Source organism: Numida meleagris, chromosome 1, assembly GCF_002078875.1.
Source record: "Numida meleagris isolate 19003 breed g44 Domestic line chromosome 1, NumMel1.0, whole genome shotgun sequence".
In the NCBI taxonomy this organism is placed as follows: Eukaryota; Metazoa; Chordata; class Aves; order Galliformes; family Numididae; genus Numida; species Numida meleagris.
Window position 1 is genome coordinate 105,860,838 of NC_034409.1, and position 71,533 is coordinate 105,932,370.

The window sequence follows — 71,533 nt, forward strand, 5'->3', positions numbered from 1 at the left end:
CCCAGGATGCTCCTCCCCCCATGAAGCAAGCCAGCTGCATGCTTCTGAGGGCGGGGTGAACTGCCTGCTGGCTTTTTCACTCATTAAGTTTATTTTATTCGCCTCTGTCAATGATATTCATGAGTAAGGCTGCTACTGCAATTCTCGGAAATTGCATACAACACCCCTCACAGATATGTATTTTTCCTTCTAGTGTTGTGGTGTCACGTATGTCTAAACACACACGTTCAACTCCTGAGTCATTACTGAAATCAGTGGTCATCTCCAGTGCATGTTTTAAATCCTTACTTATCACCATCACTTCTTCTCCTTCCTGTAATACAACGGCTTCACCTCCCTTTCCTCATGCCACCACCTCCCACACGTGAAGGACACCAACACCTTTACTACTCTGATTCTCGTTCACTTTAACCTCTACCACGATATTGCCAACTACTGTTTTTTGGTTTATTTGTTTTGTATAGTAAGTGAAATCATACTTCCCCCAATCAATAAAAAGTCTGTGTCTGTTGTTCTAGCACATCTCACTTTTAATTCATTAACCCACACATCACCTCCAACAAACGTAGTAGTGGAGAGTAGAGGGAGTTTCTAATTTGGTGATATAAAGTTTGCACACTTTTTCTATGTCAAACAGATGAGCTTGAAAAACATCCTGATATACAATGTGAAAAAACTTCCAGGGAAAAATCTTCAACCTCTCAAATTCTGACATGAGAGGACACGCTGTTGAGCTCCTCCCTCCAACGCTCCAAGTGTTGGTACTTACGTGTTTCTCATATCTCTGCCATCGCTTAAACATTTCATTTCTTGCCCAACCTTCATGTGCTGGCTGACCCATAGCCCTGTAGCCAATGCCATTTCATTGTGCTTTGCTTATTCGCTTCATAATGTATGCATTTCTCTCCTTAGCATTTGTGTTTAGGACACATATTTTGAAGTCACCTTTTTCACCTTTTTTACATCTATCTGTCTATAGTATTATATTGGAACTATTACTTTTTCCTACTCATTTAGTGCCACAACTGGAAATCCCCATTCCACCATTTTAAACTTGGGGTATTGCCACTTCCTTCTTTTTCTATTTTCCTAAGCTTCAACCAATCCAACATATTGGAAATGGCAAGGTGTCCCTCACGCTTTCATCAGTTGTCTTTCTTTTCATTTGATCTTCTGCAGGACACTCACAGACAAGTTGGTTATGAAAACCTGCTGATGTTTAGTCACAGGTACGGTACAATTTGAATCTAAACCAATCAGCCCTGGCCTTGTGGGTGGATAACAACTTTGTAAAAACTAACTTTTACATGAGATTGAGTAAAGGCACTGTGACATCATAATGAAAAAACAAATACACCTTAGTATTCCACTTAAGGAGGCTTTCTAAGGGAAAATTCCTTTTCTGAGTCACATTTCTGACCTCTCCACTGTAGCCCTTGAAGACAGATAGAAACCAGGAAATCTGGTTTTTCAGCAGGTACAAGGTTTTCCACAATGATGACACTGAAGAAGGGGACTGCATGAAAATACATTTCAGTGTTGCTGTAGTAAAGTTATCTTCTAACAGAAAGAGTGAGATTCTGGATTCAGTAAACGATTATCCCAGCCAAGACTGACAAGGGAGAATTAGCAGAAGCTTTTTGATGCCATTTCTCAGGTGTTTTCATCCATCACTGCTGAGCACATGACTACAATCTCTGCTCACAGTGGCCTGGTACAAACAGCATGTTGATGACATGAGGCCATTTCACACCTACTGGAAAAGCTCACAGCTGTGACTGAGGACCTTCTGAGTGAGCAGTCTCTATGGTGTGGTGACAGTGTCAGAGACCAGGCCACAGTGAGCATGTGCCCAGGTGACAGGGGCAAAGCAAGGCACACACATGGGCTCTGAACACAATTCAGGAGCCTCTGCTGTCACTGCCTTGGTCTTCACAGGGCCACCACACACCAGCTTCTGGCTTCCATGGCAGCCAGCCAGGCAAAGTGGATGCGAAAGTACCTCCAGAGTAACATGTTTTCCCAGCAGCTGAGGATGGGATTCCTCTCACCAGGCCTGAGCTGCCACAGTCATGGGGATAATTCCCCTGTGCAATTAGATCTTCTGGTCTGTTTTAGCTGCTCACAGTAGGATGGGGTGGTTCTTGCTCCAGAAAAATATTGTCAATAAATGTACATGCGTGATTAGCTGTGTTGGAGATGCTTACAGTGTAAATGTCTAAGGTCAAGCCAGATGAACCCTCCCTCATTTTTAGAAACAGGTCAGCCTAAAGGAAAAGGCTTGAATGCACACATTTTTGTATTATGCATTATTATTTCCCTGTTAAATGAGACACATATTTGCACATTTGGGGAACATGGGACTGAAATCAAAGTCTATTTATTTGACTGCACAGCCAGCAGGCACAAAACCCAGCCTGAAGTTGTCCTCTTCTTAGAGTAAATATTTTCAGCATATGGACAGAGAGGCTGCCAAGTGGGGGGAACATTTACTAAACTGCTTCACTGAACGCGCTGACAAATACTCACAGGTCCCTCATTCCTCACCTCCTGGGGCTGGCTCTGGCAACCTTCACTCACCAGAGCAATCCTAAAGCCAAACTAACCACATGCTCAGGTAAGGTGAGCCCAAGGTTGGCTCCATCAGTCAGAAAGGAGGAACATGGTGCCAACAGCACTCACACAATTATCTGGCTCAGGTTTTGAAACCTCTGCTCAACAGAGATGATTCAGCAGTTGATTGTTGCTCATTTACTGGAAACTGCTTGTTGCCCCTCAGAAGGTAAAACTATTGGAAGAGGTTTATAACACTCAATTTTACAATAGACAAGACCATTACAGTAAATTGTAAGCTTACAAAAAAAAAAAAAAAAAAAAAAAAAAAAAAAAAAAAAAAAAAAAAAACATCTACTGGAAAGCTCCAAATTCAAAACCTTTTTATTTTTTTTTTAAACTGTTAATTTTCATGTTAACATACTGTTCCTTTTATTTACTTTCTGTGTTTTTGGGCTTCTGGGTATGCATTTCCCATTTCATTCTGATCTCTTAAAGACCAGAAAATTTAGTGTACATATAGCCCAAACTGACCTCCACAGACACATACACACATGAAATTTCTTCATGTAACTAACTGGGAGCTCAGCACTACAGAAAAAAAATAAACAGAAAAATTCTCTTTTGCAAGATCCAAGAGAAATCGTAAAAGTTTGTGTGCTAACTGGCATTGCGGCTGATGTATTAAAGACTCACCTGATACACTTTAGAGCAAAAAACATGAGTGCTTGACACCTGTTTTTAACTGGAGCTACCACACATGTACCACAGTCCATGAGAATGCAGGAATTCAAAAAGCTCAGGCCTGAGCTTGACTAAGTCAGTGGCCACACTATAATTTCTGAAGGTCATGTCCCTGGAACTGCTGCTTCAACAAATAGTAACATCAAGTGCTGGAAGTATCATACAGAAAAGCAGTGGCTTGATCTGGTGCCTTCACTGCACTGTTTAGATGTATAATATCTCCACATGGAGACTGACACCTGCTACGATCCTCTCCACAATTTTTCATGGTTTGCTTTTTGGGACTTAACTGGAGTGTAGGTGCACAGTGTGACATAGGTACATTTTTAAAAATACAGCAATGTATCTTTACCAGTCAGTGCCACTTCAGTAATCTTCAAAGTAATGCAAAGACCATTTGTCAACTCAGAAACAAAAGTACAGATAACACTTCGCAAAAATTCTGTTGTTTCAAGTCTTTCCTTTCTGGTCAGGTCATGTGAGCTCATGAACCAGCCACCAGGTACAAAAATCTTTCCCAACCAGCACAGTGATGTTCTGAGCATTCACTTGGGCCCGCTCAGGCTGACACAGTGCCAGCAAGGGAAAATTCCTAAGGCTGTTTGAATTCCACATTATTCTCCATTTCCAGGGTAAGTATCTTCCCACTACTACATACACATCCCTTTGGTTTGGCCATAACCCCCTCCCCAGTTCTAACAGCTATGTTTACATTTACCTAGCAAACTAAAGACTGTGCTGCTCATCACAACAACCCTTTCAAGAGATGGAGAGGTACTATGGCTTCATCACGTTTGACATCCCATCCATGCTGCCTACAAGTCTCATATGATGGGTGGACAGAGATTGCAACATTTGTCTGGAACACGTGCTTACAAAACTTGTACTATGCAGGGCTGTCCATGCAACCTGCCTCGTTTCGTGACACTTAGGGCCACATCCTGCTACAGGCAATATAAGATGTTTTTAACAGGTGTGTAATTGTTGCTAATGAAGCTAACCAGTGGGAGTTGCACCAAAGGATCCCACTTGTGTGATATCATCTTTGCAAAGGGAGGTACCACAGAATTACACTGAGCTCACTCGCAGTGACTCTCGGCTTGTGATTTTTAGTCTCTTTTGGGACAGCCTGTTTTGTTTTATGTTCATCAAGGCACCAGACCGGTAGCTCTCCTCAGTTCAGCTCTTCCAGGACTTAATACTACTGCTGTCAAGGACAGTGAAGTGGCCAGTCCTAGCAGTATGATCCTCTGGAGACGTAGTGTTTCTGTGGGTTCAGTTATGGATTCCACAACTTCAGACCAGTCCCTGTTTACCAGAGCAATACTTACATTTTTATTAAAGAAAAGTTAACTCACAAGTGTATATTGAAAACCTGTGTTTTTTTTGTCTGTGTAATACCTATTCTGAAATACTGCCACATACTCTAAAAATGCAATAATAACAATGATTTGTGCCTGAAAAATTGTCTTCTTTTACACACTTTCCCCAGTGTTTTTCACAACAGCAGAAACTCTCTCTGGCCAAATCCATCGCTTCCCATGAAAAGCTAATATAATTGGCTAGTGGTGGGCCAGGGAAGAGTGGCCTAGGGGCTTCCCTTGACTTTTGGGGCTTGCCTTTTTGTTTCTGTGTCCAGTAATCCCACTTCCATCCCTGATACCCATCCCAAAAGGGAGCTCCTGGAAGCCCCTTCCTAGCCTCTGTGAGCATGAAACTAGTTGAAGGGATGGAGGCACAAGGGAAGATATAGTGCATGCATGAGCTCACCCATCTAGGACTGGCAGAAAGCCCAGGCCCCCAGCATTATCCATTTCTCCTCATAACTTGACAGGATCAGCTTGGTGTGGCAGCTCACTTGGAGACTGCTGGCATGAAAGGAAATGAAACCTGGTCAGTCACCCATCCCTTCTCTCTTCAGCTATCATTGCTTGCAGCCATCTTGCCAGATCTCTGCACTTCACTCATGCTGGACCCGCATCCAATGCTAACTTCTCTGTCTCGTCACTACCTTGTAATTTCTTTCCTCCTGTGTCCTATTTTTCACACCTTGCTCATCCTGGGCAGTAATTATATTACTCATGATAGGTCAAGCAAATGTGATGTCATGGGGCTGGTAAAACCACTGGTCAGATTTGCCCCTTGCTAAGCCAGTATGATCTGATTTTTGGCCTCAACTCTATAAGCATGCACATACTTGTTTAATTGTATGCATGAGTTGTAGTGTTACCTGCATTGGGACCATGCCCATGTGTGATGAGAAGCACGTGCCCACAAGCACAGAGCTTCGTGGCCACAGAAAGGGAAGGGATTGGTCAGACTCCTTTCAACTGCAGCTACGTCTGGCAGTCTTCTAAGTCCTACATTGGGCTCTGCTGTCACAGACAAGAAAAGCAGGAAAATACATAGGTCTCTGCCTCTCCAAAACCTCAGTACATGGCTGGCTCAGAGACCTTCCCTCACAATGAGGAAGGAAAGGCTGTAAAACCCAGCAGCCAGATGTCTTCCAGTCTCATCCTGGTGCACAAGTCTCATCGCCCACACAAGGCATGGGATCAAGATATAAATAAATCCCACTGCCTGTACTTGCATATTGTCATTCATTTATCACCACCGTTATTAGCCAGGATCAAGGTGTAACATTCGAAGGAATTTAGGACAGACAACACTTTCTTCTGACTGAATAGTGTCACCTGCAGACTAACTCACACAGCTACAAACATGTTAACTTGCACATGCAGTGGGCTTAAGGACCAGGCAGGGAACAAAAGGCTCACATATGCTCTGTAAGGACTTGTTTTTAAGCATAATGAAGCTGTGAATGCATGCCAGCCCTTTATTCTCCCTAAAAAGGGGAGAAATTCAGTCGTGATTCTTCCACCATTCCCAGTTCTTCCAGCAGCCTGAATGTATCAACAAAAAAGCCCAGTCTAATGAAAAAAAATTATTTGAAAAAAAATAGTAAGTAAAACAAGTTTCCATATGTTTACCATAAAAATAACCTAGACTCCACCTTGGGGTGTATAAAAATACAGACTACAGATTGTATATTTTGGCATTAGTTAAAAATGCCTTTGTAAACATACCCTATTAAAATTTAACTGCAGCTTTTATCATTTACTCAAGTAACATATGAAAGGGCTTGAGCACATTTATCACAGAAGAAGTCATTTTATCGGGGCTTAGTAATAGCAGTGATGTATTGCACAATTTGCAGTGCCTGCCTGGTTTACAATACAGTACTGGTGAGCAGAATCCATACACATCTGCAAAGTGTCCTTTAAAGTGTATCCAGAAACATTAACACCTATAAAAGGAAAAGAAGTAATGGGAGCAGCAGACTTTTCAGTCCTGTAGATAAGACTGAAGTCAACATATGTAGTTTGCATCCAGACTGCTGGCTAAGAAGGACATGCAGGCTTTACTACAGCAGGAGAACATTTTCATTTACGTTTTTTTTTTCATGGTGACGAAGATGAAATAAGGACAAACACGCCCAAATAACTCTAGACTGAGATTTACCACCACTTTTTGGCCATAGCTTTTATGGTATCAAAATAAATGTCGTAAGAGTTCACACGACTCATTCAGCAGTGAGGTCTGGGTCCTTCCCATTCACTTTGGATTTTAATGAGCCAGAGAAGCCTGAAAGACTTCAGATCTTCTTAAGAAGCAGCTTTGCATGACTCACTGAATTTTGTATTACCCCAGTGATTGCTTGGCTAAGCATATTTACCACCCACGGCCAGTGGCAAAGCCTCAGCTTCCCTTGGAGCCAGAGGTAAAGCAAAATCTAGTGGGAATGGCCACAAGAGCATTTGAGCCCTGCCTTTCTGCAAGAAATGTCTTTAACAGACTAATTCTAAGACTCTCAAAGTAGTCACTAGTCCTACTGGAAACACACCCACAAGGACGGAGAGTTTAAATGAAAGAGTTATATTAAACCATCACAGCTACTAAAGTACAGCTGAGTAATTCCCCAGATATTTTACTAAAGCAGCAAGAACCATATGAGTGCCATACATCACTGCTGCATCGCAGACCTGATAAGCATACGAATAGCAACGTTGTGCTTGAGTAACATGTTGCAATGGCAGGAGCTGCACAAAAGTGTCACATCCCTGGGGGACTAACTTTTTACACAGTCTGATAGTAACAGGACAAGGGAGGATGGCTTCAAACTAAAAGAGGGAAGATTTAGGCTAGATGTAAGGAAGAAATTATTTACCCAGAGTACGGTGAGGTGCTGGCACAGGCTGCCCAGAGAAGCTGTGGTGCCCCATCCCTGGAGGCGCTCAAGGCCAGGTTGGATGGGGCCCTGGGCAGCCTGAGCTGGTGGGGGGCAGCCCTGCCCACGGCAGAGGATTGAGACTCAATGATCTTTAAAGTCTCTTCCAACCGAAGCCATTCTATGATTCTATGATTCTATTTACAAAGGAACTAGACACCATGGAGCAGAGGTGCTGAGCATCTTCCTCCTTCAGCATCTTGGAGGTTACTCTTAAATAATGGAGGCTCCTCTTAATTTTTAAAATTCAAACTATACTGCCTGGAAATTCCACATATTAATGTCTTCAATTCACTGTTAAAAAAGAGAGAGAGAGAAGAAGAAAAAAAAAAAAGCCTTTCTGTCCTTTCAAGTGGGAAAGCTTTCATCATTACAAAAGAGGAGAAAACAGGAGGAAAGTTAAGAAGATCTGCAGGTGGACAGCACAATGCCTCCTTTGAGTCAAGGGGCAAAGACAGTTGCTCAATAAACACTCTGCTGTTTATTTTTTCTGAATGTGTGTGAGATGGGGAACTCAAAGGATTATATTCAGCACTGCTTAGTCTGGTGAAACACATATTCCAGGACCTGCATGCATCGCCAAATGTTACAGTCCATTTCACCAGACTTGAATATATCACTTCTGTTGTTGCTTCTGTCTCAGGAAAAATATCCTGAATGCAGGACACTGTTTGATTTTGTAGCAATGCAGAGACTGGCGATATATATGGATTAACTAATTCTCTCTGTTTACATAAAGGAAAGTTTGTTTGATGTAGGATGAAAACGACCAATCAGATATTTCATTTCTTGATTCCCTGCGTGCCAGGCACACATGCTAACAATATCCCCTGGCCATCCATCACACATTATGTTTGCCACAGCTTGAGCCCTCAGCCTCAAAAAAGCAGGTCACTCTCGTGCAAGGCTGAGAACATGCATGGTACACATTTCTTTGCACAACACATTGTTGAGCTCCAGAATGTTTTTTCTCCAAGAGAGGCACAAATGCTGAAAAAAGTGGGAATCACTGAGTACTGGGTACAGTTTTGAGCACCAGAGTAAAAAAAAAAAAAAGAACATAAAGGTATTAGAGAGTGTCCAAAGGAGGGCTAGGAAATGGTGAAGGGTCAGGAGAGAAAGGTGTGTGAGGAGCGGCTGAGGCCCCTCGGTGTGCTCAGCCCAGAGCAGAGGAGCTGAGGGGAGGCCACATGGCGGCTGCAGCTCCTCACAGGGAGCGGAGGGGCAGTGCTGAGCTCTGCTCTCTGTGACAGCGACAGGGCCCGAGGGAACGGCATGGAGCTGTGTCAGGGGAGGGGCAGCTGGGGGTTAGGGAAAGGATCTGCACCAGAGGGCGGTGGGCATGGAACAGGCTGCCCAGGGCAGAGGGCACGGCCCCGAGTGCTGGAGTTCAAGGAGCATTTGGGTAATGCTCTCAGACACAGGGTTTGATTTTTGGAGGTGCTGTGTGGAGCCAGGAGCTGATCTCAGTGATCCTTTTGGGTCCCTTCCAACTCGGGATATGCTATGATTCTGTGGTTCTATGATTCTGCATTCATGCTGCCGACAGAAAATTTTTTGGAAGCTATTTACAGGCAAATGTAAGGGAATATCCAGCAGGAGATACTGGTGAAAAGCACTCACCCTCAGGTGACAAGGAGCATCTCTCCTTGGTACATCTCTCAAATGCCCATCACAAGTGTGCTTTTCTGCCAGCACTCTCTCACTGACCTGACAGTAGCTCCACGTGTGTGTCCAGAAACTGTGCTTGCATCTTCATGTCCACCCTGTGCTATCAGTACAGCTAAAAGCCACTGCTGCTGACCAAGTTACATTAGAGCACCTCCAAAGCCCATCCCTGTCACTTCATGCAGAGCTGCTGCTTGTACAGCAGGCAGTGGGGCCAGGAGCCATGACAGCACGCATACCTGCCAACTGTGGCCTGGGATGAGCACTGAGCAGGGAAGCTCTCAGCATGAAGCTGAAACAAGGCATCCCAGTTTGTAAAGGGTGCTGGGAAGGGAACTAAGCCACACAAGCACAAGGCATGCCCTCAGCACTGGAAAACAGTCACCAGTCCGTTTTTATTTGTTGTTGTGTGGATGTAACCCCGAGCACCACTGTGACAGCTCAGCTCTGCTCCAGTCTTTCTGTGGATCTCATCTGTTCTGCCTGGGCACCTCCCAGCGACACTTGTTTGGGTACCACCTACAGGTGTTCTTAGAATTTCCTCTTATTCTGCTATGCCAAAGCACAAGCACTCTCATTACAAGCAGGAAAACTGCTTCTTTTCTTTTATTTTCCTTTTTTTTCTTTCTTTTATTTTCTGAAGGCCAGGAAGCCTTCTCACACACTGTAACACTTGATGTTCAAAGAACAGATAGCATGCATTAATAAGTTGCCCAGAGAAGCTGTGGTGCTTCATCCCTGGAGGTGCTCAAGGCCAGGCTTAATGGGGCTGTGGGCAGCCTGAGCTGGTGGGGGGCAGCCCTGCCTATGGCAGGGGGTTGGGGCTTGACAACTTTAGGGCCCATTCTCTGATTCGGTAATTCTTTGATAAAGCTACAGTGACTACTATAACAACCTGAGATGTCCATGCCTGCCTGCTCCCATCACTGCAGTGAGGAGCATCCCTGTTGTCTCTTTGGTAAGGGCAGATGGGCTACACAGTTAGCTGGTGGCCTATAACCTGCTTCAGCTGCGTGCTGACGCAGGTTTCGGGGGGAAATGTGTTTTCCTGCTGTTTCACCTCAAATCAGCCCCAACAATCCCCAAGCCCCCTGGGGAGGTCCCCAGTCACCCCCTGTAGTAAGGCCATGGGAGAGGCAGTGATTGCTTGTACTGCCAAAATGCCCACTCCTTGGGCAAGATTTCAATGTCTGGAATGAATAACTGAAGTGATGGTGAGCCAACCAAGGAAAACACACACAGTAAGCAGCAGCAGCAGCATTAAGTGTACCACTTAATGGTTCTGTGGGTGACCACAATTATTCTCCCATCTTCTCTGGAAACAAATAGTCCAGCAAAGCCACACCGCCACAGATCAGTTTGCTCTTGCTTTGTCACCAAGACATCATGAAGCAATACACACAAGATCTGCTTTTTCTCCACCTAACACGATGGCCCAGCACTGCACAAAGCTTCAGCAAAACTCTGCGGCATCATGGCTTGAACTGGTGTGAACAAACAGGTGTGCCAGGAACAAGCCTCCTCCTACCACCTTGCTGGCTCCCAGGTGCTGTGCGAGCAGAGACTTGGCCTGTTGGTAAGGCTCAGCACGGCTGCTGGCTTGCCGTGACTACCCTGACATTTATGCCCCTCCACCAACCCACGTATGGGAGCACTCAGCATCGGCTCCTTCTGGTCACTGGCACTGGGCTGCCTGAATCACTGCATCTCGCTGGCACCAGTCCAACCACCTAATGTGGTTTCCTGGACACGGCATTCAGATGGAGAACTGTGGAAATACTCTATTACCTCCAGTTGCAGAGTTATATCACAGTGAATAGTATATCCTTCCTAATTAATAATTGTGATATTGCCAAGAAAATCATGACTGCTCAGGTCCCCTCTAACCATCTGGTTGACCTGGAATTCTCATGGGTTTTAATAAGTCACATTTCAGTAAACAGCGCTGCTTCTCTTCAGCTTCTGAATGCTTTCTGTAATCATTTATGGTAAAAATGCGCAACTTGTAATTCTAACTTCTTTATTTCCATGCTAGGTCTGTCCAAGGATAACCTGTTAATAAACTGAAGACACACAGTACTAACATTTCGGCAAACTGAAGAAATATTGAAGATGAAGGAAAAAATCTGTTTGCTACAAAAACAAATTAATTACTCTGATTAACTGATGATTTAATGCAGCCCAGAGCTAGTTAGAAATAGGAGCTGCCAATCTGAAGAAGAAACACAGAAGTTCAGTATTATGAAACAGAGGCTAGGATGAAATTGTTTCAAGTTTAATAAACAGTATGACCCTTGCTATACACCTTTGGTGTTTCAGCCCTTTCACTGACATGAGAACTTGGAAGTTAGAATTTGTTCATTGGTTTACTATTTTTTTTTTTAAATAAAGCGTATGAAAAAGCAAACTGCAGTTAGTCAACTAATCTGGGAAAAATACATATATATTCCGAAAAGCAAAGAACCCCCTGACCAAAATATATTGCTATTAGAAAATACTTCTCAGCCCAGTCACAACTTTGTTTCCTGCTCTGTATTAACAGCAATTAAAGTAGTCACACAGGGTGTGGGAGTTTTGAGAATTCAGAAAAAAATGAGTGGAAACAAGTACTAAAGCCTCACAATTCCAAAACGGAAGTGTCTCTCTCAGCCAGTTTTATCCATGGAGCAATAGGGTACCGTGTCAGAAACTGCACTGGTTAGGGCTTGGCAGCTCCTCCTGGCAGCAAAGGGGCTCAGCATTGAAGCAGATTCCTGAAGCAAGCAGGAACAGAAATTGAGACCCACATACACTGAGCTGTGGGTCAGCAGGGAGAAGCACTCAGCAGTTCAGGGGAAGCCATGCCCATACAGCACAGGGTTGGAACTGGGTCACGTTTGTGATCCCTTCCAACCCTAGCCATTCTATGGTTCTGCGATTCTGTGATTCTCTTAAACCCTCCTGTGGGTGCCCAGTGTGGTCACAGTGCAGAACAGCAGGTGGGGAGAGGGGGGATGTGCTCCAGCTCAGGCTAAAGCAGCTCACAAGTTGGGTTTGGTCTTTATGGGACATGTGCTGCTGGTCAAGTTGTACGAAATCGTAGGCCTCTCACCTTCCCAAGGACTGCCATCGTTGCAGCCTTGGCAACAACAGAGATACTACAAATAAACCTCATTAAATGACAAGGTATGTAAACACTGGTGAGATGGAGGTAAGTGTTATAGAAACAGCTTGGTTGTCTGCATCTTCTCTTAGGGCAAAGGTGAATAAGCATCCTGGCCCCCAGAGATCTTCCTAACCACCCTGTTTTCTGAACAGCCTTTCTATTTTAGCAGATCAGAGACTGCTTTGAAATGTGGCACAGTGTGTGCTACCTAAGGGCTTGTTATCAAAGGTGAATATCTTATTATACTTAATTGCATGATTACTAATCAATAGAAGATATTCCTCAGCCCTCTGCTCTGTTCTCAGATGTCAGCAGTGAGTGATACTGCCCACCTTCTAAAGTATAGCCCACTTCCTCAGCTAGAATAGAGCATCTTGATCACAGTTACCTTGAGGGATCACAGACAATGTAATTCAAGAGAAAACACAGTGGCAAAAAGTGAAATTTGAATTTCTAAGATGAGAAGTTGCTGTTTCTCTCAGGACAGCCTGGAATTTCACTAGAGCATGCTGCCTGAAAACATGGCAAGAAGACAGCCTTTGGTTTCACCTTTTGTAAATGTCTATTTGTACTTTACTGGCAACCAAGCACCTCCTAAGGCTTGGCATATGGTATCATCTGAAGCACAAAATAAAAACATTGCACCCATCTGTACTCCTACACATTTTGGCTTGCCAATTTCTACACTCATGGAAGCAGATTATTTTAATTTGACATTAAAAAAAAAGAAGAAAACTTCTCAAAGCGATGTTCCAAAAGTACTTTCAATTCTTTGTATCTAAAGAACTTGATCATAAGAAATACTTTCACAAAGAATCACATTTACTTTTGGGCTTTTATCCAAAATGTTGGTGGATGAATGGGCTCTAGCCTGGAATTCAATGCAATTAATGCCTATGGCAAAGTTCATTTACATTCCCCATGAAATAAAGAATTCATCCCCCCTGTAATAAGCCTACTCAAGATCATTAACTGCATCAGCTACTCATATTCTCAGTCCAGTAGCATCTGTCAGCTCTTTTAAAGGTCCAGAGTCTAGGCCAATTAGAGAATGAGACTGGAATAAGAGGAGATAAACTTCCTTTGAAAGTCCCAGTTTCTGTCTGCTGTCGCCTTACCGTCAGAAAGCACTTAACTGGAGCAGGCACGTAGCCAAGCTCTATCTGGGGAAATTTCCCCATCTCACAAGTTATCATCTATTTAATTCCGATGACACTATTTTATAATGGCCCTGCCTGGTTGGTTCCCTTCACTTCTCAACCTCGCTGCATTGAAAAAGTGCCAGCTTTATGTTTTGATGTAATTTTTTTCTGGTTCACTGGTCAATCCCCAAGGGTTTGAAAACCGAGGGCTATTTCTAGATGTATTAGTCAACAACAACTTTGTGGGGAAAGCTTATCTTGCCAGCTATAAACCCGTTTCCTACCTGCCTCTCTTGAGAACAAGACATATCGGCTGCTCATAACTCATGTAAACGTCTGATGTTTCATGGCAAAGAGAAACATTTCCAATTATTTTTATCTCCTCTCCCGGAATCCATCCCCACACAGCTCATTCTCAGACACCCATCATGTCGCACCCAACGCGGCCCCTGGAATGTTAACCTGTGAGCTGTGCTGCAGCCGAGCTGAGTGGGGCAGGAGCAAAGTAGAGCTGCATCGCCCTACAGAAGTCAGGCATTGCCACCATGTCTGCAACGCAACAATTTACCAACACATGCTAACACCCTTTCACATAATTAAAAGGGGACTGTGAGCAACGCTGCTCTCTGTGCTGCAGTGGATCTGTTTGGAAGTGCTGGATATTAAGGACAGATATGAAACACAGCACAGGAGAGAGCTATGGGAATGACGAGAAGAGAATGGTTGAAACAGAACAGATTTTGTCTCTATCTGCTCAACAGTGGCCACAAATTGAGTTGCAGGTTTGCTTTTGATTATCTACTTTTAAATCACTTATCATTACATTGAATGATTCTGTGTCTGCATACTATGTAAATTCATGAAAATGATGGAGGTGTTGATTGGCCCCAAGAGTGTTGCATTCTCAACCCTCCAAAATGAACGTAAAATCCCCTAATAGCTTTAAGAAAGTGTTGCTATAAACTTTGAAGTTTTTTAAAATACTGAAGACCCAGTTTTAATACTTGGCATGAGTGTAGGGGACACTTCCAATTAGCTTGCTTACATTTGTGTGGGACGTTGGCACAGGCCAGTGTTAAAAATCAGCAACTATTCAGCCTAAAACCTGATTGAGGAGCGAGACTTGAAGCAGGTTGGCCTTACTGCTGCTAAACCCTGGGCCATCAGACACAGGGAGAGAAGTCATAACAAAACATGATTCAAATTACAACTTTTCAGAGAAATAGAGCATGACAAGGGCTTTTTTTTTTTGTCTATCAGCATACCCATTAGCCTTCTTATTAATGTCTTTCAAAGAAGCAGAGGCAAACTTTGATAACATACTAACATGCAAGATGGACTGTTAAAATATTAATAAGCCAATCAAATCAGAAATATGTCTTTAGCTAGAACTGCAGGTTGAGTTTGGGTGGATAGGTGTTAGATTACAGAGGGTAACACAATTCTGATAAAATGATAGGAGATTTTAGCTCAGGGTTTTTATAAAGAGGGATTTGCTCTTGATTACTCCATCTCAAGGACAGAGACCAACTCATACAATTGGTTAGCCAAAAGCTTTTCCAAAGCTGAAATAAGGGCACTGATTAGGGGGGGGAAACGTTCCCTGCCCTCTCAAAGTGATAAAATTAAAGCAAAAGAGAGGTGAGAGAGAAAAATGAGGTGGAAATTTGCCACAGGCTTTGCTTAGCTGCATTTGTACAGTGTCACAAGCTGCACTACACTGAGTGTTGATAAAAGACTGTTCCTGCATCCTGCCATGAGGTTAGAACACAGCTGCCGTGGGTAGCATGGGTAACACATCCTCCTGGCCCACAGAGTCAAAAGATGTTCACTGGAAGTAGCGCAGATGAGGAACACCCAGTGCCATGTCCCAGACAGATATATCCCATTACAGACATGCAGCCCTGGAAGTCTGTGGTGACCAAGGCAAGGGAAGGTGAGCTCAGATCAGGTGTGTGAATTGGCCTTCAGCAGCACCTCGGGCAGTTAGGGACACCTTAATGATTCTCTGTGGTATGGTGGTGATGGGCTGATGGTTGGTCTAGATTCTTAAGTGGTATTTCCAACCTTAATAGTTCTATGATTCTACGATTCTGTGACTCTATGATTCTCTGGCCAGGATTACCACACTCTTCGTCAAACCCCAGTCTCCTCCACAAAGATCCAGATCTGTTTAGAGCTTTTTCTCCTACAGCTTGAAATCTGGAAACCCTTTGATTTCAAGGTAAAGCCAGGGCTTTGATTGCTCCCAGGCTCCCTGCCTGCTCCAGAGCAACAGATCCCTGTTGTCCTGGCAGCTCTTTGTGAAATTGGCACCATCCTCAACTCCCCAGCTGCTGTTATTTATTTCTTTAGTAAAAAGTGTGTTTCAGTATTTTTAAGAAGTAAATTCCCAGTTTCTGGGAAATAGGAATAAAATGAAATTAAATTAAATCAAAACTTTCACAAGATTTCCCATGAACCAGAAACCCTGCTTGCTTGTCATTTCTCATTAGAAAAAAATAGGTCTTCTGTGCTGAGCTTGGACAAATGGGAGTGGAGCTTGTGACGTCAGTAGTTACAGCTGAAAAGTTAGACTGAGGTTTGAATTTCACTCTGAATCACTTTGTCTTCACAAACATCTACAACTTCTATAAAAATGAAAAGTTGAGTCTCACAGGCCTTTCAGACTTCTGATGCATGTTGTAAAGCAGCACATATATGTATATGTTTTGAACCTGTGGAGATTCACCCTACCACCCATCAGAAGTATCATATAAATGTCTGTAAGAGACTTTGGAGATTATTACAAACAGGTATGAATTAAGTCCCTGATGGGCATTGTCTGCTCTTGAAATACAGAATTTGAAAACCCCATGGAAATATGAAAGAAAAGAAGCAATGAAGTGAGCAATTATGTTTGGTCCTAAAGAAAAACAGAACTTGTTTCAAATACCAGAATCGGGAGGTCTCAGCCATCCAAGGATGGATTGCACTGGTGAGTACTGGGCAATGAGAGCAGGAGGACAACTGGGACCAGACTGGCGAGTGGTACAAGGCATGTAGCCAGCTGGCTGTTCTGCTTTCAGCAGTTGATTTGATAATTGAGATTAATAAGCACATTAAGTATAGAAACAAAGCACGCACTGAAAATAAAGGGATGGGCTGATGAAATTCACAGAGTAGGCAAGCTCATCTGTGTGTTTAGTGTCCCTAGTCAGAGGGCAACTGGGCTCTTCCCATCAGCCTTGTAATTGGGAAAATCAGAAAAGTGACCCTGGACTGGTCTTTTACCCAAACACAGATTGATGCGTCCTTCGGTGCAAGTCTCCACACATTGGCAAGGACATGGAAAGAGTGAAGACACTCATAGAAAATATAGTTCCCACACCACAGATACCTGTCAGAACATAACTATATTACCTGTGGCTCTGGGCATACAGCAACAGCACGTCTGGGACGGCATTGCAGAAGCTGTGCCATAAGCACATGGCAGATGTCACCAATCAGATCTGCTGGTCTCGTTCTGCAGGTGCAGTGCACTCAGCCTGCCCCAACAACATTGCAGAGCCGGCTGAGCTGCTGGCATTTTCTGTAGCTGGAGTCTTACTCTGAAACCATACCAGTAGCCTCAGGCATCCTTTGCACAACCCCTTCCAGAGGAGGTGAGGGACCAAGACCTCAGTGAACTGAAATCCGTGGATGAGATCCTCTGCTTACACATCTCTGTGCATCCGTGCAGGTTTGGATAAAGCTGCCACAGTTTACATGTATCTGTCTCATGGAGCCAAGTTCAGGCATAATTGAAGCTCTGACAGCTTGCAGTACTTGAGTGTGGTGACATCAGCTTTGGCCTTGTGTCATAGAATCACAGAATTGTTTGAGTTGGATGGAAATTTTAAAGGTCATCTAGTCCAAATCCCCTGCAGTGAACAGGAACATCTACAGCTAGATCAGGTTGCTCAGGGCCCCACCTAGCCTGACCCTGAGTGCCTCCAAGGACACCAGGTACCCTGCATGTGAGATGGTCATACAGAGTCTATGGTGTCACCAGTTTAAGATGCTATTCCATAATTACTGCAATATTCTCTTTTTTTTTTTAAAAAAAAAGAGGGGTTAGTGAACATATATTGCATTTCCAACAAGTAGATGGAGCCTAATTTCTAAAATGTTCCTCTGAAAAGAAGAGCCCCAAAAGCTACCTGTACACTCATTAGCTGCTGAGAGTCCCCTTCCTAATTTTTCACTCCAGATTCATCTATCCAAACATATGTTTTGACATTCAGTAGTATCTAGCCCATTCTATAGACAGCTGCATTCATACCAGACTGACCTGTCAAGAGAGGAAATGAAACTCCTCAGACCCAGCCCAACATTTTAACTTGTCTCATATCCCATTTTTCCCTTTTTGTTATTTTATCCATGGGCAATTCATGACTTCTGGAAGAAAAATGCATGTGAAAAAAATGATAGTATGGCATTTTGACATTTTCCAATAGTTGGGAATATGTCTTCAGAAGCACAAAAAAGCCACGACAGCATAAATACCCTTAGTGGGCTCCAAGGCAGGCGGGTGAGGGCATGGCAAACATTCACAGTGCAGGGAGCACCAGTGGGTGGAGATCCACAGGAGATGTTTAAATGCAGATTTTATTTCCTATTGAAGCATAAAAGAACAGCCAGTTAATTAGGAGAGCTGGTGGAGACAGCTCCCATAAATCAATTGTCTCTGGAGGAAAAAAAAAAAAAGAAAGAAAGAAAAAGACACCATTCCACAATGATACTCAGCAACAACAAGAGACTAAGATTTTTCCCACAGTTAATAATGTTTTATAAAATTACAAGAAAGATTCTCCAAGGAGTGTGGTTGCTTTGTAAAGCCAAAATATGTACTTGAAAAGAGCATCTACATGAAATTCTAATAGAGTTCTGACTTCCATACTCTGGAAAAAATATATCTGTAAGAGGAGGTTTCAAAAAACTAATCAATTAAAGAAGGAAAGAGAGAAAATGAAAAAGAAATGTATTCTCAAGTATCAGTGGCAACCCACTGAGAAGGCTGGTACAGAATTATTTTAATTATTCACAATATTATTATACTGAACAACACATAGGTCTTCTGTGTGATTATACAAGGTGAATTTTATTTAGTGAAACAAAATCTTATTCAGGAAAAGAAAGAAAAAAAAATCAAATGACTGAGCATCCACAACCAGAATTCTTGGGTGGAAACACAACAAACAAGTGCTTGCCTGCAGTGGATGGAACTGAGGAGAAGGTTCGACAAATAGAATCCAGACTTCAGTAGCCTGTAGTTGTCAAAGCAAAGACTTGAAGTTGGGACCCAAATGTTAATTGTAGGTCTGAGAAGCAACCAGCTGTATTTTTGAGTAAATTACACTTCAATTTTTTAGGCATTTAAGACATGATTGTGATTAATATAGTGGCGTGAATTTCACTAAACCTCGAGCTGCGTTGTTTCTTCCAGTTCCTGCTCTGACACATACTTTTGGTGTAACCAACATCTTAGAGGCTTGCTTTGCTAAAATTCTGATAATAATACCTCTTTTGCCTATTTAGCACTTAGGCTTCTGGCAAGTGTTTTCTTCCTCTGAAAACTTGTAACACTAGGCACTGTAAATATTCACCCTTATTAACAATATAAAGTCCTTATGATTAATGACAGCTCATTAAATTCACTCCATAAGAATTCTGCATTGTTATTTAGACACTAAAACAATAACATAACCAAAATTCATTACTCAGAAGCATTCCTTAAAATATACTATTCATATTTTGTATTGAAAACACACTGGCCAAAAAACAGCGCACCTCTCTCTGGCCCGCCAGTGAAGACACAAATGTGTGACCCTATATCTTCCAAAAAGCAAATTTTATCTTCAGCTCTGCTTCCCTGCACCTCACATCAGAGCAGACCTGAGGAGGAAATGCTTTGGAGGAAGCCCCACAGAGCTGGCCTCAGACAACTCTTGTGTCCATGAAGGAGGAAGGCAAAGCTCAGGAGAGACTCCCTATCTGCAGATGCAGGGCACTGGAATCAGACAATATCTAGGTCAACAAAGATTTTTGGAAGTAGGAGTCAACACCCCTTAAATTTTAGTCTTCAGTACAGCCAAGAAGCCAGCAGACAACAACTGCAGTCAGTTGTTGAGCTTCATGTCCTATTTGTAAAGCAGATGTCTTGCTGGGAGTGCACGCTGCTGGGTTTCAGCTCCCCTCTGTAATTGAATTTAATGGCAGTGCATCTTGCAGACACTCCAGAACAGAAAAATTGCATCTTATTTGCATTTGTTTCTCTCCTGTAAAAGGGATTAAGGGTGACTAGTTCAGAGCAATCCTGCCTGATAAACCTTCTGGTGCTGCTGGCTGGAAAAACACAGCACTCTCATTCTGCATAAGAATTGGGCAGGTTGCTGGTCCTGTGGGAGAAGAGAATAATAATTAAAAAAACCTAAGCAGACTGACTTTCTTAGTGCTAGAATTTCATCCTTTGCTCTCCTATTTTGACTTCTAAGACACCAGCAGCACACTGAGTCACAGCAGGCATGGGAAACTGTGCTCTTGGTTGCGCAACATCACTTCTCCATCGTGATCTTACGAAATTCAGAAGTGTCATTAAACTGAGCTAGCACTGTATTTCCAAAAGGTCATCTTACACTATGTAAACAAACAGCTTTTAGTCCCAGTACAAGAGATCATTGTGTAAGATTATGCATCATCATGACATGTTTCAGACACCATTAATCTGATACCGTAGAATTCCTGAGGAAGAAGCAATGTCCTAATAATGTTTTATTAAAATAAATAAATAAATAAACACAAAAGAGGAAAATAGTCTGATTTGTACAAAGAATTCTAATTCCAGTGCAGGGTAAGCTTGTGCACTCTCTCAGAAACGATCCGTGAGAAATGGGTCCCAATGAGATGCATCCCAGAGTCCCAAGAGAACTGAGTGATGGAGTCACCAAGCCACTTTCATTGATATTTGAAAAGTCATGGCAGTCAAGTGAAGTCCCTGGTGACTGGAAAAAAGACAATATCACACCCATTTTTAAGAAGGGTAGAAACGATGACCAAGGGAACAACCAACCTGTCAGCTTCACCTCTGTGCCAGGGAAGATTATGGAGAAGATGCTCCTAGGAGCTATGCTAAGGTATTTGGAAGACACGGAAGTTATATGGGATAATCAGCAAGTCCTGACTGACCAACAAAGTAGCCTTCTCTGATGCCCTAACTGTGTCAGTGGACAAGGGAAGAGCCATTGATATTATCTATCTGGACTTCAGTAAGGCCTTTGACATGGCCCCCGTAACATTCTTCTCTCCTAATTGGAAATATATGGATTTGATGGGTTGACTGTGCAATGGACGAGGAACTGTTTGCAAGATGGTACTCAGAGAGCAGTGAGTCAATGGCTCAATGTTCAGATGGAGATTGGCGATAAGTTGTGTCCCTCAGGGGTCAGCTCTTCATCAATTACATCTACAGTGGGATCGAGTGCACCCTCAGCAATTTTGGGGTTGACACCAAACTGTGTGGTGTGGTCAACATGCCGAGGGACAAGATGCCATCCACAGAGACTTAGACAGGCTCAAGCAGTGGGCCCAGGAAAACCTCATGAGGTTCAACAAATCCAAATGCAAGGTCTTGCACCTGCACCATGGCAATTGCCACTATCTATAGAAGCTGGGGGATGAGAAGATTGAGCACAGCCCTGACAAAAAGGACTTGGGGGTATGGGTGGATGGCAGGACATGAGCCACCAGTGTGGCCTCGCAGCCCAGAAAGCCAACCACATTCTCAGCTGCATCAAAAGAAGATTGGCCAGCAGGGTCAGAGAGATGATCCTTCCCCTCTACTCTGTACTGGGGGCAATGAATAAATGAATATGAATAGTACTCCTCACATTTACTGAGTCCAGTTGTGGAGTCCTCAGTAAAAGAGAGCCATGGACCTGCGTCCAGAGTGCGTCCAGAGGAGGGCCACAAAAATGATCCAAGGAATGAAACACCTCCTCTACTAGGACAGGATGAGAGAGCTGGGGCTGTTTAGCCTGGAGAAGAGAAGGCTCCCAGGAGACCTGAGAGCAGCCTTTCAGTATCTAAAGGAGGGCTATAAAAAAGAAGAGGACAGACCCTTTAGCAGGGTCTGCCCCTGACCCTTTAGCAGGGTCTGTTGTGATAGGACGAGGAAAAACGGTTTCAGACTAAAAGAGGGAAGATTTAGACTGGATATAAGTAAGAAGTTTTTTACAGCAACGGTAGTGAAGCACTGGCACAGGTTACCCAGAAATGTGACAGATGCCCCATCCCTAGAGACATTCAAGGCCAGGCTGGAGGGGCCTCTGAGCAGCCTGATGTAGCTGTAGGTGTCCCTGTTCACTGCAAGGCAGTAGGACTACACGACCTTTAAAGGTCCTTCTAACTCAAATGACTCTGATTCTACGATTCTATGAAATGGATTCAAGCTTGGGTTACTTGTTCTTTCAAAATCATCCAAGGTAAGCATGGCACAGCAATGCCTGTTTGGTAGCAGTCCCTGGCCCTTACTTATGCCTCCATGCACTCAGGTGTTGTGAACTTCAGTCAGGTATATCCCTACAGGACCGATTTTTCAGTGATGCCTCAAATTACCCCTTAGGACACTAACTTCTTTTTGTTGGAGTGAGTTTCTTCTCTCTGGAGTAAGCGAGGGAAAGGAAAGAGGTGATAGCTTCAGCCTTCACCTCCAGCAGTGAGGTGGCCTCTCTTCGCTGTCAGCAGGGCAGAAGAGAAGACATGATGGTTCCTCCAGCTTCCCACAGCCCCGGTGGCACAGGCTGTGCAGAAGACCTGCCAAGGAAGTGTCACCATCTGGGTGTTCCAGCCAGCTCTCTCCACCCTGGGGGCTGTTGCTCAGCTCTTGAGTACAGCCAAATAAAGGTTGCTCCAGGTGCCAGCAGATTCCAGGCAATGAACCCGGTACAGAGGGCTGCCTTCACTCACCAGCTGGAGAGGAACACTGCTGCCATTGAAACTGATTATAAACTATGTAGTATTTACCCAGAAAGCCTTTACGGCCTCTTGCTCAAACACATGCACTGTTTCATCTCAAGTTAATACACAGAGATACAGGTCTCTTGAGACGTGCACATAATTTAAATAGCTGGCTCTAGTTGCTCTTCCTAAAACACAAAAGTCCCCACTTCTACCCTGGGGAGAAACATCTGTGGTTTCAATTCAAAAGGCGAAGTGTCTTGCAGTCTCCAGCAGCAGCATCTGGCACTGCTGGAAGGAGGGAAGAGGAGGGCTGCTCCTATGGGAGGCTCTACAGGACTCTACCTGGCACGTTTCTTACCAGAACCCGCTCATCTGCAAGTCTCTCCTCATTACCGCTGCAGGTACGCAGCTCTGCACACTTGCTGCTCCTGTCTCACCCTGCTTTCACCTTCATTCCTGAGGCTATGTCCGCACTTCTTTGTCCTTCACTCATGCACTATTCCTGTCCCTCTGTCTACCTCCCTTCTTCAGTCTCCTTCATCTCTCATTAACGTCACATCTGCAGCCAAGCTACACTCTCCCACTCACGCAAAAGGCTGCTTTCTTCACTCTGCTCTTTCCTATCTCCTTCCCCAGCTTTCCATTGGTTTTCTAGTTTCTCTATGTATAATCTTTTAATCTTTGTCTTCACACCCAGTCACTATGCATACGTATTTTTGCAGTTTCCATCCTGTCATCACTGACTACTTGTATTTTACTGGGTCCCTCTCTGAGCTCCTCCCTCCCTTTAATCTACTGGCATAGCTATGATTCTTTCCATTGGACTTTGTTGTATAGCATCCATTTTTCATCTAGCTTCTTCACCATTTTTTTATAATTTGGGATTTAAACAGTGTGACCACAGGCCCCCTTAGCTTGCTGAGACCTGTTGAGTCTCTCCCACCTTCTCTGCCAAATCAAACCACCAGCAACTTGTCACCATCATCTTTCATTTTCCACAGGCTTTCAGCCTACAGTATGTTAGGACAGCAGTGTCTCTTCTGTCTTCAGCTTGCTGCATTATGAAAAAGCAATTCAGGGGCTTCTCCAAAATTCCCCTTGAGTTTCAGGGCAGATTTTCTGCAACTACCAAGAGACTCCCAGGAACTTCACTATCCTTCAAACTTTTCTTAAAAACTTCTCTATCAGGAAGGCTACAAAAATAAGTACAGAAATGAATAAAAAATTAATGTAGGTGTGCTGAGAACACCAAATATTCTCTTGACTGGCAGTTTTATTGCATCCTTATTTCACCCTCATCTCTTTTCTTCACCCATCAGCTTCTGTCTTGCATTTCTATCACACTTTTTCGGGGAAAGAAGTCTCTTCAATATGTATTTGTATAGAGCCTCATCTTGTGGTTTCTCAGTTTGTGACTGGTGTCTTAGACACTGGCTGACAACAAACACCCCTACTTCATGGCAGACTGTCCTGGAACCTCAACCCTGATGCAAGTCATTTGCATCTGACCACAACTAGTCACTCCTTGGGGTAGCACAGTGATGATACTAGTTATTTCCTAGTGAGCAAATCTGTTAAAAAAGCACCCAAAATACCTCTCAAAGCAAGTTTCAGGGCAGTTGCTGCATGACCTTGAAGTGAAAGCTCTTTTTCTAAGGTGGTCCCTTCAGTTTAGAAGTATAACATCAGTGGAGGGGCGTGGAGGTTAAAGGGCCTTCAGGTTTCAAGGCTATTGAACATGGCAATGTCAAGTAGAAAGCATATAAGGAAATGTAGCAGTATATCATTCCTTTTTCTGGTTTAAACATTCCGCATTTCTTAATGCCTTACTAATTTCTGAAACCGTAAATACCTTTCCTCTTCTTGAAGGGGTTATATTAGCCCTGCACGCCTATACCTCTAAACGGTGGGTAAAAAGCAAACTTGTTTTGAAGAAAGACATAGTTAGTAAGAAAAAGCCCTCTGTATTGAGCAGACAGCTCATGCAAGTAGCAGCACTGGTGATGCTCAGAAGGGAATGCTCTGTGTTCATGTTTACATATTGATTGTTTTGAAGCCCCTTTCAGTTCCAGGAATTGTAGATTATAAAAAATGATATATATTTGTGGTTTGGCACCCAAAGAGAGCTTCAACTCAGGCATCACTGCAGGCTGCCAACATCTGCAAATTATTAAATGTTGGTTTTGTTTGGGGTTTTTTTTAAGCCTCAAAATACAAAACTAACGTCATTCACTGGTCGCACCTACTGCTGGGTAACACGATGGAATTTAGGTATGCAAGTTTTGCCAATTCAGGTCACAAAGCTTACTAATAAAAAGATTTTTATGATAATACTTGTGCTCTTTGTTGTTGTGCTATATAGTAAATTCTAGCTGAAACAAACAACAAGAAAACCTCAGGAAGAAGTTTAAGATTCTTTTCAAAACAGACCGATGAATAAAGAGCATTGAGATTTATTTTTAAAACAATCTTCCGCTGAAAATGTACCAGTACCATGGCATAATGGAACTTGGCTTTGTCAAAGGAGGAAAACAATCTGTGCAGATGATTTTGGAACCATATGTGTGAGCAATGGGGAACAGTCTGTCAAAGTGTAGAGTCCTCATTCTTGCTGAAATACTTGGCAATGATCTGTGCACAGAAAATCCAATGCCAGAAGAGCTCACCACATGCTTACGCAAGCCCAGCAGATCTTGTGACTGACACACAGCAGCACAGATGTGTATACAAGGAACCATCCTTAACCAACATCTGTCTCAGGCTCAAGTGGCAGGGAGGTTGGAATTTGATGATCTTTGGGGACCCTTCCAACCCAAGCCATTCTATGATTCCATGAAAGGAGAAGGCATCATCCTGAAGAACTGAGCCAAACATGCCTGGCAGTCATAAATACTTGCTCAAAATACAGGACATGACAATAAGTTACTAGGTGCAAACACAGCAGTTGTAGCATTTTTTTTCTTACTTGCAAAGGGTGGAGAGAGAGGTGAACAGAAACATCATGACACTAACTTTTCTCCTCTTCTTGCCTAATATCAACATCACAGCAGTAAACCCTACTACTGCGTATTTCATAGAAAAACTGGATTTCAAGGGTCTCAATGTCTGACTGAAGGCATGCTCATAGTGCAGACAGTCAGAGATTATTTGGATTTGGGTAACAAAAAAAAACGTTATGTATTTAATAAAGTTGAGTTCAATCTCTCCAGCTGATAATTTCAGGATGCTTTATCTTCACTGACATTCTAGATCTACTTAAAACTTAATCTGTCCACAGCTTGGACATAATGCTACTCTGGCATAGACATGTGTGCTTTGGTACACTGAAGCAAAAGCATTATTGTATTTTAAATTTATGTCCTGGTTAATTTTGCAATTGATTTTCTGTACAAATTAACCCTAAACCATCAGTAGTTTCACAGCAGCACAGGTTATTGTTGCTGTACCGACTGCATGCAATTCTTCTACGGGAATCACACAAACCACAAATAGAAGATTTAAAAAAAAAAAAACGGAAATGCAATTTTGAAAAACCCTTACACTGTAAGCCACAGTGATACAGTCAAATCTGCTGTGGATAAAGACAGACCTGCTAAAAACATACATGACTGCATGGCCATGGCCAAAAGGAACGTCATCACTAAAGACTACAAAAACCGTAACAGGCCTAAGCATCAAGGCTCAGATCTCTTCAGGAATATCAGTTAATTAAACAGAGACCAGGACAATGAAGTCTGTTCTCACTATGTGCGCTTTGCAACTGATACTCTTTCCATCCAGTTTCAGCATTAATTTCTCTTTTTCTCTCATCTGCAGAATGAATCACAGGTAGGCATGTACACGAACATGTTCAGTTGACTTCAGAGCTCCCAATTTCTGACTGCTATTTTTTAATGCTAGCACAACAATTCTACAGTACAAATTAAGCTACTTTTCACTGCCCCTGTCGAGGGTGAAGCCTTATTCTTAGTCTATCAGTTACTGGGGATACAACCAACTTCCATGCACAGGGCTCTGACCTGCATGTGTTGGTCTCTTCACCAAATTAGTACTGCTATAGCAGAGCTGGCTGAATGCTTTCTCTCAGCTGCCACAGGCCAAATATCTAGCATACTATTTAATACATCAGACCATAATCTAAATGGATGTGTCATAAGCCCACATGCTTTTTTGTTATGGGAATAGCAGTTGTTGGTGAAGGAGCAAACAAAAGTAGTAGCTGCTGTACTTCTCAGAGTACATCAGCAGGACTGAATGGAACCCTTCATGTTTCAAGCATCCCACTCAGGAAATACATACTCACACTGAAATAATGTGTGAGACGGATTGAGGGCACAGTGTGACCCAAAACCATCTTTCCCTGTTAGATGAGAAGAGAGAAGAAATTGGAAGTTCTCAGACCTGTTCATCCATCTTCCTGTTCTCACTTGCATGTATTTCTCGATGGACTTGATCATATTCTGCAGCCTTCTGCTGCCCTTCCTTTCTTTATCTGCGGTCTTACCTTTAAAAGACACATAAACTTTTTTCTCTTACAATTCTCTACCATTTAAATTCTCCCTTTCCCATATGGTCTCTGTAAACAGATGGTAAAATAACTTTGCATGACGCTGTGTACAGTAAAATTACCTGTTTTACAGCCAAAGCCTACTGAGGATTCCTGCAGCAGGGCACGGCAGTGGTTGACTACATGGACCAAAAGGGAACAGCGGGCAATGGGAGGACACCCAGCATGGCTATAGGAGTGTAAAAAGGATGCTGTGCTGGCCTCATGCCTGGAAATGCACCCAAAATGGAGAGAGGTGTTTAGACCAAACCTGGCTTTGCCTCCTAGTCTGTCTGCACTACCCAGAGGCTTCTGGTTTTGCCTTTTGTACAGGGAAGTAGGAAAGGTTGCCATGGGCAGAATTTATGACAGGCAAGGAGACCTAGGAAATCCGGCTTTCTCTGCTGAGATAGCTCAAAACAGGAAAAGTGTTATTCCAAGGACACAGAAATGAGAAATAAGCAAATCAAGTAAAACCAAAAGAAATGTACAAAAATAGCCCTACACACATTCAATACATCACTTTTCCTGTTCTTCATTGGACTCTATGAAGGATGGGTATTTTGCAAGTCTGACCTGCCTCTGAGGCACTCTGAAAGTCGTTCTATACTGACACCATTTAAATGTTTGGTTACCTGCATCCCTTGTCTCTTTTCTCTTAAAAGCGCTCTCATATCTTTACTAGAAAGAGTTTGTCCAAGTGTCTTGGTTTACCCCATGTTCTAAAACCAGAATGTTTTGTGAGATTTCTTCCTGAAAGCCTGCAAGAGCCCTCTCTTCAGAGCAGAGTTCATTTTGCCTTTTGCAGTTCTCAGCTTGCTCAGGTTTCTGCCTGTCCAGATCAACTTCCTCCCAAAGCAATCAGAGGGCAGGAGAGCAGCAGACCAGATGATGCATACATTATCCACATCATGTGTCTCCCAAGGAAAGACATGCACTCTGGCTGTCATCCTTTCTGTCTGAAGACCTGTGGTAAGCAAGTGTCCCCCAAATGCTGCCCTTCCCTTCCCCAGCTTTGGAGGCCAGGTTTGCTCATGTGGAGTCCATCAAGAGGAAGCCCTTCAAAAACTAGACAGCTGGGGTTGCAGCTTGGAGCACAGCCACAGGGAAGGAAAAGCACATAGAGAATCATGGAAATACAGAGTTTCCTGAGCTGGAAAGGACCCACACGGATCATTGAATCCAACCGCTGGCTCCACACAGGACCACCCAAAAACCAGACCCTATGTCTGAGAGCATTGTCCAAACGCTCCTTGAACTCCGGCACTTGGGGCCGTGCCCACTGCCCTGGGCAGCCTGTTCCATGCCCACCACCCTCTGGCACAGACCCTTTCCCTAACACGCAGCTGCCCCTCCCCTGACGCAGCTCCATGCCGTTCCCTCGGGCCCTGTCGCTGTCACCAGAGAGCAGAACTCAGCGCTGCCTCTCCGCTCCCTGTGAGGAGCTGCAGCCGCCATGAGGCCTCCCCTCAGCTCCTCTGCTCTGGGCTAAGCACACCGAGGGGCCTCAGCTTCTCCTCATACAGCTTGCCTTCCAGACCCTTCACCATTTCTTAGCCCTCCTTTGGACGCTCTCTGACAGCTCTATGTCCTCATATTCTGGCACCCCAAACTGCACACAGTGCTTGAGGTGAGGCTGCACCAGCACGGAGCAGAGCAGTACAGTCCTTTCATCTCACTAAGCCCTGCAGCACATGCACAAGCAGCCACTGACCCAGATCATGCATCTGCACCTACACAGTGATCTGACTCCCTTACACCTAACTAAGGGCCACACTGTAGTTTAGATTAAGCTTGTGATTTTCTGCCAGGTCCAGCAAGTTGAAGGTGTTGAACCCAGGAGCTGACACAGCTTGGTGTAATCTAACTTTATCTGACAATACTAATGTCTTGCCTTCAGCTACAGTAAGCAAAGCTGAAGAAGTATCACAGCAACTGTCCTTTGGTGGGAAGAGATCAAGGAGAGGTCCTGAGCATGGTCAGACCTCAAGGGGAGCATAAGGCAGCTGAAGAAGCCATACTGTCTTCCATTGTGGGGGATAAGTACCCCACCCTCAAAGAGCTCCTGTAAGCAGGGTCGTGCTCACTACTGTCTCACTGGAGTGATGGTTATGCTTTGGACTGTTGGTAACTAGGACCAAGGAAGATATGAAGCCATAAGAAACACTGAGCTGCCAAAATACAGCAAAGGAGATGAAGCAAGAGATGACTGCAATGAGAAGAGAACTAGCAGAAAGAAAATAGGCTAGATTCAATCCTGAAAGGGAAAGAAACAGGGAGTTTAGAACTCTTCTTCTGCTTCCTGCCAAAAAACAAACCAAAAAAAGCCAAAAAAAAAAAAACAACCCAACAAAACTGCTGCTGGGATCAGGTGAAATAACCCTGCTTCTAGGTTCATTTCTGTCAGATGGGTCTATTCAGTGAACCTCCTTCAAGCAAACACTACATGAATTCTCACATTTCCCCCACATGCAGCTTTTATATGAACACTCCATTCCATTTTTCCCCATGGGCATTTTCCATTGGATCTGTTTTGTGGTAAAGGCAACAAATTGTTGCAAATAAAACAACACACAAACAAAAAAGTCCAAACAACATAGAGGCAGTTTGTGCAGTTCAAGTGTAGGGCAATGCAGTTCATTGACCTATCATTCCCTGTCATTAGTGGTAAATTATTTAATGTTATCAAGGAAAATGCTTTAAACATACAATCATCTATTGTTTATCTCATGTTCTAAAAGTATGTGTCATGTTCAATATGTCCTAAATTCTTTCATTTTATCTGCATAGACACCAGCAGAAACAAACACCAGATGTGCACACCTACAAGTAATGTAATGGATTCAACCCACTTCTGTCTTCCCTTTTGTTTTCAAGGAAGGAAAAGTGGAAAAAAGACTGCTGCTGTTCATCAGTAATCTCTTGGAAGATGCTTTGTACTTCTGGCATTGCTCTTCCTTCGTTCCAGCTGTCCCCTTGCCTAGGGCTCCACTTCTCCTGCCCTGGCCAAACCATACCAAGAGAGAGCAGGCCAGCCTGCTCCACTTCCATTAGAGGCAGGGCTCCTGAGCTCTGTGGATTTGGCATGGTATTTGGCATGGATTTACTGATCCTTTAGAGTGACTGAAGGACATTGGCATGCTTGGAGGGATGTGTTTGCAACTGAGAACATGTGCAAGGAAATTACTTGTCCAAGTGCATCACAAACTCAGAAGATAACAGATGTGAGCATCTCAGACCTGAACATGTGAGCATGAACAGCAAAGTCAATAACCCCAGAACTTGCCACCAGTGCCAAGCATGGAGTAAACACAGCATCCTCTGTTTCTGTTACTTTTTTCTCCATTCTGGAGACCAGGATATTTGGCTCGGAGTAAAACCAGGTTTCTACTGCCCCAGGAGGCCAGAGCAGGCAGCATTAGAACCTCCTTGTTTTCAGGCTGTTTTTTCTCCTCCCCATCTGCTCTGAGTCTGTGTCAACAGCCTGATAGAGATGTCCTCCTAAGCAACATGCACTGGGAGCACTTGGGAGCGGCTCCCAAACACTCCACCATTTGAAATCATCACCTTGCTTGAAAAGCTTAATGGGATGGCCTGGTTTCCAAGTGGGAAGCTTTGTCCATATGTAGGTTAGCAAGAGGGCAGGGAGGAAACAGGCCTTTACAGAAACAAAAATTCACTTACCCAGCAGTCACAACTGGGCAAGGTCACTCCCAGCACGTAAGAGGTAAAGCCTAACATAATAGGAGTTGATTTAATATAGAGAAGTGGACCGGGTCACTTGTCTCCAGCAAGAATCTGCTGCCTAGGCACAATGCTGTCACCCATCTGCAGTCCAAGGCAGGACAGGTCTTCCTTGCAGTGACATGAGATGGGCACAGACATAATGCAGGCAGCTCACCAGGGATGAACAGGACAAGAGAAGAAAAAACAGTTCTTGGAAAACAAGAACTGAAACTTTTCCTCTGTGGACTAGTTTGGCAATTCATGCAATATATAATGTGAAACATAAAATGTGTTTCTCTCTTTTGACAACTGCTGCTCCACATGTCTGCTCAGATCTATTTCAGGCATCAGTACTTATTCGAGACAAATCACAGCTCAGTGTAGGTGTGTCAGGGATGATTCAGCAGAGAAGCATGCATTGCTGAAAAATGTACCTTGCCTATAGAAAACAGAAATGTTATATACCTCTTTCTAGCTAACTTACAGACATCTCCCCTCTTTTGCTTACACGAACACATAGTATGGTTCTGCTCAGTGCAGTAATGAGCTGCTCCTGCCACTGGTGCCGTCAGCAATCCCGAAAGCATCACACAGCAGCATGAAAACACCAGTGTCTGTATATGTTATAATACTTTCCTTGAACAGCATCAAATCTTTCCACAGATAAGAAGTGGGACAAGAGCAGTTTGGTGGACATAAACATCACAGCTAATGTTTACTTAGGTACACATATGTATGTATTTATATAAAGAACACTCAATAGCAATAGGCAAACATACTTAAGTGATGCCTTTCACATCAGGAAACCAACATATGAGTTTGAACAATCTGCTAGATTTTCACAGCTTGATTATTAAACCAAATTAACTCCTACAGTTACACAGTGTTCTTGCATGACACATCACACACACCCACATATATACAAATATTTACTCTCAAGAAGAGCTGACCTCTCACAATATATTCTGTACACATAAATTCCATACTGTTCCAATTTAAATGTAAAATATCACGTTTAAAAAGAAGAGCCTTGGGAAAACGTAATGAAAATAGCCATTACATCCACAAAAACACCATTACCCAAAATGGAGTTATGTTTGAAAGTGTCCTGTTTATTTAAAGCTCAAATTCTAAAAATAATTTCCACAGTTCTCTTTCTGTTTAGATAAAGTACTCAATTACTCAAGATGTTTATGGAACTAAAATGAACGTTGGCATTCTTTAAAAAAAAAAAAAAAAACAACAACATATTGTAACGACAACCAAAGATTTAGAAGCCATTTTAATTGCTGAAGCTGACCTTGTTTTATACAACGGGTCCTGGAGAAAGACAGGCTTTTAGTGGGGCAGTGATTTAGTACACCGAGTCTACTGTGAGATAAATAAGCAACAGTGCTACTATTTCCCAGTCTTTTGCCTCTGTGAAATCTCCACAAGCAGCATCATTAAATGGATCAAGTGTCATGGGGCATGGTGAGAGAAATATATACTTCCGCAGTTCAGTCTTCATTTGAAGATGCAGAGGGCTCATTTCTTCAATGGAGATGCAAGATAAAGTTGCTTTTGCCACTACCAAAATTAATTTAATGAGGTCCAGATGTGAAGAGAGTCGAAGCAGTCTCCTTGCCACACTGGAGATCTGGCAGAGGGTTCCAACTGATAAAAAAGCCTGAAAGCAACCCAAGATGTTTCCAGCATTTTAGGTCTATCCCGACAGGAGCTTTATCAAACAGCCTCACAGATCTTCTGACCAAACTGACAGGGAAGCTATTGCCATCTTATCTGCCAGGTAGTTTTCTGGAGGACAGATAGCATGACATCATTTTTTCAGAGTTACAAAATTATAAGCTGCTCCCCTGACCTACATTCTGACCTGTTGTTGATATCTGCCTGTGTTTAATAAAGACATAGTGCCTTCCCTCAGGGCAATCACAGGACTAAGGATGAAATACATAGGTCAGTCTGGGCTCTAGAGCATTCCCAGAAGAGTAGTTGACATTCCCAGAGAGGTATTTGAAGCTTGTCATATGGCTTGTGCTAGAATCGGACGACAAGAGCTCTGGGCAAACACCGTTACAATGAAATAATGGGTTTTTCAGATCCATTTAAAAATGAAGATGAGCAAAAGCAACCAAGAAAAAGTCCCACATTCAGGAAGTGAAATTGTCAGCAGCAGCTCTAGAAATGACCTTTTGTTTTTATTGCTGTTGTTGGTAACATCACAAGTGACACTGTTGGAGCTCCCCTTTGTAGCTGACACCAAAGGAGCCATGAAGCCTGACCACTGGCTCCAGCACACACATACCCATGATCACCTATAGTGGCCAGCCACTCTGCCAGCTGCAGAAAGAAGCAGCAAGTGAGCACAAACCATCTCCAGGCCACCCTTCCCCTCATTTAAAATTCCAGATTAATAAGCACTTCACACAGAAGGGAAAATTCATAACTGTGACTCATAGGATTATTATTTTTTGTTTATAAGACACACCTACTAATTTTACTTTGGATACGGGCACATATCATGAACCACAGGCACGTGACCAGCATCAGTAACACTACTGTTGCACATAACACAACTTGATTAATCAATCGAATGTTTCTCAGAATTTGCAGGGAATTGGCAGCCTCTTAGTGTGTTATTAGATAGCTACCTAACACAGGAGAAAGAGGTTTCAGGAAGGGTCTCTGGTGGTGCCTTAGACCAGGAGAAGTGCAGAACTGGGGTTTTTGAAAGCTGCTGTGAAGCTAGGGGCAGGCACTGTCCTTAGCCAGTGCCCGCAAGTACTGTGACACCGGTGGGAGTCCCTCAGCAGATGGGAGCGGGTGTTGGAACCAAGGCATCTGTAGCTGCAAAAAATAAATCCCAGCTGGCATTTTGTACCCAGCTTTTCATCCGGCAAGATCACAGGGCACTCCGCAAGCTGGTTCAGGTCCAGAGAGCATGCAGCCCCATATGATGGGGAAGGCTGCCTGTTGGATCTATCCTTTGCAGAGACAAAGCACTCCAGCAGAGTAGGACCATCAAGTGGGTGGGAAGGCGCCTGCTGCCAGAATGTAAATGAGAATCAGACCCAACAGCCTTTACACAGCACAGTCACCCTCTGCAGCAGTGCAGAGCCAAATGAGAAGGCTATCCAACTGAAATAACAGGGATTTAGGCAACCAGAACATCTGAAAGCAACAATATGACCAGTTGGATCAAGGCAAGGACTAATGCCTAGAGATATGCCAGACCCAAAGAAAGAATGGAAAAAAAACCCACAGTAATAGCACAAAAATCATGACCCAAAGCTCAAGTCTCGAACTTTCTAAAACTAAATACTATTCTGTTAATTCAGTTTATTAACTCAAAATGCATATTGTGGTCATCATTTTTCCCATGAACACAAGGTCTAAAAACATGTCATGTTGCAGAGAGCACAGACATCTGTGCAGCGAGCCACCTACCTCAGCTCCCAGAAAACAGCATCAGCTGCTCTATGACTCCTAGTGTGATGTTGGAGTTGGCCACCTCGCCCTGGCACTACATTGCAAAGCCTCTCCTGAGACCCTTCACAAAACCATTTGTCCAGGTTCCCACCAGAAGCTGGAGGTCAGACTGCCACCTAATCAAATCTCTTTCCCCCTTTTTATCTTCCCTCTGAAATGAAGCGGTAGAGGAAAGCTTGGATGGCAGTTGTGGGGCAACCTGAAGATGTTTAATGGAGGGAGCTCAACAGGAGAATCCACCTTGGTGCAGAAGGGAGACAGTGGAGCTAAAGGCTCTGGTGCATCGCTCTTGAGGGTCTTCATTGAGATTGCCCCTTAGCATGGCCAAGCCTTCAAACTGCTTCATCCTTGGTGCTAGCTTCTCTATTAAGCTTGGAAAACCCAACGTAAAGAGGTAGTGTATCAGCCCATCTGGCCCAGGCAGTGAGCTGTCAGATGGCCGGCTCATCACTCTAAGCACGAAAGGACATGAGCTATTGATGAGGCCCCATCTCATGTAACTGCTGCATTCTTTATATGGAAAAAAAAAAAAAAAAGCCCAGCGGAGAGAAACAGTATTAAAGGAAAAAAAGTAGAGACACAAGGCACATAGCTAAGCATGGGAAAACCTGCGCATCACAAAGATCAACATCCCACCATACACCTGTGAGAAACTGTCTTGTGAGTTTCTAGCCATCTCCTCCCCCGGCCTTCCCATCCTCTCCAGAAGGGAAATCCATTGCACATATTCCTCTGTTAGGGCCAGAGCTGAGGAGTTCCTGCTCACCACAGTCCCACATTCTCCTGAGTTCAGACGAAGTGAGAAACCAGGCCTGAGGTGTTGACAAGATACAGTGTAGCTGGAAGCTATAAAAAGTCAGAAGGGAAACACCAGGAAGAAATCACCAAGGAAGGCAGCAGTGCCCTGCTGAGGCTCTGGGAAGGCAAAGTTGGCCTGCGAAGCCGGACAAGCCCTATGGCAACTGCTAAATGGGGCTCTACAACCTCTGCAGCATATTTCTACCCACAGCCTTGAATCTGCATTACCCAGCAGTGCCAGCAAAGACCCACTGCCCTCAACTGGTGTAGCTTCAACATGGGAAATGTACTTAAGGGTCTCCATGTAGGACTGCAGTCATTTGCAGTAAATGTTGGTTGCCCAAATCCAAATCCCTGCTGGCAACCCAGTGATCTCCATATATATCGTATATATCTACATATGTATTTTTGCCTTTTTTTTTTTTTTTTTTGCCAAATCCAGCATGAAGAGAGCAAGTCTCATTGTATTTTATTTCTGGAGATTATTGACGTCATTCCTCGTGAAAGAAACAAGCTCAGCCAAATTATACACATCCCTCCTTTCCTTGGAGGCCTGGTATAATAGGGATGCAAAAAACGCCTCATTGAATATGTCTGAAAATAACAAACGTCTTCCAACCTGTTGTTCCACTTGTTCATTCTGTGGCATCATAACGGAGCAAATAATAGCATACCAAGGGAGATAAAAACACCTCTGAGCACCACTTAACACAGTGATTGGATGTTATTCTTATGAAATATGCTGGTTAAGCAGAGAAAAGTGGCAGGGTGGAAGCTTCTTGGAAACCCACGGGCGGCCAAAGCAACAGGTCCAGGCTCAGCTGGCCTTGCTCCTGTTGTTGTAGAATAGGATTGACACGTTGCATACTGCGTAGGTAATTACAGCCACTTAACCCTTGTTTGCATTCCACACAATGCAGCCAAGTTATAAATATAATTACCTTCTTTTCTAGAGCAGTTTTGCAGGTTAACCTCCCACCAGATAAGCAGTTAACTCTCCAGTTAAAAGATTAATATTTAAAAGAGCTCAATTCACAGCCAAACCCAGGGTTCAGATCTCTGAAGGAGCACTGAAGCAGAAAACCGCGAGTGCCCAGTTTTGTTGCAGAGGGCCAGCAGAACACGCTGTACCCCAAACAACCAAACAGCACCAGAAACTGAGAAAAAAGTCGCCAAACAAAGAGCAAAGCAGGATTAGGCATGGGAAAACATAGGATGAATATTAGAAAAGGCCTATGCCGTCAGCTCATTAACAGAAACTGAGTTTTCCAGTTAGCTGGGGACAACTCTGTAACTCGTCCTAACTCAGGCCTGGACTGACATAGCTGGCAGCAGCTGGGGTAGAGACAGGGCAAACTGATGGGAACTTTCCATCCCAAGTTTCATGTGCTGATGTAAGTCAGTGCAAGACCACTGAAGCTAGCAGAAGCTGTGTCTATTTATATCACCTGCAGATCTGGCTGATGAATCATGCACTGCTGTGGTTGGAAAATACTGTCTCACCAGGAAAATCCCACTTTCAGTAACACAAAATCTGAATGACAAGGGATAGAGTTCCCTGCCATCTCCATAGCAAGCCTTCTTAAATTTAGGTGGGGCAATGTCTGCAACAATGAGAACTCACACCAATTCCTCAATGACTCTTCAGCTCAATTGACACTGTCAAAACATTTCTTACTAGGCCTTTCCTACTGACCTTTCTTTTCTTCTGAGATACCCTATGCCTCTCCTTCCTCCAAGCTCTTATCTCCTTGCACATGTTCTGCCTCTCAAGAGAATAACCATAACAAACTGTGATTTATGTCCAACTTGGAAAATGTGATGACGTCCAGGGTTCCATTTGAATTCCTTCATGTTTGCAAAGTTTATACGCTGCCCTCAAAGCTGCCAAAGCATTCAGAGCAGGAAGTCAGCAGAAAAAGAAAGATAAGGGGACTGCTGGGGCTACAACAAATCCTCTACCATGTGTTTTGTTTTCTTGCCTTTTCATGCTTTAAAACTAACAAAAAAAGGATCTTCCTCAGCTTCTATTTCCCTCCCTTCCCCCCCTAAAGAACAACACCCTAAACCAGAATTGTGTTTTCTTAATGAAAATTAAGACAAGGAAGGGAGGCATCTTGAGAGCACAGAGTGTTTATATTTGATATAAAACATATTTTTTGAAGTGACCCTTGAACTTTTACATGGCCTGGGAGCCTTGAGCTCTACAGAGCGAGCCTATGTGTCCATGCAACTTCTCTAATATTAGTCTGTTTCTGCCATTTCCTCACACTCAGCCTTTTCCTCACGCCCCCAGTTTTACTTTCTGGCTATGCCATGATTCCAGTAAGTCTGAACACCTCTGGGGTCCAGGAACTCCCTCCGACCTTGCAATTGCGAGGTACAGCAGGGACCAGACCAGAGGTCCTCTGAGAGGAGAAAGGGGTCTTCCTTTGGGTGGTCTAAGAGAAGGAAAAGACAATGACATTTTTGTTAATATTTTGCACTGCAAAAGCAAACATTTCAACTCTGTACTCACCAGTAACTCAGTCTGAGCAATTTTGCCAGTACGGGACAGTCAAGTGGCACCTTGTTATTTTTTTTAATGAGGTGGAGATCTTTTTGTGGGCACAATATGTGGGCACTGGGCATTTCCCAGTGCAAACCAAACAATAACTTGACTAAAGCAGGTAGGATATTCACTGAACTCACATGGAAAGACCTTCAGGTCATGTATCCAGGCCTGATACCATACAGCCCAAAATTTCCTTCTTGCAGGGTGCACCAAGGCCACCCACCTGCCAGTCTTTAACACCACCGATGCCACAGCCTTTGTCCCTATAGCAGGAGCAAACTCTGCTGCAACAACTCCGACAACAGAGATCCCACAAGAGACCAAGGCCACGGCAGAAGAGAGCATTGGTTAGCCTAAAGGCACACCTGCAGTAACAGGGAAAAATAATGGATACAACCAGGAAGCACCCTGTGATGGAAGCCCAAGTGCTTATCTCAAGAGGCCAACACGAGAACCATATCAAGTGTATTACTAGGTTGTACCCACTGTTGTACACACCCTTCTGCCCTTGGTTGGACACTTGCCAGTTGGCTTGATAGAAGAAACTCAGATATAAATGGCTTCAAGAAGTTTTCCACAACCATTCCCATTCCAAAGGTTCCTAATCACAGGGTATTTTTTCTGTACAAATAAAGTTTTCTTCCAAAATATGGTTGTTTGCAGGGAAATGAAATGCATCACAAACATGCTCACAATTTGTGAATATTCATTCATACGCATATTTCTAGTAATGCTCATTGCAGCCCTCCTTACAGCTCCTTGCAGGTCTGGTGAATCACACTCTATAAACAACAAACACTCAAGCAATAGTCATGCTGAACAGTGCATGACTAACACACAGGCAGAAGTTTATTCACAAAGTGTATGCAAATAGCAAACACATCTGTAAGCAGCAGCACTTAATTCAGGACAATTTGCAAACAAAAAAAGGGGTTAAGTCTGTCACGCTGATTGCTTACAGAAAGTAGATCACTCACCCTTAGTCATTTGCATCTCTTTGCAAATCCTACTGGCACAGAATACATCAGGCCCTTTCATTTGTTTTCCACTCCTCATTTTCCAGATGTTCAAGTCAGACTTGTTTTCTGCAGGGTTTTTTGTGGGTTTTTTTTGACGACTTCTCAGCCAGATAATGAAATCCACTAAGGACACTACTTCACAGCTGGACAACTATCCAGGCTCTGAAAACTAACTATAAAAACTAACTATATCCAATTTATTTTTTTCAGCTATGAAGCATATAAGTGCATGATGATTTTCCAGAGAAGAATTTGTCCTGTTGGTACTCTTTTTTAGCAGTAAGGCAAGGAAAATACTGAGAGTCAGCTGCAGAATCCAACAACAAAGCAAACCATTTGTTCATCAGAGATGCAAGCGGAGCAGTGCTCTTCAACAAGCTCTCATTGAGTGGACTCAGTGAAAAACCCTGTGCTCATGCTCGGGAAGAGGAAACTATAAAACCAACAAATCTGTAACAGGTCAGAACTAAAACTGAGATATATTCCCCTCCCCTTCAGTGAAAAAAAAGTATTTAAATATTGTAATATTGCCCAAACCACTTCACAACTGGACACAAAAATTTCAGAAACACTAGCCCTGATTTAACTTCCCCAAAAGACAAACTCCCATAAACCTCTTTCATTTGAGACTGGAGCAGTAACATCTGTAGTCCATCAATATGAGCTTAATTTAGTCTTCAAATTATGTTATAGAAATTTTGACTGGTAAGCATCCTAGTGTTACTGCTTTCTTTCTTCTTTTATGATGTCTTCTCAATGCTTAACTTAAGCACTGACTGAAGTATGTGCTACTTACGTGCATGATAACCACGTTAAGCATCCATGCACTCTCCTATACCATGGAAGATGATATAGAAGCATACTTGCACCTTACTCTTTGATTCAGACCCGTTACCCCAGAACATTAGCTAAAGGATGCCTTTCAAGGCTGCTGTAAGTTCCACCATTTACTTTATAGGAACTTGTCCCTTTCCTTGGATTTAGGATGTTACTGTAGATTGCCCTTTCATCAGAAAAGAAGTGAACAGCTTTTAAAAGTAGTTGCTGTGAATACTGCACATCTGTCTTATTACAAGCTCCTTGGTGTACAATCGAAGCCCCACAGCTTTCCCGTGCTGCAGATGAATAGCCATAAGCTTCCTTTGATTCTGACTTGGTTAACACTCCTACGACAGGATGGGATGAAGAGGCATGCACACTTTCAAGGCCTGTTATTTCCAGGAATCTTTTGTGAGCTGTGCTGCTGGTCAACATCTTGCTTACGCCCTCAGCACCCAAGGAGTGGCAGTAGTCACACAGCCAAGGTCTCAACAGCTTCTACAGCTGGAAGAAAAGTGTGGTAAATTTGTATCCCTCATCCCTAGTGTTGGCTTTCCTTTATCTCCACCACCACTGGAGCTGGTAGTCTTCACTGTCACTATAGATTAACCTGGGTTTCAGTGTCACTATGGTTTCCATTAGTTGACTTGTACTTCTAATTTCAGTGTACACCTCAATACACAATAGCTAGTGATAGCAGGTTCTGCTCCCTCGCCTCACTGAATCTGTCGTAGTTGCATCTTTAAAAACAAGAAGTGATGATCAGGGGAAGCCTTTCTCCCCAGAGACTCACTTTTAATTACCAACTGTTAAATAAAGCTGTTCTCACTCCTTTAAGCTACTGGAACACATACCTAATTGGGCAGTACACCATGTACTGATAAATAACCTGGTAATGGAGACATTAGGAAAGAGAGATGCTAAGTTTGGGCACAGACATATTCTTTTGGAAAAGGTACTACATCATTACATGTCAGGTAAATGTTACTTTATGTGGTCCAGAAGTGCTAATAAAAAGACTGTGTATAAACTAAATGTTTTTATTTATGACAGGTTTAGGAAAATCAGCAGATTAGAAGTATCAGGGACAGACTGTTTATTTTTTGCCTCTCAAAAAATGTGACTGTTGACACTCACGGACCATTTACATAAGCATTGTAATGCTTATGGTTCCCTGCACTGGCCAGGTGTAGGTCTAGAGCAGAAGAATGGGGACACAGCTGTGTCCTGTCATTTGCTGTCCAGTGCTCCCCACCACTGAGCGTGGAGAAAATGCCGAGCACTTGGAAAACAGCAAACCATGTGGGGATAAGTTCATGGTTGGACTCGATGATCTTAGTGGTTTTTTCCAATCTTAAAGATACTGTGATTCTATGATCGTGGGCAACAGGAAAATATAGCTTCATACAAGCACTGCTTAAGCTCTGGTTCTGAGCATTTCAGGCCCGATCTTCACAGAAGCCAGTGTTTTAAAGAAGGAAACCACAGGTGCAGCTGAAGGCAGAGAGGTGAGTGCAATGAGGTACAAGACTAGTTCAACACAGGTGGATCACTCTTGTGAAATCTGGCAGCTTATTTTTGAGGTACGAGCTTTGCAGTAAATCTTTCCTCTTGGGTTCCAAAAAGGCTGCAGGGTAGCGTATGAATGTACCTAGAAACAGCAGAGGTTGATGCATGAATTTTGAAATGGGTGAAGCTCTGGCTGAGGGGACAAGGTCCCAGGCAGTGATAAATGGAGAACAGTTAGAGTAACAGAGGTACTTCCTCGGGACTGCTTCCAAGACTGATCTTACTTAATATTTTTCCTCATAGCATTGGCTCAGAACGTCAGCATGTGCTAATAGAATTTGATGATGACACAAAACTGGGAAGAAACATCAATTCAGAGGATTAGAGTATGTTGTATGAGGACTTTGTGAACCAAAGTAACAGAAAAAGGAGGAAACTCAGTAGCATAAAAACAAGTTCATACACCAGGGAATTACTTCATTTTTACTATAAGCAAGGAACTCATCAGCTAGCAACAATAGAGCTTTTTCCCCTGAGCTAAGGGCAGTTATGAACAATAACATGATGCAGCTGTAAAGAGAGAACTTCAGCCTTAAAACGTTTTAAAAGTGTCTCTGCTATCAATACGTCACAAAGGGAAATAGTAATACTACTGTACAAGGTTTGGTTAGCTCCCATTTGCAATAGCAGGTACAACAGTAGGTTCCCCATTCTCAAGTGACATGAATTCCCAAGAGACACAGAGTGGGATTAGAGGAAAGTTATCAGGATTATCACATGAAAAACAAAGTCTGCATTACAAGAATATATATGCTAATAGCTTATGCTAGCAAAACAAAAACTCCAAAGAAAGGCACTTACACAAGAACAACTTTACCGTAAGAACAGATGGATGCACACCAGCCACTGACACATTTAGACTGTAAGTTAGAAGAAATGTCTAAATCACTGGTGTAATCACAATCTGGAAAAACTCCCTTGGGATGATGGAGTCTAACAACCCACCTACTCTTAATGTGGAGTTTGAGTTATGAAAGGGAGCATACGACAAGGTTACCTGGACTAGGTGACTCAAGAAGTCCTTTCTAATCACTTGTCCTATTTGACCATGTTTCCTAAGTGCTATTCATCACAAACATAAGTGGTAAAATATAGAGGTGTATAGGTAGTTTTGGAGCTTCAATAGTTTTTCATATTACAAAAGATTTTTGAAGGCATTCACAAGCCCACTGTCTGTGTTTTGCCTGCAAAGGATTCCAGTTAGAGAATGTAGGCTCAAATTTCTAAGTATAAAGTAGCACACAGAATACTAAACCAAGATTTCAAAGATATGTGCAAACTATGTATTCTGAACAATAAGTTAAAAAATCTAATTACATCAAGGACCTTTAAAAACTCCATAGAAAGAACAGAAACTATTTTGCCTCCTCTTCTTTGTCTTCTTTCACAGCAAATTTTGATCACAGCCGCTTGTCCTTTTTCCTATTTCCCTTTGAGACACCTGCAGGAAGCTCATATGCTCTTCAGGTTTCCCATCTGTCTGGTGCCTTCAGTTCTGCAGAGTTCTACAGGTGTACAGTGGTAACAATAAATGTATAACCTATTTAAGATATTTCTCCCCACATGAACTCACAAAAGCTTAGGTTCCTGGGCTGGCAGGCTTGGGAGGGAAGATTTCTTCCTGTGCAGCATTTGGAGTTTGATGCCAGCCAACATGAGGGAATTGCGCCACTTTGTAGGACCATAGCTTTTGTTCACGGGTTTCTGTTAAAAGCAAATAATCACAAAACTCATGTCTTATTTTTACCTAACAACTGGGACTTTCTGCCCTAAAAACTCCCTATTTATAAGTTATCTTCCATCCCACTATTAGTGAATTTTCAAGTAACACAGTCTTGGGACTAGTATCTGAAAGGGCATCACTGATGATGCCTCCCTCCCTACATTTTCCAACTTTCCTAGGAAGCAGGATTTGGAAGAGCACCTCCATCCAAGCACAGTCCACCTCATGGGCTCCTCTTTACTATCACGTTTCCTGCACATGGTTCAGCCTCCCTGCATAACTGTGTGCCTTGTCTCTGGAGCCTGAAGAGGTCAGCTGGTGGGTTTTGCACTGACCCTGGCCAAGGGCTGCTTCTATATAATAGGTTCATCCACATGACTTTTATATCCACTTAGAGTCCCATTCACAGACCTACTCTGTAAACATCCCACCCATTACTTCTGTACTGTTCCCATGCAAGCTATCTCACTTTCCAGTCATCCCTAGTCATAATTCTCATGTTTCTTTCCCTCCCCCAAGACATCCTCTCCTTCACCCCAGGCTGTCCACGTCCAGCCCTCTCACGTCATCCCAGCAGTCTCCCCTACACCCCTACCACAGCCTCCGGGCCCAGCTTCTCACCACAGGCTCGTAAGGCAAGCAGCGTGCCAACACTTCGGCACTCCAAGAGCTGCAGCCTTTGAATGGCTACGTCAGTGAGTTCTTGAAACACATCCTTATTCATGCTCTTCACTCTCTTGGAAGCTCTTCTTTATCTCCACCAATCTTGTTGCTTGAGATCAGAGCTGAGAACAATCAACAATTAACAATTAACAAACTGCAGGGGAATACCTTGGGTGTTTTTTCACTTTGTGCCTTGCGTCACATGCCAGCATGCTTGCACATGTTCACGACACAGTTCCGAGCTCAAACCAACACTTTCCCAAAAGATTTAATTCACATATCTGTTTTTTTTTCTTTTATTTTGCTGTGACCCATCCACATTGCATGCAATCATCACTTTGCTGGTCCTGATGATTTTACATGGAAAACTTTTCTACAATATGCTTAGAGCCAGGGCTTGTGTGGGTAGTCAGATAGAAGGATCCACCACCTTCCAGATATTAAATCAGTTTTTTGCACACATTTTAATGCTCCACAGAACAGTAACTTTGTTCTCGTTGTTTTTCTCCCTTTGAAAAAAGTCTTTGTCTTTCTGACACCAAAGTGAAAAGAAATTTGCCTTAGGTGAGTCTAGCTATGGAAGCAGGAGTGTGCTGTAGTGACAGCGCCAACAGGAGTACTGCTGGAGGTGCAAAGCTGTCTCATCCTTTGTGATCCCCTGCACACATGGCTTCTGTGCCAGTGAAACAAGACCTCTGCTTTTTCTGAAATACCACAGTATCAGAAGGGCAGTGTGGGCAGACTTTTCTTGAATGGTTCCTCAGCTGAGCTATGAAGGAGACACATCTTACAAATACTTTCCCTTAGTACCACACAGTGGCATCTAAAAACACTGTTTATTCTACACATAGCTTTCTTCAAAGAAAGATGGTTTGTGAAGAGGAAATGGCTTTTCTTAGGTTTCCTAACATAGCTGGAAAACACACGTGAGGTTTCAGGCACATTTTTTGGGCCCTTTTTATGGGTTCTTTCTCCTATAATTGCTCTAGGATGTGTAATGGAGGTACAGTGCACACACACAGCAAAAAAAAGACTGAATTCTTGAATGAAACAGTATTTGCTTGAATGTGAGCTTTCCAGCAGGACTGCCCTTTTCACTCCCAGTGCACTCTTCTGTTGAAATTAGGAATGGCTTAATTACAGCCTGCTGGAATGGTGTGGGTCTTTGGGCTGTGCCAAGGCAAGAGCAGGAGGGCAGGCAGCCGCAGGTTGGCCTGCAGAGCAAAGGCTGATGAACGGGAAGGGACACCTCTTCCCCTCTGACTGCATCAATCTCTTGCCAGCCTTGCTAGGTTAAAATCGTCAATGAATCATTTTCAGACATGATTTACTACACAAACAAATGAGCCTAGAAAGTTTTTCAAAGGCAGTTTCTAACCCAAGCAGCAAAACAGAATTAGTATCTCCTATCTGAAATGTTCTGAAAACAAATAAATCCTTTGAATGAAGCAGAGGAAAGAAAGCCCTCGAAAACACTCTGGGTAAACAATGGCACTTGCAGTGACTTTCCTCCAGCACATCAAGGGGAAAGAACAAAGGTCCGATGGATCAGCTGTGCGAAGAATGGAGTTATTGTTCTTTATCTGCTGCAAATAACCACCCAACAGACCTGAGCCCTCCCTCCAAGCAGTGCCACGCCGCAGCTGATCCACGATCCGCAGCTGGCAGCAAGGCACAGGGCTGCACCGGGCTTTGAGCACACGGCAGCAACCTGGGAAGTGTCTCGGGGATTTCTGAAGCTGAATTTGCATAGAAGTGGAAAGAAGCGGCTCTAACTTGCCTGCACCTTTGAAATCTCAGTAATTTCTCTGTTGATTCATTTGTTCAGTTACCTAGTTAACATGTAACATACTGCATGCTGAAACTTGGCCTCCAAGAGCATTGTAAGCCCAGAGAGAAGTACTGGTTTGATTAGCATCGCCATAATCAAGTATTTTCCACTAAGAAGAAACATTTCTGCAAGATGACGGCAGCAGGAACTAGTATGATGTCTGCCACGTGTTCCAGAAATGGGTGGCTATAAATTACCATCCTGAAAAGGCTCCTTCCTGTGTCAGGACTGCACGCCTGGTCCCGCTGGCTGCCTGCTGAGGAAAGCTGCTGAACCTCGAGAGTCGCTGGGGGGAAAATTATCAAACATATGATGGCCACCAGCAACTGCTACCGCTTTTGTCATGGGGGAGGGTAGGAACCATCTGCACACTGCCGGACACCATGGTGTCCTAAGTCAGGCTTACTGCTTCAGAAACTGTGGCTGCAGCAAAGTAAGCATGGATACCGAGCTCACTGCTTTGTTCTGTACCTATGGCTTTCAGCCTGATGTTTTAAGCCAGCAGAGGAGTAAATGCAAGTGAAAGCAGAAAAGAGACGGCTACCTCTTAAGTAAATTCCTTCCCTTTCCCTTGTGCTTTTATGATTTACTATTAAACTCCTTCCACCAAAATATGTGAAGAATCTTTTAAAAGCAAAATCAGATGAACATGAGAAAGCATGACAGCATTGTTCTCATCACAGCTGGCCTTTGTTTTCTGAGACACTGAGTTCCTTCTCTCTTCAAACAAAATCATAAAGAATTCAGGGGTCCTTACATACTTTCTTACATTATGAGTACAGCTAAGTGAAATTACCTTACATTTCCTTTGGCTAAAGAGGAAAATCTAGGGTAGTTTACCTTACCTTAAGACAGAAAGCAAAAAGAGACCAGCTGACTCATGCCCCAAACACACCCATACCTCCCACAGACGGTAAAGGGAGTGCTGGGTGAGGTGTTGGTGGAGACAGCCATGGCGCAGGCATATAGAGGTGTGTGAGTCAAATCCCACCTCATGCTGGATCTCTCAGCCTGGCTCAAGTCCTGCTGCTGAGATGCGAGCAAGAAGGAGACCCATCTCTTCCCTTCTCATAAATCGTAACAATCAGGAAAAGAGCCTTCATTTCTCAGAGAGAGCACTTCTGTCACCTCCAGGAGTTATATGGAGAGGAAATTTTTCCTACCTGGTTCCTTCTACATGTAACTCAGACCAGCAACACCCTTCATCAGTGAGGAAGACTCATTTGGCCACAAGGTTGCCTGAGGTGCTTTCCAGTGCCTGCCTGGTCACACCAGGTACTGGGTCCTGGAGCTTCCATCTCTCCTCTGGGATTTGAGGTGTATGTGCTCATGGCTGCCAGCACACACCTTCACCTCTACAAACCAGCCACGGCCCATTTGGTACCCTTGCTTGAGTCCATGGGCCTGGTCTTCTCAGTTGTCACCATCACTGAGCAGAGCTATTGTACCTCCCTGTTATCACAACCGGCATTGTGCTTAACTGTGACTCTTGTACCTAGACAAGCCAGTGTAAATGGTGGGCACCCTCTGGCCTTTGTGACACAGAGGAGGGCAGGCAATGGTCACCCACTGCAGCTATTGTGCCTGCTGCCATGCTACACCACAGTAAGGCCTCCAAGGGGCAGCAGGACCAGACAGGTCCCAGGTGGCACCTGGGGGCACGGGAACCACCAGCTTAGCCTGGGGCCACCCAGTTGCTGCCAGTGATAGATCCCAGCTGTCACAGTGACGTGCTAACCCCAGGGTGGTGCCATGTTCACCTCTTGTATGCCCTAGCTCTGCCCAGAGAGGCCTGGCAGATACTGGGGTGAGGGATGGATAGTATACACACTGACAGCAGTAATTAACATGCACAGCATGGAAATCAATGTTACGTGAGTGCAGAGAGACATGCGTCCACTCAAAAAGTGTGAAGTTCTTTGGGTAGACAGGTGGGATTGGAGCTAGGAGAAAACCAGAGAAAAGCAAAAGTATGTATCACCCAGTAAGTAAACATACCACAAAAAGAATTTAGCACTCAAAAGTGAAAAATAACTGCTGCGTAGTTCGGAAATGTAAAAATAGTTTGGCTGTTCCCTGCCCCTTTCCCTCCAGTCATCCCTTCTGTGCAGACATTCAGTTTGTTTCTCTGGGTTGCCATGGGGAGCTGTGCTGCCAAGCCCTGCATCACAGGAAAGGTGTCTCGGTCACGGACTTCAGGGGACTAACAGCTCTCTACAACCATTAACCACACTTTGAACACCCAACTCTAACGTGCACCCATACAATGATGCATCACCGCATCGCTTCTCCTTACGAACTATTTTTGGAAAAGGGCATGCCCATGGCTAGGCCTGACATGGATACTTGGCAAAACCACACAGGCCAGATTCTGCTTTCTGTTCCTTGCAGAACATGCCAGCACTGAGATGTGAGGGCTCAGAAACCTCCCACATCCACACCCAGGCTGCCTGGAGGCTTGGGGTCTGCCCAGCAGTGCCATGGTCATGCTATCAGTGCTCATTGCCCTGCAGGAAAACAAATGCCTCTGGCGTATGCCTGAGAGCACCACTGAAAAGTATTGGCAGGCAGGAGCTTGCAGCGCTCGTTTTTATCACCTCTGGTCTATTCATAGGCTGCTTGCAGTGAACACCAGCCTGCTTTGTGCCCTCATTCATCCCCCAGACATTCAGTGCCCAGGATTCCTGTGCTGGCTAGGGTGCGGATGTGGCAGCCTGCAGAGCTGCTCACCTTCCTGAGTTGGTGCTATGCTTCATGGAGTGCCTGCAGTCCATCACCTCCTAATAAATGCATTTTGGCACCCCCTTTATTTGTGAGTTTAAACATTCCTGTCTGCAATAAACCTGCCTTGCTGGACCCACAGCTGTCTGAAGGCTGTATTTCCCCTTCCTGCAGTGTTCAAACATGCTGCTCGGCACCTCAATGCCTCACATTCGTGTAACACCTCCTATGTCTGCAGCACTGTGCAGACATTCACTGTGCTCTCCCAACACCCCAGTGAGGTTGGCAAGCAAATATTATTCCCTTTTCCCACATGGAAGAACATGGATGCAGAGCAAGGGGCTTGCCCATGCACACACAGCCCCGCAGATACTGCAGGAGCACAGCAGGAGCACTCAGCTGCAGCCTTGTGCCCACCTGAAGCCTGTCCCTGCATTGGCAGAGGCGTTTGCTCTTTGTGAGCATGGCCTCCGGGACAGGGCAAAGTGAGTATGTAGCATGAGTAAGAAACGTTTCCTGCCAGAGACTTGACTTGGGGCTGCTTTTCCACATCCACAAAGCATGGCGTGGAAAAACTCAGCTCCAGGGAGCCAGCCTGCCTGCAGTGCTGGAGTGTGGGGCTGAAAAGAGCAAGCACGCAGAGCTTGTCAGTGGCTGCACTGCCATGCAGGCAGCAAGTGGAGCATGGCAGTGGGAGAGGGTTGTAACATCCCAGCTCCCAGTGCTGTGCTCCTTCAGCCTCAGAGCACCAGCTGGATCTGGTCCAAAGTGTAAGACAACAGAGGTCTGCTGCTATAGGGAATAGGTGGGGTTAAGCTGCCCGCCCATTTGAATCTTTGATTCTTATTTATGTAAGAATTGGCTGCCACATGACCCCAGGAATGGAGAAGAAAGTTGTCGTGGCTGCCCTGCGTATTTCTGCACCAAGCCAGAGCCTGGAGTGCAGAGCTGGCAGGAGGAGCTGGGCTGAGCGCCCAGCAGTCTGCAGCTGGAAAGCCTCAATGGGCCGCCCTCCGGTGACTTTCTAGTTTTTGGGTTCTTTTCTCAACAAACTTACATAAAGCTCACTTTCAATTCAACAGCTTGTTCTGTTTGTACGTTCAAGGCACAGGGCTTTTTAAAGTGCTCTACGAGCCACACTCCTGTGCCTGTCCTCCATCACCCCACAGTGCCCACAGCCCAGACACATTGCTGCTGCATTTCTGCAGCCACTAAGCAAGAAAAAGGAGAAAGAGGAGGATGGAGCCAGGTGTGAAGAAGCTTTCAAGGAGCATTACTGGGATTTTGGTCGTTCAGCAGAAATTTGGCAGCACGTTCATGCCAGCTACAAATTTACCTTTGTTGGAGTTCACTGTTTCAGAATCCAGGACATTATCCAGGCCACGGCACCGCTTCAAGTTATTAGTTTTACAGCCTGCTAGAAACTACAGAGAGCAATTTAAATAATTACATCCTTGCCACAAAAGAGCTGGAAAGGCAGGTGAAAGGCGGATGGGAAGGTGTGACCATGCTGCTGGAAAGCACTGGCACAGAAGCAGGTCACAGACACTCGTGGTGGAGAGACTCTCATGCTAGGCAGGCATCTCACTTTATGCCTGCTCCCAGCAGGTACACCCCCTAGATACATCCTCTCGGGTACCACTAGCAGCTGAGCTGGACACATTGAGCATGCAGCCCATGCAGCAAGCCCCTGGTTCCTGTCTAGGATGTGCACTTCGGGCTTGGAAGGAGAGTGAACTTGGGGGGCTGAGGAGGATCTCTGGGGTGTTCCTGGGTGGAGGGGACACCCACAAATCACCTTTGGGTGGGATTAGTCTGTTTTCCTCAAGCCTTCCTCTCCCCAACACCTCCTGCAGCAGTGGGGACAGGTCAGAGCCACCTGCATGGCCGAGGTCACCCACATAGTGCCTGTAGGCACCACGCCTGCCAACCGCAGAGCCCCGGGGGAAATGATGAGGGTTTACTCTGAAGAGTTCTGTTTAGGGCAGTGTTAGTCATCTGCTGTGGTTGTGATTCAGGACCAAAGTTAGCTGACCAAATTCCCTATATAGTCAAGAACAAGACCAAGAAAGACGGGGGTGTGATCCAAAGTGCCTACGCTACACGCCTAAAGTAAAACAGCATCAATGCTGCCATTGTATACCAGAGAGGTATTTTCATTTTGGCTGTACTGAATTTTCTGTGGAATGTGCAAAATCTTTTAATACTTCATCAAAGTGATTCTCCTTTTTTTCTGCCACCAGCTGGAGGTATCATACATCTTGCTGGTATGCATTCATCACCAACAAGCAGTACCACTTTGGCAGCACTTAGCAGGTGTTGGTGAAAGTTTTGTGCAGAACCAATCCAAAACCCAGCCCAAGAACAGCATCGCTCTTCACTGCTTCCACAGCAGGGCTGGCAAAGAGGTCTGCAAGGCAAATCACAAAGAGGAGCATTTAAAAGGCCTTCAAAATCCGACACAAATACACAGAAGAGAAAAAAATGAAGTGAGGGTAAAGACAGAGGCACAAGATCTCTGTGAGAGTTCAGGTCATGGTGAATTATGGGGATGAGGGAAGCCCTGAGCAGCTACAGTTGCTACACAGGTGACAGGAGCAGGAGCCTGGCAGACAAATGCATCTGGGAGATAATACGAGTTGGGATAAGTGAAACACAAATGACAGAGTAACTGAACCGTAAATACATCTGCAGGGACACGGGTCATTTACCACCAGCTGTCAAGGAACTGCGTAAGAAAGCGTTACTATCTTTGGTTATCCATCATCTGCGGAGGCAGAGAAAACGATGCAGCGATGCAGCAGAGCTAGAAAAGAGTAAACATCACAGAAGGTTCATCCATCAGGGAGGAAGGGGCACACTGTAGCCTAACATTAATATTGGCAAAACAACAAGCTATCCAATTCCTGGGCATTTCTGAAGTTACAAAGAGCACAGCCAAAACTCTGCTGCCGGTTTCCTTATCAGTTTTCCTAATTCCCTTCTTACCCCCTTCATCCATCATTTTTCTTCAGACTGTGCTGCAGATTCTGGTTCCTCATCCCTCCCCCTCTCTGTTATGCTTGCTTCCTGCTAGTTGAAGATGTTTGTACCTAACAGCTTACACAGTGTCACCTCGATTTTCTATCTTTGGAAAAGATGGAAAAAATACCAAGGCCGTATCTACTTCCAAGCACGTTTTCATGCCTTGAAGTGATGCAGTTTTCCAGTCAGCATCCATCAATTGTTCTTGAACAGTTCACTGGGAGGACTTGTTATTGGCAATTAAGCTGTGTTGGTTGCATAAAGCTGCATGCCATTGTTTCCATTTCCTGACTGGCAGACAAGGCAAATAAGTTCAGTGCTAATATTAACACTGCGTGATTTGCCATTTGCTGCTGCAAGTACTTGTACCTGGAGATTCGAACTAATCACTCTGAGCCACTATGATAACTCAGTCCAGCTGGCTTAATGGGTGTGATGGGCACATGCAAATGGAAGGCAAGAATGGTTCAGCAAATTTCCTTAACTACATGCAGAAATATTTTGGGTGCTCCTGCGTGGAGCCAGAAGTTGAACTTGATGATCCTTATAGGTCCCTCCCAACTTGGGATATTCTGTGACTCCCTGATTGTATGATAATAGCAGATATTTATGGTAATATTATTTAGCAAGTTATCCATCATTACTGTTAGCCTCCTTTCTTATACTTGAATTCCTTTCCTAGTTCTTTTCTTATTCAGTTTCATTTTGCAGCCATTTCTCTTTCTGCTCATATTCATAAATCTTCTCTGTTCATCCCTCTACTTAGTGAGTCTTTCTCTGCTCTGAGAAACCATTTAACCTTCGCAACCCTTTAAGTAAATTTTCTCTGTTATGTACTCTGCTATTACTTGAAATATTATCTTCTCTTTGGCAAAGTTTGTTTTAAATACGTCCTGTTTTTCCCTTGGGATCCATTTTGCATGCTTTTTATTGAATCATTTTAACACCTTGTGAAATACCTCAGCTAAAAATTCTCCCTAAAACAGAACATCTGCCACATTAATAAAACTGGAGGCTAATAGGAATCCAAACTGTTACTAACAGAACAGATCCTGTAAACCTGTTGGTGCATCCATGCTCTTCCCGCACAGTCTGGGGCAGGGCAAAAGGGACTCAGGAGCTCCTGGCTGCCTGTGCAGTGGGCTCAGCACCCACCCTCAGCCAAGCAGGAGCAGTCATGATGAGCTTTCAATGACTAGAAGCTGCTTATTTGATGTGTCCACAACTATGATGATTTTGTCCTCTCCACAAATGCAGAGGGTGCTTTTAAGAATGAAGCATTACTCTGAAGGAAACGGCTCTCTTTTTTCTTAGGGGAAGGGGTGGGGCTTGCAGAATGAATGCCCTTCAGACAAACGTCAGCTTCATGAGCTATCAGCAGACTTCACGTACTTTCCTGGCATGCCCCACCCCAGGATTCCACCTTCTGCCCAAGCAACAAGTGGGAGCTTGTGGCGTGCCCATCTTTGTTCAAGTGGGACGCTCTCAAAATAAACTTTGTGAGGCAAACGCCTCTGGTGCCGCTCCATCAAAGCAGAAGGATCTACATATACACACCAGGAAAAAAACGCATTGCAAAATACTCAACATTGACACACAGGTATGAGAATACACATCTGCAAAAGGAAAAGAAATAAAATCTAAGATACACAACAGTAGTTATCTCCCTATTCATTCAGCCATGCTCCTTCCTAATTTTCTACCAGTTCTCTTAGGAGTGAAACTCCATGCAGATTAAAGACACACAATGGCTGAGGCTGGAAGGGCCTCTGGGTCCACCTGGCTCAACCCCAGCTCCAGCAGGGACACCCAGAGCAGGGTGCCCAGGCCCACATCCCATTGGGTTTTGAAGGTCTCCAAGGAGACCCCACAGCCCTGGGCAGCCTGTGCCAGGGCTCTGTCACATTGGCAAGGCAAATGTGTTAAAATTAGTCTACTTTAAGCACAGTTTTCATACTCCTGCCACAACAATTACATTGAAATACTGTCTGGGGATACAACATTATCTCTTTATACCTTTTATGATCTCTTACAATGGCAAATGCAACACACAGAGATATGTAACAGATCAAATAATAGAAATCAGGAACTTGAGACAGCAATGCAATTCCCCAGTGTCAGGAACAGCCTGGGCACTTCAGAAGATGCAAATCTGCCTTGTGATCCCGCAGGCAGGCAGATGGCCGACGAATGGGGACCCAGGCAAGGGCTTGCAAGCCTGCACTGAAATTTCCAGTTCAACCACAGCTTCCTGCATGACCTTAATCTAGTCACTTAATTAATCCTGTAGATCTGTTTACAGTTGGTAACACGAGAATGCATGCTTTCCCTATCAGAGGGCGATTATGAGAGTAAATCCCTTAATTGCTGTAAGGAGTGAGAGGTTTTGAGGGCCGTGGCAGGGCTGTAAGACTGATTTCACCCTGCATCTGCAAGTATAGCTCAAACAGGCTCTTGGCCAGGCAAATCCACCCATTTGGGGGCTGTTGGATGCTGTTTTCATTGGAGCTGCCATGGGTTTAAAGGTGACCTTACACCTCAGCTCTTCATCACTGTTCCTAAATCAGCATAGCTGTGCCTATTCGGACACTTGGTTGAAGGAGAGCTATAGAGCGACAGTCTTACAATTAACAGTTTAATGATTAGTTAAACTGTTGCGCCATCTATGTTTGGGCAATGAGCTTGAGAGTTACTATGCTCAGACACCCAGATGGGCACAGTGAGGTACCTCTCAGCAAAGCATAGGGTCCCAGCCACCAGCCTGTAGCAATGAGCTCTGGGGACTGAGGCAGGTTTTTGGCACCATCCTAGTGTTTCAGCTGCATTCTCATCTGGGCTGGGAAATATGCAAGTCCCCATTGACACTGTGATGTTATTTCAGTTGCCAGGATCAAAACCAAGGAAGGTCCAAGAGACTCCGTGCTTGGCCATCTCCAAGGGATAAATGGAACAGCACAAAGAAGGCTGAGGGAGTTCCAGCTGCAGTAGGCAGAAGAATCAGCTCCTCATTCCTCAAGAACAGACAACCAAATGCATTTTTTTTTTCCCACAAACTACTTCCCTTTTCAGCACTTGCTTTTTAAAGTACTGTGGTTTCATGCTCCAATTCCTAAAGTGCCAGGGTTGCACCACCAGGCATCCCTATACTAGAAGTCCTCATCCTTATTGCCCCCTCTGCACTGCCCTCCTCCCAGTTGAACCAATTATCACTGCAGTAAAGCCATGCTGGAGATAATGGAATCATTGCCATTGGCAGAGAGACATAATGTCCTTCCTACAGGATAACCTGGAAGGAAAAGAGTTTCAGAATGCGCATCTTGGATATTCAATTCTTATGAAATCTTTCCTCTGGGTTTTCACCCTAAGGACAGATGGCTCAGATCACAGTAGCTGTCCCTGCCTCTTTTTAAACATGCACAAGGTCTCTGACAAGCACACACCACACAAACACCAGGCTAACCTCAGCACTTAACAGTAGAGCTCTTTGTCTCAGGCAAACCATGGGATCTGTACACACCCAGAACCACTTGTAAACACCACCCATGCAACTAGCTACCATTTTACTTTCATATGAGCAGCCTGAGTGCAAACTTGGCTCTCAATTCAGCAGTTCTTTGCTTTGCTCCTGTTGTTCTTCCTTCATTGCTTTCCCATGCACCTGTCCCAAAGGAGGGCACGTATACCCACTTACAAAGTGCCAGCACCTCCTAGGGCTGTGCATGGAGCTCTTGTTTACAACCACAAAAGCCACGGCCCCTCCCTATCACCCCACAGTGGCAGCAGTGCATGGTGACAAAAATAAAGGAGAACAAACTGTAAAACAAATCAGCTTCGGTGTGCTCACTATTTCAATGCAGCTATTCACCAGCTGGTGTCCAAAACAGGCACCACTTAGAAGAGCAGGTAGGGCCAACGGAACTAGTCAGCCTTCCCTCCCTGCTCCAAGAGCACTGAACATTCCTGTCTCGTTCCTATCTGTCAGCGGTTTACGGGCGTTAGGCCCGATTCCGTGACGAAGGGGACGGGGGACCCACGGGCCCATGTCCCGGGAAAAGGGGAAAGGGGAAAAGGGTAGGGAGATGGCCCTGAGAGCAAAGAACAGCAGCAAAAATCTGAGGAGAAACAAACTAATTTACTAAATAAGATATCGGAATGCAAAACAACACACTATAATACAATATAATTACAATTTAAGCTGATAAATCCAATACAGAGAGAAAGAATGTCCCAAAATCAAGGTAGGCCTTACTCTACTGCTGACGATAAGACGGCTGGAGAGCGAGGTGCTGCCAAGACGAGAGACGGCAGAAAAAAGGGACGAGGTCTCGTGATCCGCAAGTTTTTATACTGCAAGCTTTTATCTTTTCCCTCCGGCTGGAAAATGGTAACAGAGGAGCAAAGTACCGTGGGGGATGTAGTAGTCCTTCTCTTCTGAGAACCAGGTACACTACATGATGTTATGATGTGGAGTACCAATAACCGAAAATCATAAAGCCATGACACTATCGCAAATCCTTGATCCCCAGGCACTTTGGCAAGTGCTTTTGCAGGAAAGTAGTTTGATCCCATTCCTGCTCCTTCCTCCGTTCCCTGTTGGTTAGGACAGCCATGTAGGCTGCAGTGGATCATGCAGATCCTCTTACAGATCTTAGCAGTGTCTGCTTTGCAAGCAATAGCCTCCAGGTATAGCACAGGGAGAGCGTTTGGGTCAGCAAAGGGATCCCTGGACTATATGCGGACAGAATCCATGGTGGCTCTCCCCGATCCCTCCAGCCCCAAGTAGGGTGAGCTCCAGGTGCTCCAGAACAAAGCAGAAGCTAAATGGACATTCTCAAGACAACAGCTTCAAATTTCATCCTTAATGGATCTGGGCTCATCCTCATGGTCAGATCTCTACATTATAGGTGCCCGAAGGAGTAACCTGCAACTGAGAGCTGGAGTTGTAACTAAGGCAGATTTTCCCACAGGCCCGAACAGCAGTAAGATATCCAACACTCAGCAGCTTTCAGCTCTGCCCATTACTCAAACCTGGCCCATTCAAAGCACATTTCAAAGAAGGCTGTCGTCCTGGAAAGGTACTGAGCTGTTATAACTATCTGAACTTGGTTGCAGGGAGCGGAGCAGGGTGGGGAGTTTGTGATCCATTAACGACTCCAGAATCACTCAGCAGCAACACATCCTAGGGAGGCTGGGAGATATATGAGCTGCTTGTGAAAACAATTTTATTGTGAAAAGTGTTAAAGGCATCCTTTAAACTGCTCCTCCTTGGCAGGTTTTATTGGCAATTCATTTCTGTCACACCTCAGGTCAAGCTACTGTTGATCTTGCAACAATTTTTTAAAAAACATGTTTTCATTTAATTGGTGTCTCAAAGATTGTTTTGAATCCTATGTACGCCCAGTGACTGGCTGTCTGGATCCTCTTCCAAGTTGGCCTCCACAGCAAAATGTGAAATTTAAAAGCACTTTGCTTCATATAACTGCAATTGCTAAAGGACCACTGCCACACACTGGCAAAATTGGAAATCTATATTTTTCTAACATCCTGCTGACATTTTTTTATCCATCATCCTTGATTCCCAAACATTTGTGTGGAAACAAAATTCCTCTTTTCCAACCAGATTTCTCTCTTTCACAAGTCTAATCAGAGATGATGCATAACCTGCTCCGCAGGTGGCACCTACTACCAATATTGCCCGCTAACCATCTCCCCCAGTGCCACATCCACATGGTTCTTGAACACATCCAGGGACGGTGACTCTACCACCTCCCTGGGCAGCCTGTGCCACTACCTCACCGCTCTTTCTGAGAAGTAATTTCTCCTGATATCTAAACTGAACCTCTTCTGACACAGTTTGAGGCCATTCCCTCTCATCCACTCACTAGTTACACAGGAAAAGAGGCTGACCCCCGCCTCGCCACAACGTCTTTTCAGGTGGCTGTAGAGAGCGATAAGGTCCCCCCTGAGCCTCCTCTTCTCCAGACTAAACAACCACAGTTCCCTCAGCTGCTCCCCATCAGACTTGTGCTCCAGACCCCTCACAGCTTCATTGCCCTTCTCTGGACATGCTCCAGGGCCTCAGTGTCTTTCTTGTAGTGAAGAGCCCCAAACTGAACATGGTACTCAAGGTGCAGCCTCACCAGGGCTGAGTACAGAGGGACAATCACCTCCCTGCTCCTACTGGCTGCACTATTTCTGATAAAAGCCAGGATGCTATTGGCCTTCTTGACCACCTGGGCACACTGCTGGCTTGTGTTCAGCCAGCTGTCAGCTAACACTCCAGATCCGTTTCTTCTGTGCAGCTTTCCAGCCACTCTGCCCCAAGCCTGTAGTGAGGCATGGGGTTGTTGTGACCAAAGTGCAGAACACTTGGTCTTGTTGAACTTCATCCCACTGGCCTCAGCCCAGCTATCCAGTTATGGGAGGAATGCTGGGGCCAGCAGGAGGAGAGGGCTGGTCACAGCACAATGAGCTGAGCATTTGTACATAAACATTCTTGTAATAAATTGGCAAAGGATGGCCAATTCCTAAGAGGAGTGCTGACTGTAGTGGGTCTCTGAATTTGTGGAGCTCTCTGGGTGAGCAGATGAGGGCCTTCCATGTTTCATCAGACCCTGAGCAAGTCCTGGTGCCGTACCTCAAGGACAACCCCAGTTCAAGGGTAGCTTGTTCCAGAAATCTCCCCCAGGCTTTCAGTGCTGTCTCTGCATGACTGTTCCTGAGAATGTGATTAAACTTGTCTTGAAAGAGACGTTAACACAGGTTGGCAAGAATAACATCACTTGAGCTTTGGGTTCAGCTGGTGCCAACACTTCTCAGGCATTAGAGAAGGCCAAATCCTACAGCGATTACTGGCACAGATGGGTGGGGCCGAGGTTTCTCTTCAGTGCCCCAGCTCCATCATTTTGTTCTTCCAGCTGAGTGCTAGCAGTGACACTGCAGCCTAATGCACAGATCTGAGGAGAGAGTTCTGCTCTCTTTTTTATTAGCTCTGGCAAATGACTTACAGTCATGATTACAGAAGTTCATTTAAATTGCTTTTCTTGTTATCCTGGGGTTTGTCTTGTTTACAGGATAATTTTTTGCTCTATCAGTTTTCTAGCCAGACTTTTTCCTTCCCTGAAATTCATGACATTTCTTCTTGCTTGGTAAGAGTTCCTCAGAGCTGTCGGCTCAGTGCTGTGGTCTGCAGCAGAAGTTTTGTCAAAGCCTAGAGGAAGTTAGTAGGACTGCAGTGGAATGGAGATTAATTTTGAAATATTAACAATTTGGCTTCTATTTTGAAACATCTTCAGTTGTGTTCTGTAGTAACCCTGGAATTATTTTTGTTATCCACCGACAGCCTATATGAAGCTTACACCTCTTGTTAGACCTGCTTGGGAGATACTTCATCTGATTTTTAAAAGCATTTACAAGATATTGGGTTTCTTATATTCTCTACAAACACTGGTCAAACAGAACTGCTTAGAGAGGTGCCTGCTTCTCAGATAGAAGATGTTTCTTCCTCTGTTGCTGAACATCAACAACTATTCAGCGGTGTTGTTGACAAGGAGAAAAGCTGATGGGAAGAGCAGTTTCAGAAGACGTTATTATGCTCCAAGAACTCCAGCTTAGCAGAGTCAGAGCCTCCTTGTGCATCCCTGTCTTCCTGGTTCACTACAAAATAACTTTCATTGCACATGGAATGAACACCTTAAAAAAAATAGCAGGTAATGCTTCTATTAGTTACTCTAAAGCCTTGCAGTGGTGGGAATTTATTTTGTTTGACTAAGAAATCTCTGCTACCAACATGGTTTCAACCTTCTTTCTTTTTAACATTTCTCACCTCTAACGCCCCAGCTCTGCTGACTTGAAACTCACCTGCCACTACTCATTCGTAAACACATCCCCCAAACTGAAGCTGATGCTGTAAGACATGCTAAATGGTCACATTAAACTTTTGTCTAATAATTGTGGTCAGTTATAGCTGCTGTGTTGTTGTTGTTGTTGTTGTTGCAGCATTTTAATGACAGCAAAAACCTTAATATAGAATCAACCCTTCAAGCATACAAAAGATTTGCTTTTGTACATCTTATACTGCTCACCATGCCTGCAATATATATTGGCAAAGCATTTCTGCCAGTGTGCACTGCCTGCGTGAAAAGGGTTGGGCTGTGTAGTTACTCAGGCAGAACTTTTACGTCTAAACCATGTCCAAAACCCTTAGCCCCCATAATTACTTGGTAGAGGCAGCAGAGCTTGTGTATCTGAATTATGTGAGTGGGTGCATCAGAAACAGGTCAAGAATGGAGGCTACTTCTCCCCTCTGAATTTAGTAATTTCAAGTGGGTACTCAATATATTTCTGCAGCATTCATTAAGTAAAATAGCACTCTTTTGCTGAAGACTATAATATTCCTACTTGATTTTTTCCTCTTTTATTGGAAAGGTGGGGGTGGAAAGAAGCAGGTTCCTCTTTTATGAAATGTAGAGCCTTCAGGTGTTGCTGTTCCAAGTGTCAAACATTCTCTGTGAGCCTTTAAAAGGAGAGGCTGCTGCACACTTTTTCACTACATCTTGTTTGTACCGAGATTTCTAGGAGTTCAGTCTCCTTTTGTAGTAAGCATTCCTTACTTCTTTTTAGAATAATTTTAGTTGAAAGCTTTTCTTTTACAGAAGCATACAGAATCATATAATCACAGAATGGTTTGGGTTCGAAGGGACCTTAAAGATCTTCTGGTTCCAACCATCTACCATGGCAGGGACATCACCTGCTAGATCAGGCTATCAGGCTGCCCAGGGGCTCATCTAACCTGGCCATGAACACCTCCAGGTATGAGATATCCACAGCTTCTCTGGCAATCTGTTCCCCAGTAACCTGCCTCAGCACCCTCTGAGTAAAGAATTTCTTCCTGATGTCTAATTTAAACCCCCTCTCTTTTAAGTTTTCTTTCATTTTTCATCAGCTTTTGATACAATGTAATTGGCTGCTTAATAATTAATTAGATCTATGTAGTATTTTAAATAATTATATATATAGTACACTTACTTTGGAAAGCCTTTTAACCTCAGCAGTCAACAGATCAGTGAACAGTTAGCCATGGTGCATCAATGTACTGGGGCCCGATTTCCTTCAGTAGCTCAGACTGCATTTAGTGCAGCCAGGATGACAGTGAGAGATGTCCATAAAACCCAAAGGACTTTGCCCTCAAAACAATCTCAGACCAAGCACAAACAGCCTGACTGGGAGAAGTGGTGAGCCTGTCCATATTTTTCTTGCTCTGGAAGAGATGGCAGTGAGTACCAGTGGACCATTCAGAACTTGCAGTGTCTGAGGTTCTTCGATAAGGAGAATGTCAGTGTGCCTGAGAAGCCTTCTGATTTGGGTTTTTCAGGTGACATTCACTGGGAAACATTTTCAATACTTATCCACCTGCCAAAATGTCTAGACTCTTTTTGCAGGTGAAAGGACCCAACACAGGCTTTCCTAGTGGCTTTACTCTTTGGGTTTTGTTGTTGCCCTCTTCTGTATTTCTCAATAAATTGGTCCAAATTTACGAGTGCTGATGGATGGGTGCCTGCCAAAGATGCTCCTACACTCAGCTTTTCATAAACCTGTAAAATCCCAAAGCCTGCAATAAGCTGTTGGGGAAGCCACTCAGTATACAGGGTGGAGGAACAAGGCTGACTGCATGGCTGAGCATCCTTTTCCCAACTCTTGCCACTGTCCTGTGCTGCCTCTGCTGTCCACTTGCCCTTTTTGTAGTTTCACCCTCTTACAGCATCCACTTTTCCTACAAATCTCAGAAATTCTCTTGTCTATATATTCAGAAGATACTAAAATGCCAAATAAAAGATGATTGCAGCTACATGCTGTGCTAGGACAATCCTTGGCATGTCTTGAGGCATTTTTATAGCTGAATTTTAATTTACTATATCAAAAGCTGTTTGAAGCAGAAAGTACATTTGCCCTTGCTTCTCATCCCAGCACCAAACACAATACGAGTCTTTGTATGTGAGGGTTGTGCAGAACACAGGAGCTCTCGCCTCCTGGTTTTGCAACCGGCTCTCCATACCCCGCTGGAGAAGAGGCCCCAGAGTTGGCTGCAGCTCTCATAGCTTGGCCGGAGTGTCCCAGCATGTTTTTCAGCTCTGCATCTTCTCTCTGTCCTCTGTGGCCTCAGTCAGCCCTTGTACAAATGGGTTCTCACTCCAGCTAGAGCAGGAATGAGCAATCCCCAGGACAGAAACCAATGGGTCAATGCAAGCCTCATTCAAGCTTTCATTCGTGCAAGCCATTCACTCATGCAAGCCTTCATTCAAATGAGACTGTCTCCTTGAGAGAGGAGGTATTTGCATAAAGCTCTTCTTAGGAAGGGGCTTATTTCTTTGTTACTTTTAAATTTCTGATGCTTTGAGATGCAGTTTTTTGGAGTGACTGCAGGACCACCTTTCATCCTGGCATGCTGTTGTGTGATGTTTGGAGGAGCTGCTTGCTTTTATTAGCCCACTATTTGTAACTTATCTGCAGAAATGAGTCCTCCATAGCCAACCTCAAAAGAAAAATATTATCCTCTGGAAACAGAGATGGTCTCGGGACTTTATGTCTGTTTACAGCAGACAGATCAAATGCATAAATTAAAAGGGTAGGTAGAGGTTCTGAAAAGTTTAAGCCAGCCAGGGAACTGGCACAGTACACTATGTACATTTATTAGGGATAGGGTTTTTTTTTTTAATGGGAAACATTGCTTTTTCATGTCTGACTTTTGCAGTTCCAGTAAGATATAAAGTTGCATGTGAAGCTGGTGGGAACACCATGACACCCCTCTGTGACAACTGGCTCCCTGGTACAAGACCTTGGCATTCAGAGACAGCAGAGGGGAAATCCTGGATCAGGACTGAGAGCTGAATGAAAGCACAGCTAATAGCTGGAAGATTTAAATGCTGTGGATAGGAAGTGCGTCTCCGAAAGACCCTCATGGGCCTTTATTTGAAGGAGATAGCACTAGAGGTGGCAGCAGTGGAGGGTCATCTGGGGTTTTTGCCCTCTGTTTCTAGCGTAAGCCTACTTTCTGCCCTCAGGTACCCCAGAGGATAATCCAGGCTGGAGGTCAATGCATATTGCCTTCAGCATTGGTGCTCTCCAGGCTGGTGAGAGCATGCCGAGCAGCCGAGGTCCTGTGCTGGGAGCCAGCCGTGTTTCCACTTGCAGCCACAGGCTAAATGGAAACCAGACGGGAACTTCTCCAGCCCCACAGGGCTCGCCTTCCACAAGGTCTGCTATTAATTAAGGCTGAAGGGGAGGTTCTGAATAACTCCTTTGTGGAACAGAATACAGAATACACACAGTCAAAACCCAGCTGACAAACACAACAAAACTGACTTCATGGTTTCTTATGAGAAAACCATTAATGGCTGGAGAAATGAAGAAACACTTTGTTCAAGTCACTAGTGTGAATGCAGCATATTCAGATTACAAAGCCATCCTGCCCTGCTATAATAAATATCATATAGCTTTATCCATGGGTGACCAGGTATATAAAAGCCAGTAATAACACATTAGGTTTCAAGTTAGCATACAGTACCTACTATTACATTTTCACAGAGCTCACTCACAGAAAGGGTCAGTGCTTCAACATCATCCAGTGCTTCCAACTCAGCAAACACTGATGGGGAGGTCACTCAATACCCGCACAGCCCTGGCTGGCCTTCAGTTCTTTGTTCTTGCTCTCCCCTTGTGTCAGTGCTCAAGGGAGAGGGAGGCTACGCGCTAAAAGGTTTAATAAATAAATATCTCCTCCACCTCTGTGACATGTCATCTTCTTTTCCAATTTGGTGTACATTAGAGTCTAATGATGAGTAGTGACATGTTGCTCAAACAGTCAGGCGGGAAGAAAAAGAAAAAAAAAAAGATTATACTCAGGGAAACATTTAGAGTCTCCAGACCGCATTCACGGTGGATTTTGATGGTGTTGCTATGTGGCAGGTCAGAGCAAAGGCTGAAGCAAACTTCTCTCCCTCTACAGGCTGCAGAAGCTGTACTCACCATGTTTTACTTACTGCCAGCACTCAAAAGCATCTCAGAGGTGTCCAAGCCTGGTTGTCTCAAAGAATCATAGAATCATTAAGGTTGGAAAAGACCACTAAGATCACCTAGTCCAACTGTCCACCTACCACCCATAATGTGGACTAAGCCACATCCCTCAGTGCCACATCCACATGGTTCTTGAACATCTCTGGGCCCAGTGATTCCACCACCTCCCTGGGCAGTCTATTCCAATGCATCACCACTCCTTTTGAGAAGAAATTTTTCCTAATATCCAGCCTGAACCTCCCCTAGCACAACTTGAGGACATTGCCTCTTGTCCTGTTGCTGTTACCTGGGAGAAGAAGTTGACCCCCACCTTGCCACAACCTCCTTTCAGGTGGTTGTAGAGAGAGATAAGTCTCCCCTGAGCTTCCTCTTTCCCAGACTGAGCAATCCCAGATCCCTCAGCTAATCCTCATAAGACATGTTTCCTAGTGTGGACAACTCTTGCAAAGGCTGGTTAGCCACTCTCCGTGATGCTTGTGAACCTGGCAGTGCTGGTGCACCCAGGGCCACCCTTAAGTCAATCTATGAAGCACAGATCCAGAAGGTCCTGGTTTGGTCTCGTGCCGCATTCTCCCTTCAGGCATTAGAACCTGAATCCCCTGAAGTTAGCAAACATCTTTCTGTCTGCACCAACCTCTCAGCTCTGTCTGGAGGTTCCTCTCCTACGCTGCAGGTGAGTGAGTTGTAGATGAGACTGCAAAACGCATTTGAGGTCTTTGAGGTCTGTTCTAACCTGGGAACCCAAGCCGCTTGTGGAAAAAGGCTGCCACCATGCCAAGCCAGCATTACAGGCGTAAATCGGGATATTTTTCTGTAATATAACTGTTAACATCCAGAAACAGTAATTTCTAACCTTTTGTCACAATCCCCAAAAGAAAGAAATTCAGATCAACTCACAGTACACATAAGGTTTCCAGAAAAACAGCACCTTATTTTCTCCCTGATTTCGCAGCAGTTATAATTGACTGTCCATGTTTGTCTCCATCATTGTGAAGATTTTCATGGATCAAAGCATGCCAACTGGAATGAGAAATAATTGTTTTACCTCCAGAATGCAAAAAGAACTAACTACAAAATAAATCAGGAATTCCTGCTTCTACCTAATGGACAATGGATATCTTATTTCACCTTTACCAGCTCTCAGAAGCCTGAAATACTCAAATGCTGAGGTGTGCAAATTCAGCAACAGTTTCTATGGGCTGTATTGCAAACTACTTAGTCACTCCACAACAAATCCTCTTTACAGACTTATGATCTGGGTTGATGGTTAATGTTTCACAATTGTTATCCAACAACTTCAAGCATGAGGTTCGTCCTACCTCTTTACCTTGCTTGTCCTGTCACTTACAAGACTAACTGTTCTCAGGCCCATGAACAAGAAGATGTTTGAACCATTATTTTGGTAAGGAAGATGTGCTGAAAGTAACCGTGACCATGCATCATAAGCTTTCCAGACAAAAAGCTGGCTCAGCATCTCAGATTTGGCCTACTAAGATCAGGAGACCACGTCAGATCCACCACTGTTGCTGCAGTTCAGTACTCACCTGCCCACAAGGCTCTGCACTCTTTTCTGATGGGTGCGCAGAGATCTTCTCTTCACACCTGGCAGGAAGTGGATTCTCCTTCTCTCTCCCTCATTTCAAATGTGTGATCATAAAATTTGTGGTTTATACATAGGTACAGATCAGCTACTGCCCTCCTCCATGAGATGCTATAGAGACAAGGATCTTTTTTACAGACACCAATCTCAAAAACAACTGGGAATGCTAAAACAAGTCTTGCCACATTTGGATTTTCAGTGCTCTTCTCTCCTGGCTTCTCAGACTCTTCTGCTGAGAGAACATACAGTTTTATTCAAAAAGATGACCTGGACAGTATGAGTAGGGATTACTGCAGAGAACTGAAAGACCTGACTTTTTCCTCCCCCAAAATCTCTACTATATTATTTGGTACACAGGTGGCCTTAGAAAGACTTCTCACTACAAGCCCTTCATGATTTTAGGTAACTAATTAGAAATATTGAAGATGACGTCAAGTTTCCTCTTAAGATAAGATAAGAACTTGAAAGGGACCACTGAAGGGCTGAACAGGGTAATCACCCAGACCAAAAAAACACACTTCCAAGTGAACACAAGCACCCATGGTTTTCACTCTCCTCCTCTCAGTAATGCAAGCATGGTCTTTAGGTCATTTAACACGGATGGTTACAGCTCCCAGCTGTGCACTAAGTGGGACTGTGGCAGGGCAACTGGCACCCCTCTAAATGTGTAACACTTTATTTCAGTGACTTGCCTCCTCAAGCACTTACTCAAGTTGCAATTAATTTAGTGCACACATTTCCTCTTCCTAAGATTTCTCTTGTTTCTTCACAACTGTCAGAACTCCCCTTCTTCCTCTTGGTTATTTTTGGTCTGCATTTCACACCATGGCTTTCTGCTTTCATCCGTAGGATGAGCTACCTGTTCTTCCAGTCCAGCTACTTCTTTAGGCCCTTCAGGAAACACTAAGGAGCAGGTTGTTTCTTCTCACTCCACTTCAGCCAAACCACAGGCTACTTTTTAAATATCCGCTCTGGTGACCACAACGCTGCAGGAGCTGTCTTCCTCCTGGCTCTGATCCCAGCTCCCTTTGAGTAGATCATCACATCAGCCTAACCTACTGAATGCAAGGACCTACTTACTCAGCATTTTTACCTTGCCCTGTGATTTCTTGTACATGGTGTTATTCAACAGGACAAATGCAGCCTTGAGTAGTACCAAAGAACCTGTCGTATTTGCACATTCAAAACTTTATTTTTTTTTCTGAATAGATCTTCTTCTAGCTGGATTGTATGTTTGACAATCATGACAAAATAATCCAAGAGCAATATTTCTGCCTCTTTCCAAGTGATATCCATATATAAGATTTCTCACCAAGTCTTCTTCCAACTTGAAAGGATTAGCTGTGCTTGCTCTGTTCAAAGTTCACAGAATAGAAATTCATTTTGCCAAGAGAGACCAGCATGGAGCACTTTCCTCCAAAGAACTAATGGGACAGAGCTAGGAATGGATGGGAAAAGATGGCTATGAATAGAAATTAAATCCTGGGCTCAATTATGTCCTCCAATTACTACACTTAATGTAATTTGGACTTAGCTATATAACAGATCGGTTGTCAACCACTTCATTAGGAAAAAAGTAATAAATATCACTTTGTCCGTATGTAAACCTCTATTTTTCCACTGAAGAGAGCATTTATTTCTACAGCCCATATTCTCCACAGAACCAGATAATGAAATTGAGATGGGGAAGAATGTAAAAATGTGATAGGTAGAAAAAAGAGAGAGTTCTTTCTCTGAGAAAGATACCACAAGATGCAGTAACCATTGCAAAAAATGAATAGCTGTGAACTGATAAATCATTTTACGTGGGTAGCTGTTGGATACTGAAACAAGACAAAAATTTTGTGGAGAAAAGTGGTGGATAAGGGCTATCTTTTAAAGTCTTTGGTTTTGAGGTTATCAGCATAAGGTGCTTTAACAAAATTATGCTAAAAAAAGTGAAGGGGTGGTAAGAAGTTCCTCAAAATTGGTATCTTTTCTAGAATCTCAAACAAAAGATCACTTAACATTAGCACATGGGTTCATTGCGGCCATTGTGACAGTCAAAGCTATAGTCATCAGACTGTTATTTCTCCATGTGTCATGTTCTTCCTTCACTGTTATTTTTTTTAAATGTAGGCCCACGCACAGATTTTGTCCAAAGCACTATTATAAATATTGTTTACATTTCTATACATCGAATGGTTTATTACAGCAATTTTGAGTGATTACAGCTCTGCACAAGAATTTTTCAATGTCAAAGCAAGAAGATAGTTGAAATTCTGCTTGAAAGCCATTTCTATTGCACACAGGGTATGAAAAGAAAAGGGTCATGTATTCTTAGCATTTTAATGATTTGATAGAGTATTAAAGCTTAGGTTTGAACACACAACAAAGTACAATGAGTCTGTCCTTTGGAAGCCAAACAAAAGCCCAAGTTAGCTGCTGAAACCCCCACTTCAAGAGAGATAACAATGTTGTGAGAGGATCCAGCTGTTCACCAGACCTTCTTGTTCACTCTGTGGACATGACGGCTCTGCATCATCCAGAGAACCCAAGTGCCCATCCATGAAGAGCATTCGATCACCAGACCATTGCAGATGGCTATGGAAAACACCTCTAGGTGTTAAGGACTAGAGGTAATGTCCTGAAGTTGCACCAGGAGAGGTTCAGATTGGATATTAGGAGAAATTTCTTCTCAGAAAGAGCGGTGAGGCAGTGGCATAGGCTGCCCAAGGAGGTGGTGGAGTCACTGTCCCTGGAGGTTTTTGAGAACTGCGTAGATGTGGCACTGAGGGACATGGTCAGTGAGCATGGTGGGGGTGGGCTGATAGTTGGACTAGTTGATCTTAGAGGTCTTTTCCAACCTCTATGAATCCATGATTCTCTGCAACCACTGCCTTCCAGTTCCAAAGTGAAATTTCAAAACTCAACTGGGGAAGACCTTGAGCAATCAGATCTGGCTTTGCAGTTAATCATGCACAAATCTGGGGACATGGCTGGAGGCCATCCCGTCACAGTCAAATTGCTTCTCTATGCCATGAAAACAATGTATTTTTTATACCAAATCAGTTAACATTTGGATTCAGTTCACAGAGAGCTTCCATTATGCTGAAATCACCATTTAGTTACTTATTTATTGGGCTTAATCAGCACTGGAAAAATGCCTCTCAATCTTACCAGTAAAATAAGAGTCATATGACATTTGAAAATCATTGAGTTTCACTGAGCACCTGCTGTCTTATTATTATTGAGAGAGAACTACATGTAACTCTAAAAATAGGGACTGAAGAAATCCCATAAGAAATTCTCTGCGTACAATTTCTGAAAAATACACTCATTATCTAGCTAGAAACTTTGGCTGTCAGCTAAATGCATTTTTGGGACATACAGGAAGAAACAACTCAGAACCTACTCCTCTGAGTATCTAAAGAAGAAATTTCTACCCCTTTGAGAGCTGAATCATACCGTGCTTTCATTTACAGAGTTCCTATTCACTCCAGTAGTCAAGTATGCTCAGGAAGTACATATACAAAAAGAAAGGAGCTTTTTCTAGACAGGCAAACAGCAAGATGAAAGGCTATTGTTTGCAACTTGCCAGTAGAGCAGAGAGAGCCAGACCAGAGACCTTAATGAACGTAGCACAGGACTTAAATCTTTTGCCATTTTTTTGGTCTGAGTGTTTAGGGTTTTTCTCTAAGTGAGACTGCACCAGAAATACACTCTCAAATACATTATTTTAATCACTCTTGGTAAATTAAGCACAATGCACTCCTACTTCCACATGGAGATTACAGTAGATCACATGTTGATTTCCGTCTGTCCATAATCTGCTCCATATTAAATCGAATTCACATAATACCTGCAAAAGTAAAGAACTAAATCTCTCCTACAAGGTGTTAAATGTAGGTAGGTTGGTTTGGGTTTTAGCACAACTAATCCCATTGTTTCTTCTCCCTTTGGCAGACAGACTCTCTTTAAAGTACTTCTCAAAGCACCTCCTTTCAGCAGACACCACCTTCCCTTTGCTTTGCCTCTTTCTGGGGTTTCTAGGTACTTCCTAACTACAGATATTGTAGCAACAGACTGCAAAAGGCTTCAAGCATGAATGCCATGGAAAGGTTAGCCACAGGGCAGGCCGTAAGCCAGGGAAAAGGATCTCATGCCTGAAGGCTTCTGGGCTTTACTCCTATTATCTCTCTTTTTAATGATTGGTATTACTTCTCCACACCGTGCTTCTGGCACTGTTACGATGACAAGATTATCTGTCACAACGCAAATTGAAGCTGGAGATGCTGGTTCCAGGGGATGCTCTGAGTAGGGCTCAGTGCCAGCACTCAGCCTGCCCTGCGCCCACGCTGCCTGGCTGGGAAGAGGGAGAATAGCATGGGTTTCCTCTGGGAAACACTGCAGGTCTCTGGACTCTGAGAGCAACAGCTGCTCAGCAGCCAGGTTTGAAATGCTTTACTTCATAGATTCAAGCAAATCTGATAACATGTTCAGGGAACAGGAAGGTAATATACTGTATCACTTGCTGTAAAGATTAAACCAACAGCAGATAAAACCTTAGCAGATTAAACTAGCAGACTAGATAAGTGCAGATATTATTCAATGTTGTTATTAATCTGTAACACCAGATGAGACAATTAATTCATTTACTAATCAGTTGTTTACATCTCTCTCAATTTTTAAAGCAAAAATCCATCCCTGGCTGTCCCCAGGGCTGTCACCGCATCAAGACCATAGCATCAGGGTTGAGGAGCCCCAGTTCCCAAGCTACGCCTGCTGCTCCATTGCCTCCTAAACACCTTTCGCACCTCAGCTTTGCTTACCCTATCACTAAGCAGCCAGCCCTCTATCAGGAGCTGCACCACATTGCTGAAACTAGCTGCAACAATAGCAGGTTCCTGCCATGTTTTACAGACAAACATTGTGGGAACTCTGAGTTTTGCACTCACCTGTGCTCAGTGCATCCTGGAACACTGGAGTAATGTGCCTTGATAGTGGAAAAGAGGAGGGGAGGAGAGGGTTCTGCAGGAAGAAAACCTGGCTTCCACACTCCAGGTCCTCCATCTTCCTCTGAAAGAAATAGAATCACAGAATCATTAAGGTTGGAAAGACCTCTAAGATCACCTACTCCAAATGTCACCCCATCACAACCTTAGCATTAAACCATGTCCTTCAGTGTGACATCTACCCTTTTCTTGAACACCTCCAGGGGCAATGACTCCACCACCTCCCTGGGCAGCCTGTGCCACTACTCTTTCTGAGAAGAAATTTTTCTTAATATCCAACCTGAATGCAGTGATGCTGGAGGGCTGTGACATCTTGTCTTAGCTCTCAGATAGCACATATCAAGCATTTGGATCAATTTTCTTCCATGCTGCATGAGGCAGAAAAAGTGGAGATGCTGCCTTTTTGTCTCTTAGGCCTCAAAATACCCTTTTATAACCAGGTAGAGTGACTTTCATATTTCTCTTTTTTGCATTCTCTGTCTCCTTACAGAAAAGATCCACATGAAGGCACCCACACTTCCCATTTTCTTACAACAGACTCATTACACATTTTAAACTCAAATGTACTCTTCTGGAGGTACTCACTGTCTCTGTTTTCAGAGAGAATGATGGAGAAAGCCCGTTACTAAGATTTTGTTCCTTATTCCACAAACATGGGACCAGATTCCTTAAAAGGGACAATAATCTTTCCATGATGTGTCTCACTGCACAAATTAAAATATCAACATGAAACATAAAAATGACTGTTTCTTAGAATGAGATCTTTCTGGTCTCATGCTTATGAGATGAAGTAACAGATCCATCTCATCTCATGTAAGCTGGAGACCTTGATGGCAGAGTCTGCCTCCAAGCTAGATTACCTTCAATGGATGGGGTAAACAAATTGTAGAAGCTTCATCAATCCATCCTGAAATCAGTGACTAAAATAGATGCAATTATTCACTTTCTGGAAGTTCCTGTCTCTCTCCAGTAAATACAGAGGGATTTTTTAGGAATTGACATAGTAAATAATAGCTTTTTGTTGTGATAGCACAGTCCTATTCAAAACACTACCATAACACCCATTTACTGCAATGGCTGCAGTGTTTCACCCAGTATTTCGAGAGAAGCTGTGGTTTTATGTCACAGCTGGTCCCAACGGAGGGCTTGGATGGCTGCAGGAACTCATGTGGGGCTCCAGCTGAGTCAAAACACTGCTCATCAAGAGGTTTCCCAGCAGCCTGGTGGCCAAAGAGGCAGTTTCCTCATCCTTTTATGGCTACAACAGGCAGTTCTCATCCCACTCTCTCCAGCCTTCCTTTGTAGGTGAGCTGCGTGATGGTCACACCATACACCAGCTCAGCAGTCATGCTGTCTTTTCACATTCGGAGGATAGAGGGAAACACCAACCAGAAGAGTTTCTCCACCAGTCAGTAGAAATGCCAATGGGAGAAAAGCAAGTGAAGTGCAAGAAATGCTTGCTCGGTTCACACATTCCACACTCACTGCCTTTTTGAGGCATAGATCCGTGCAGGAATCGCTTCCAGACATCTCCATCTGTGAAGGCAATGGGAAAATCCCATTAGGAGCAGGGTTGCAGACTGGATATTCCAAGTGCCAGAGCTGAGATGGCTTTGCCAGCTGCTTTGCAAAAAGTTATGCCTTGCAATCAGGGAGTAAAAGCACAAAGCAGCATACTTAAACACCTGTTTTGCACAGGACCACAAACTCCCTCGTGCCGTTTCCCCTCATGGAGCCGTAGCTCAACAGCAGGTACGGACAGCTTTGCAAAGAGCAGTTGTGAACACATTAGCAGGTGTAACATCAGGCGGCTCAGATGTTTAAAAAACACATCCAGAAAGGTGCTGATTATTTGAGGTTGTTCCT

The 71,533-nt window shown here is 44.0% G+C and overlaps 1 long non-coding RNA gene across 1 annotated transcript; it reads right to left on the reverse strand.

Annotated features, from left to right (window-relative positions):
- LOC110402992 lies at positions 35,492-49,402 on the reverse strand. The gene is made up of 3 exons (XR_002441440.1): positions 49,314-49,402; positions 43,384-43,547; positions 35,492-42,743 (listed from the first exon to the last, which is right to left on the reverse strand). It is a non-coding gene; the product is annotated as an uncharacterized LOC110402992 (long non-coding RNA).